At 45.0% G+C, this 71,888-nt stretch overlaps 1 protein-coding gene and 1 long non-coding RNA gene across 2 annotated transcripts; one reads left to right on the top strand and one right to left on the bottom strand.

Annotated features, from left to right (window-relative positions):
* Window positions 1-1,622: 1,622 nt before the first annotated feature.
* On the bottom strand, window positions 1,623-9,218 carry LOC309622064. The gene is made up of 2 exons (XR_014240460.1): window positions 9,090-9,218; window positions 1,623-3,299 (listed from the first exon to the last, which is right to left on the bottom strand). It is a non-coding gene; the product is annotated as an uncharacterized lncRNA (long non-coding RNA).
* Window positions 9,219-13,381: 4,163 nt separating this feature from the next.
* Window positions 13,382-67,664, top strand: LOC309622063 (uncharacterized protein; the record flags this gene model as incomplete). Its single annotated transcript, XM_082409251.1, is given in 11 exon segments — window positions 13,382-13,996; window positions 14,002-14,053; window positions 31,348-31,955; window positions 31,961-32,126; window positions 32,184-32,330; window positions 49,060-49,667; window positions 49,673-49,879; window positions 49,883-49,901; window positions 50,043-50,273; window positions 67,000-67,607; window positions 67,613-67,664. Coding segments are annotated over 11 exon segments (3,313 nt in total), but the record flags the coding sequence as incomplete, so codon positions are not given.
* Window positions 67,665-71,888: the final 4,224 nt, after the last annotated feature.

Genomic DNA, 71,888 nt, shown 5'->3' with positions numbered 1-71,888 from the left:
CTTCCCTGGTGGTCTAGGGGGTAAGACTCCGGGCTCCCAATGCAGGGGCCCCGGGATCGATCCCTGGTCAGGGAACTAGGTCCTGCAACTAAGGAGTCCGCATGCCGCAACGAAGATCCTGAGTGGTGCAACTAAGACCCGGCGCAGCCAAAATAAATAAATAAAATAAATAAATATTTAAGAAACTAAAATAAAACACTTGCCTGTAAGTGTTTTTTGACAAACACCTCACACATAGACACAGAGGCTCATACGCACTGGATAGCTCTGGGTAAGGTCAAATAAAGATAAGCCTTTTGAGTGGAGTCTTCCAGAGAGCCATCAGACAGATCAAATACTGACAATTCTTTGGGAATGAAATTGTGAAAGAGGTCCAGCTCTGTTCTGCTCCCTCCAGTCCTGGGAATGCAGGCTGATATTTTTCAAGGTTATCACTGAGCTGAGTGTGGCAATGAGAATAGGGCAAGGTAAAATGCCACAAGCTTACTATTCTTATCAAGGTTCAGCCATTTTTCTTGAATAAATGCTTACTACAAAAGCTACAAGCCTTTGGTTAATTTCGAGTTTTGGAAAAGTTTTCCATAAAGTTTTGCCAAAATTCTGTTGCTTTTATCACAGGGCAAAATGTTGGAGGTCTTTACTCCACCATTTTTTTCTGCTATTAACTCCTCACTTTGTTTTAAAAATCCCAACCAGTTCTCTCCCCATGGCTTTTTGCTCCTATTGACAGTACTAGTACACAAAATATTTAAATGTCTTTAAATGAATATAAAAATAACATCTATATTATATATTGGTATGAGGTATAAAATGGCTTACAAAAAAAAAGACATAGTACCTATCTTCACAGAACTTACTGTCAGATATAAATGAAATCCTGTTACTACTTCAGAGTGTTACTTGACCTAATGAGTAAATCTCTAACATCTATCTCTTTCTTTGCGAGGTTACCTTTGCCTTGTTTTTTTGTTTTTGTTTTGTTTTTAATTTATTTATTTTTATTTTTGCCTGTGTAGGGTCTTCGGTGCTGTGCACGGGCTTCCTCTAGTTGCGGCGAGCGGGGGCTACATTTCGTTGCAGTGCGCGGGCTTCTCATTGCAGTGGCTTCTCTTGTTGTGGAGCACGGGCTCTAGGCATGCGGGCTTCAGTAGTCGTGGCTCGCAGGCTCTAAAGCGCAGGCTCAGTAGTTGTGGCGCACAGGCTTAGTTGCTCTGTGGCATGTGGGATCTTCCCGGACCAGGGCTGGAACCCGTGTCCTCTGTATTGGCAGGCGGATTCTTAACCACTGCGCCACCAGGGAAGTCCCTTTGTTTTTGTCTCTAAAAGAATTTTATGAGTTCAATTGTTTACTCATTCTCAACTGAGGAGAAATTATTTGGTCCAAATATCTGCAATGGTTTATGACTTGCCCTTGGCCCCAAACTCTAGTTGGATCTTTCTAGTATCTATAGAATCACAACATACTAATAGACACTATCTATCAGAACAATTCCTAGGCTTTCATCTAGATCAGCTCTACTGGTCTAAGAAACTATTATTTTCTACTGTCAACTCCCTCACTCTCAGAATAGATGCAGAACATGATAAATGACAACCTCAAGTATATATAGCCAACAGATCTCTTCTTGTCTAACTGATGCATTCAGTACTTTATTTATACGGACAGTATTTCTCAGGATACAGTGTACCATCCCTGAGTCATTTCCTCTTCCCACTACTGTCCAATTTTTCTCAAAGTTAATGTCTCCAAAGGGAAGAGTTAGGATGTAAATGAATAGAAGTACACAGGAGGCCTCAAAAAATACTGGAACACCTGATTAGACTTCTATTGGTACATTCTGTCTTCTGAACTAGGGGGCTGAAAGTGAGACTGAGATAAAAGATTTTCCTACCTACAATCAATTAAGTAAGCTTGTTTTATGTCTCGTAGCCACTAAGTGAGTTTTTAAAATCATAGCCATGCAGGTAGTGAAAATTTCTTCCAGTTCCTGGTTATAGGCTTCATAATCAATCCTAACATATGAGCATTTTGTGGTTCTTTTTTTCAGTGGCATCACAGTGGGAAATCAGGAGCAATTATATCGGGGCTTTAACTCAGTTACCATTAGATACTAGTTGGGTCCTCTTAAAATTAACAGAAAATCTGCGTAAGACCAGGGACAACTACTTTCTTTTTAATTTCTACACCTATAAAGATGTCTATTGACAAATCATGAACAATTTATATCTAAACTGAACCAAGTCAACTCCTGTGGACCAATCAATATGTTATCCCAACAATCAAAACCCCGCACCATACCAACTCTGTATCCTTATAATTTTCCACAGAAAATATTTATTCAGTTCCTCCACAGGATGCTATTCATTTTCTAAATCTGCAGTTCTATTGTGGTGATCTCACAGGGATGTTGTGGGATATTTTAAAATTCTAGAGAAAGAGTGATATGTAATATCTGGTGTACAGGACAAAAACTAATCGCTAAAGATAGTTTAAAGTTTCAACATTAGATACTGCTACATTCCTTTCAATGCTGCTGTCTGTATCTCTGCAGAGTTGGATTTTTGACGGTTTCTGTAACAAAAGCAATAAATGAGGGTGGTTGTGTCCAATCTCATCTCAAGGTTTGAGAAACTGTGCCCTAATAGCCACACATATCTCGTTAGCAAGTAATTATGCATATTTCTGAACAAAGTAAAATGTTTTCTTTCAAACACAAAACGAAAAATATTTTTGCTTATTAAGCTGTAAGATCAAAACGCTAAGTATTTTTATACCCTAATAACATAATAGCTTAGTGTCTGAAAAAATACTTCATGTATTTATATGCTGCTGATGATTTATATCCCCACGATGATGAGAAAAGAAATCACCCAAACACTAAGGTGACTGTGAACAGAGAAAACTTGGAAACCTTTGTCCTAGATGGAGTCCACTAACCCAAACAAGTAACTGTTCATACAATTTTCTTCAAATATTTATCAAATGTTTGAGTGTACACAATACATCTGACCAAATAACTCACCTATCTGAACCAGAGCCTGTGTCATGAAAATCTCCATGTTTCACTTAAAGATTAAAGAGCACTGAGCTTTCATATGTCATCCAGAATTAAACAGCCAATCCACAAATAAAATTTCAAAAAATAAAATTTTGAATAATTTCTGCATAATACCTGAGTGTGAGCTCTCAATGGTGGTGTCTGACTTGGAATCCAGAGATGAAGGAATTTGTCTTAATTGGGGAACATAGTACATCTTTGTACTACCAGAAGGCTTATATGGCAACAGTAAAGGCTGGCCTAAGGACATAAAGATCAGAATAATTAATAAGAAAACATTTATTAATTAACTGAACAAATATTAAGCACCTTTAATGTGCCAAGCAGTGGTCAAGATTCTTGGAATGTATCAGTAAACTAGCATTCTAGAAGAGGGAGATAGACAGTAAACAATTAGCATACTAAATAAGTAAATCATCTAGTATTTTTATAAATTATTAGTGACATAAAAAATTAGAAAATACTGGGACTTCCCTGGTGGTGCAGTGGGTTAAGAATCTGCCTGCCAATGCAGGGGACAGGGGTTCGATACCTGGTCTGGGAAGATCTCACATGCTGTGGAGCAACTAAGCCTGTGCACCACAACTACTGAGCCTGCGTGCCACAACTACCAAAGCCCGCCCGCCCTAGAGCCCGAGCGCCACAACTACTGAGCCCATGTGCCGCAACTACTGAAGCCCACGTGCTCTAGGGCCCTTGTGCTGCGAGTACTGAGCCCTCGTGCTGCAACTACTGAAGCCTGTGCGCCTAGAGCCCACGCTCTGCAACAGGAGAAGCCACCACAATAAGAAACCCATGCACCACAACGAAGAGTAGCCCCTACTCACCACAGCTAGGGAAAGCCCGTGTGCAGCAACAAAGACCCAAAACAGCCACTCCCCCCCCAAAAATTAGAAAATGCTGAGGAAGATTAGAAGTATTTGGGAAATTGCAGCAGGATGCAGTTTAAATAGAGTGGTAAGGGTAGGATTCATTGAGAAGACGACTTCCTAGCAATCTATTCCATATTTAGATGGCTCTAACTAAGAAACACTTTATCTTATATTGAACCCAAACCTGGTCGTTGTTAACCCCTACTACTGATCTTTGAAGGTTCTCCCTCCAGAGTCATAGAAAGTAAATCTAATTCTCTTCTATGTGGCAGATTTTCAAAATAAGTTTCCCATTAAAAAAGTATAACTTCTCAATATTAAAAAAATACACAGAAATAAAAAAGACAAAGTCTTACCACTCAAAGATAACTATTATTAATATTTTAATGTATTTCTACAGGTCTTTCCTCTGTATTTCTTATTTGTTTACATAGTTGTGTATAGTATGTATAATGTGGAATTCAGTTTTTCTACTTTACATTGATAATAAAATATTCATTTTATTTCCTATCGTCACATTTTTTATCATTCTACTACACATTAAGTGTATTTAACCCTTCTCATAATGTTAAAAATTTAGGCTGGATTAAATTTTCAATAATAAAGAATTCTGTAATAAAGACTTCCTGTTTATAGCATACCCATTCTCCCCTGCTGCCCCATTTCACATAAGTTTTCTGATTTCAGAGTGAAAAATTATGTCATTTATAAAGTTTCTTTTTTTTAAATACTAACTGCTAAAATTCTTTCTAAAATGTCTGTGACATGGTAGTAATTTGATTATTATAGAAGATGAAATCTTTTTCTTCTTCTTCTTATTTTTTTGCTTCATTGGGTCTTCATTGCTGCACGCGGGCTTTCTCTAGTTGCGGTGTGGGGGGGCTACTGTTCGTTGTGGTGCGCGAGCTTCTCACTCTTCTCACTGCAGTGGCTTCTCTTGTTGTGGAGCACAGGCTCTAGGCACGCAGGCTTCAGTAGTTGTGGAGCATGGGCTCAGTAGTTGTGGCTCGCAGGCTCTAGAGCACAGGCTCAGTAGTTGTGGCACACGGGCTTAGTTGCTCTGCGGCATGTGGGATCTTCCCGGACCAGGGCTCGAACCCGTGTCCCCTGCACTGGCAGGTGGATTCTTAACCACTGCGCCACCAGGGAAGTCCCTGAAATCTTTTTCTATACACTTGTTTTTCTTTCATGATGTGGTAGAAACTCTCTCTCTCTCTGTAACAGCATTTTGATATTTAGCTGGGTACATACTGCTCATCTGTACACTGTATTTCCCAATCTCCCTTGCAGACATGTATGGACATATGACTAAGTCTGGGCCCATAGGTCAAGGGTGAGAATAATGTCTGCAACTTCCAGGCATCCCATTAAAACACTCCACCGGCTGCTGCTAAAATTTATCCTCCCCATTACTCTTCTTTTCCAGTATTTTCTTTATTAGTCTTCCGGAAAAAACTTAAGATCAATTAAACAAGTTCAAAAGAACAATTCCATTAGAATTTTGAGTAGAATTACATTAGAGTTTAAATTCATTTGGGAATAAATGACATCTTTAAATATTCAATTTTCCCATTCAGAAATATCCCATCCCTCCTTTTAGTCTACTCTCCTTTTCTATGCCTACACAAAGGATTAGTATTGCCATCACATGAGTCCTATAAAATTCTTGTTTAGGTTACTCCTCAGTATTCATGGGGTTGTACTGCTCATTCAAATAGAATTTTGTAGATAGCTACCACTTCTCCTGATTAAACACAACAGCTTCTTCAGTTTATCCTTATGGACCATGGTCTTCTCTTGCATCCTGTAATCACCTCTAGATGGACTCCTAGTTGCCCATGTCTAGTTTATAAAAATCAAAATACTCTAGACAGAGTCTGATAGTCCCAGAGTAGAATGAGATCTCCTTCATTCTGGACGCAATAACAACTTTTATATTACTTAGAATTGTGTTACCATCCTTGACCACTCCATCATTCTGATGATTTGACATGGAATCCATATTACTAGTACCCTGCTTCCAACCAAGGAACTGACTTCATAGTGAAGGAAATGAGACAACAGGCTGATGCCTAAAGGGAGTCACTGTTCTCCTCACAAGCCTGATCACCCACAGCTATGGTAAACTCAAAAACAAAAAAGCGAGTGAACAATTTACTGATAACTGTCATGGCACAAGCTGGGAGGCATCACTTTCTGAGGCTGGAATGCTAGCTTGCCAAATACGGCATGTGCTCAGAACCACATATGGCACTTGCCTATCCTACAGACAGAATGCATATATTTAGGAACAAAGGCAGAAGCCTTTAAAATCTTTTGCTTTCTATCTCTGTGACTCTGCTTTGTTTGATGGAAGATCTTAGAAATAAGGGAGGGGCACTTCTACCGGGAGACAGGAGCCATCTAGTCATTTTACATTCTTTATGTCACTGAAACAATACAGGGAATAGGATGCCATAGTGTTGACTAAAACTACAATTGACCTTAACTATCAGGGAGAAATAAGGTTACCTTAAAAGAAGAAAGTCAGTAGGAGTATGGCTTACACCTAGGGGACCACTTTACCAAGCCTGGTCATAGAAATTAACAAAAAATGACCTTAAACCTATGCAGGGCTAGCAAAGCCTTAGACTACTTAGGAATACTTGTACCAACCTATCAGGCAAAGCCCCAGCCAATGAGAACCTGGCTGAATTCAAGGAGAATGAAGAAATGTATAGAGGCTGGAAGAATTTAAATAACAGGAAAAATAGGCTGTAGCCTCTACTTCTCTTTGGACGTTGCTGTAGTCATTATTGTTAGAATATTGACTTAGTAGTTTTCTTCCTCCACCAGTGTATATAAAGCTTGGTGGTGATGGTTAAATTTACCATTTAGTTCAAAGTTTGCAGAAAATGGACAACAACAATTGGGCAGAATTACAATGGACCCAGGGCAAGAATGGCTACCATGTGGAGATGGAGAATTCAGAGGCAAGATAAGTGGCTTTTTGAAATTCTCAACAACTTTCTGTTTGGATGCAGAAGTCTTAAAGTTACTTTGGACTGCCTATCTCTGGGGGAAGAAGCGACTATTCAGCAAATAATGGTTGTTCCTGGGAGAGAAAGAAAGGACTGCAGAAGGGTAAAGAAGAAAGTCCAACCATAAACTTTATTCCTTCAAAAAACTTGCAAATGGAACTAAATATAAACATATAGCATATTACTCTTAATTTGTTAATTCAGAGCAGTGGACACATAGTCATAAATTCAACATGCTATTCTGTATACTTTTAAAATATTTTTAAAATTTTACTTCTGAATCCACAGAGTTAAAAATCTTTTATTATTAAACCAAATAATATTTCTCTTTTAAAGGAGTCTTTTCTACCAAGTACCTGTATGTAAAGGTAAGACCGTGAACTGTGGGCTCTATGTAGACCGATCCATTTGATGTCAGAAGAGGTATAAAATACACTTTCACAGTTGGATTTCCTCTCCTGTGCTCTGCCACCAACATGAAAACAGCATACCCAGAGTAGCCTGGGTTTCAGTACAAGGCATGTGGAACAGACCCAAACCGTTTTTGCATCCTGATGCCAAACTCCAACTGACTCATAAGCCCATGAGTGAGGAAAGCAAATGTCTGTTGTTATAAAGCACTGAGATTTTCGAGGTTCTTATACAGTATCACGGTGGCAATAGGTAACTGACACATTAAAGGTGTTCTGTGTGATATTGATTAGACTATACATTTGGGGGGCATAATTTTATATCACAATAAAAATGTATAAGAAATATAACCATCTCGGGTTTCCCTGATAGCGCAGTGGTTAAGGATCCGCCTGCCAATGCAGGGGACACGGGTGCCAGCCCTGGTCCGGGAAGATCCCCCATGCCGCGGAGCAACTAAGCCCATGTGCCACAACTACTGAGCCTGCGCTCTAGAGCCCGCGAGCCACAACTACTGAGCCCATGCACCGAAGCCCACGCGCCTAGAGCCCGTGCTCCACCACAAGAGAAGCCACCGCAATGAGAAGCCCGTGCACCGCAACGAAGAGTAGCCCCCGCTCGCCGCAACTAGAGAAAGGCTGCACGCAGCGATGAAGACCCAACACAGCCAAAAATAAAATAAATAAAAGTAAAAAAAAAAAAAAAGAAAAGAAATATAACCATTTCAACATATAAATGTATTTATTCAAATTAAATTCAGTGCAATTTACATGTGGAACTAAGCAATTTTCTTTATACATTTAGGCATATTCCATTTATACCTACAGACAGGTAAACTTTTTGCACAAGTAGGAAAACTTAAAATATATTTTGAATAGATTTGTACAAACTGTTGAATACTTTAAAATTAGTAATTGAAAGTTCCCACCCTCATTTGGAGGTAGAATGGGAACTTAACTTTCCAGTTACTGGTCTGAAAAAGAAAATAACTTGCTATAATTTTGAATGTTATATAGTATAAGCACTATAAAAATATCACTGTCATGATAGCATAGGAACACTCTAAATGTAGACCTTATGGTAGAAATTGCTAGCTGTTCACCAAAACTCATTTCTTCTTCATCCTGGAAAGCACAGCTAAACTATTCCTAGTCAGTGGAAAGTGATGTGGGCCACACCTAGGCCTAGCCCATAAAAGCCTCCCAACATGTGCTCCTCCATGCTTTTCGTCCCTTCCAGTTGACTATGATGATGAATCCAAGGTTCCATGTTTTAAAGAAAGCAGAGTCACAGTCAACCTGGGTCCCTGCTCAACGTTTCTTGAGCAAGAAATAGACTGGTATTGTGTTTGCTATCTGTTCACTGTATCATGCAAAACAATAGTAAAAGAAACAATGCCAAATAGTTATCTACCTCCCTAAAATTGAACCTCTATAGTTTTTATGTTTTCATGAACTACTTGCATTCTTATGACAAGTATTATGAGTTGAAAATACGTCAGCCACAAGTAGCATGAGTTTCACATAGGTTGTTAACTTCACTAGAAATTGAAGTAAAAACATAATAAATTATATTCTCTTCATAGCTATGTAAATAAAAGATGTTTTAATCATGTACAACCTAATGCTTAAAATTAAAATTAGGTTTTCTAACTAGAAAGACCCAATCAAGAAATTTCTTAGTTAATGACACACAAAAGTTGGTAATGTGACCTAAAATTCTCTTACCATCTGTGCCATGAAGAACAGTAATCTGTTGGACTGAAGATGATGAAGCAAACTTGACAGGAACTTTGCCCAACTTCTGTGTACTGAGGTCTGGAATATCATGTCCACGATCTTCAGCATTAACAAAAATCTCAGATGAAAACATGGTTTTTCCTGGACTCTCTGTTGTTATCTGAGTGACTGCATCAGATGATAATTTTCCAGAGAAGGGAGAAAACGGGGTCTTAATCTCCTTTGGTGATCTGAACAAAAAAGAGAAAGCACACAGCAGGTCATATCCTTGGCTTATCAAATACTGTAATTTCTTTCCAAATGTGGCTTCAATATTTTTTGGAGACACATCCAACTCAAATGGTTAAGTTATTTCTGCAGTACCCTGTGCTTTTTTACATACTTATTACAGGGTGATCATGCATGAGTTTACTTTTACTTATTTTAAAATCTACTTTTATTTTGGATTTAGAATGCTATTATATAAGGAAAGGGTACTTTTCAGTTGAAGTGGAAAGATATCCATTAAAAAATAATTACTGGAAGTCCACTATAAATTAGGGGACTATGCTAAACGCATAGAGTGTACAAAAATAAAAAAGAAACAGAGCCTTTCCTCAAAAAGTTTATATGTCAGTGGGGGAACCAGAGGTTTTTAAGGTTGTAATTATGTATATAGATTATAAAGAATCCATATTAAAACATAATGGAGTAAATAAATGAGTGTATAAATAAATAAATAATAGGAGGGAGGGAGAAGACAAATCTTGCCAACAGAAGAATTCCATATGTAGGTAACCTCCCCCCCGCCCCCCCCCGGCATCCATCTCCTCCCCAAGGAGGTGGAGGTGAAGCTTAATCTTCCCCTTAAGTCCAGTCCTGGGCTGGCCTTAATGATTGAATTCCAGAGACAGTATAAAATGGGAGAAAAAGTAACTTTACAGTGGAGAAACCAAGCAAACACCATGTTATGCAAGTGATGATGTTTCACATCACCAGTGATGTCACGGAGACACTACATACTCTCTGTTATGATGTGATGAGACGGTTACTTCGCTTCTGCGGTATTCTTTGTCAAAACCTATAACTCCAGTCGAATCATGAGAAAAACATCAGCCAAACCCAGACTGAGAACAATTCTACAAAATATCAGACAAATATTCCTCAAGACTGTCAAAATCATGAAAAACAAGGAAGGAATGAGGAACTGTCATAGACCAGAGAAGACTAAGGAGACATGACAACTAACTAAGTGGAATGTGATATACTGGATTGGGTCCTAGAACAGAAAAAGGTCATTAACAGGAAAACTGGTGAAATCCAAAAAAAGTCTTAAGTTTAGTTAATAGTAATGTATAAATGTTGGCTTTTTAATTTTGAAAAATATACTATGGTAGTATAAGATGTTAGCAATAGGAAAAACTGGGAGAGAGGTAAAGGGAACTCTGTTTGTATCTTTTCTGCAGATTTGAAATTATTTGAAAATGAAAAAGGTCATTTTTAAAAAATGGAGTAATACTGTATTGTATTATATCACAGAAGAAGAAGACCTTTTAAAAGGTCTTTTAAATCTCTACCCTCTATATACTATTCACTAATTAAAAGGACAATTATGAGAAAAGAAAATAGGCCCATCTCCCTTATGTATACAGAAGCAAAAATCATACACAAAATGTTAGACAATCAAATGTAGAGTGTGTGAGTGAGTGAATGTGTGTGTGTGTGTGTGTGTGTGTGTGTGTGTGTGTGTGTGAATTCCTACCAAGTTGTTTTACTCCAGAAATGCAAGGTGAGTTAACATTCAAATATCAATAAATGTCATGCACCACATCCATAAAATAAAGGAGAAAATGTATATGATCATATCAGTATAGTCAGATAAAGCATTTGATAAAATTCAATAATTATGTATGATTAAAAACTCATAGCAAAGGGAAACTACAAAAAACTTTAGAGCCACCATCCTATTTATAGTGAAATGTGGAGAACGTCCACTGTAAGATTAGGAACAAAATAAGAATGCCAACTCTTACCTTTTCTATTCAACCTATTAGTAAAAGTATTAAATGGCATTAGCAGTAAGGCAGGAAAAAGAAATCAGAAATATAAGGCTAAGAAAGGAAGAAATCATACTGTCACTTTCCATAGTTGATATAATTAAGGATACAGAAAATCCAAAACCATCTACAGATAACTTATTAGAATATCAGTTAGTTTTTAGAAGAGTTGCCAGATAAGAGACCAAACATTAAAAAATTCCACTAACATTTTTCTGTGTCTGAAAAGTTATAAAATTAAAAACTAAAAAATATGCCATCTACATTATCATCAAAACATCATATACCTAATAATAAGTGTAATAAAAAATGTAAGAACCCTATTAGAATAGAAAACTATTGATATATCATAGAGAGAAATTAAAGGTGATCTAAATAGGATTTCTGCTTTGAGGCAGGATGTATAGGCATACCTCACTTTATTGCACTTCACTTTATTGTACCTTGCAGATAATGCTTTTTTTTTTTTTTTTTTTTTTTTTTTTTTTTACAAATTGAAGGTTTGTGGCAACCCTGTGTCAAGCAGCTCTACTGGTGGTGCCATTTTTCCAACAGCATTTGCTCACTTCGTGTCTCTATGTCATGTTTTGGTAAGTCTCACAATATTTCAAACTTTTTCACTATTATACTTGTTACATGATCTGTGATCAGTGATCTTTGATGTTACTATTGCAAAAAGATTACAGCTTGCTGAAGGCTCAGATGATGGGTAGCATTCTTAAAGTCTACTTTCAAATTAAGATATGTACTTTTTTTAGACATAATGCTATTGCACACTTAATAGACTACAGTATAGCATAAACATAACTTTTACATGCACTGGGAAACCAAACAACTCGTGTGACTTGCTTTCTTATGATATTCTCCTTATTGTGGTGTCTGGGACCAAAGCCATATCTCCATAATAATATGCCTGCACTAGGTAGGCACAGGCCATCACTCCTGCTGCAACGAGCAAACAAACTTGAATAAAAGATCATCGAGCTAAGGAAGCAATCAAGAAACAATATCAACTAATATGCTAGAGAGGGACATTTAGAGATTTGGAGCAGGGGTTTGGTGTAGGGAGACATACTCCACTGGAAAAGAGAAATCACCATATCTTTTGATGAACTCATTTGCTGGCATGATGGAGTGAAATCTAGCAGAATGTCAAGCCGATTTCCCCCACAGGACATTTCCTTAGTGTCAGGGTGGTATAGGATGATGGGGGACTGAGCCAAGAAAGCAGAGTGAAATTTCCTGCACAGTCATGGCACTAACAAACCAAATCCCGCTAGATAAAGGGGCCTGTGACAATCATTAGGTCTCCTCTTCAAGACATTTGCCAGTTTTTGAACCTATATAAAGCAGGAAGCTAAATACCTAATGCCTGAGGGAGAGAACTTTCCAAAGTGAGGAATTAGAGACCTACCAGACTCACAGTAAAAACCCAGAAGTGCCATCCCCAAGAAGGGGGCTGAGTCAGAAAAAGTGAAGTCATCTGCAATGTTTCAGTGTTTATGAGACAAATTTTCACTGAGAAAGTGTAACGGCAACAAATACATAGCTGGTCTCTCCTTACATTTGCCATACTCTGAAGCTGTGAGAACTGAGAGCCTAAAGAGCTGAATTCAAACATCTGAAAGACTGAAGTCAATAACTGACTGTATTTATTGAAGAATCAAAGACCTGTCAGGCTCACAGCAAAAATCCAGGGAGGCCACAAATTAGGAAAAATCATAGGTAGGATGAGACAACTAAAGCTCCAACCCAGTTCTGACCTAGTAAAATTCCTGAAATGACTGAAATGATCAGCCACTCTGATTAACAGAGAAAAGGGTAAATCTTCTCTGGTGCAAAGTAATAGCATCTTCAGTCTCTATGAATTTTTTATTCACCACGTCCAGCACACAATCAAAAATTATGAAATTCCTGAAGCAGGAAAAAGTGACTAAAACTTAAGACAAAAAAAAAAAAAAAAAAAAAAAACCAAGAAAAATTGATTTAGAGGGAATTCAGATTCTGGAGTTAGCACAGAACTTTAAAATGACTATATTGAGAGTAAAAGATGGGGATTAATAGATTAAAATATGGAGAATCTCAACAGAAAATTGGAATCAATTTTAAAAAATCAAATACAGATAAATGAAAAATAAGAAAACTGATCCCCAGCAGACCTTAGGGAATACTAGAAGAAATTTTTTTGGGCTGAAGTAAAATGGCCCAACATAGAACAGAGCTGGGCTCTCGGTCCCATATTGAACTCGACTTGGAAGAGGCGAGTCCGGTCTCAAAACGGAGGTAAAACCGCCGCCCGGTCGCCCCCAGCCCGACTCCGGCCGCCGCCGCCGCCGGGGGGAGGAGGGCCATGATCCAAAGGAACCAGAACAGTTGAGAAAACTGTTTATTGGTGGTCTGAGCTTTGAAACTACAGACGATAGCTTAAGAGAACATTTTGAGAAATGGGGCACACTTACAGATTGTGTGGTGATGAGAGACCCCCAGACAAACCGTTCCAGGGGCTTTGGTTTTGTGACTTACTCTTGGGTTGAAGAGGTGGATGCAGCAATGTGTGCTCGACCACACAAGGTTGATGGGCGTGTAGTGGAACCAAAGAGAGCTGTTTCTAGAGAGGATTCTGTAAAGCCTGGTGCCCGTCTAACAGTGAAGAAAATTTTTGTTGGTGGTATTAAAGAAGATACAGAAGAATGTAATTCGAGAGACTACTTTGAAAAGTATGGCAAGATTGAAACCATAGGAGTTATGGAAGACAGGCAGAGTGGAAAAAAGAGAGGATTTGCTTTTGTAACTTTTGATGATCATGATACAGTTGATAAAATTGTTGTTCAGAAATACCACACTATTAATGGGCATAATTGTAAGTGAAAAAGGCCCTTTCTAAACAAGAAATGCAATCTGCTGGATCACAGAGAGGTCGTGGAGGTGGATCTGGCAACTTTATGGGTCGTGGAGGAAACTTTGGAGGTGGTGGAGGTAACTTTGGCCGTGGTGGAAACTTTGGTGGAAGAGGAGGCTATGGTGGTGGAGGTGGTGGCAGCAGAGGTAGTTATGGAGGAGGTGATGGTGGATAAAACGGATTTGGAGGCGACGGTGGTAACGATGGTGGTGGTCCTGGTTACAGTAGTAGAGGAGGCTATGGTGGTGGTGGACCAGGATATGGAAACCAAGATGGTGGATATGGTGGCGGTGGTGGAGGATATGATGCTTACAATGAAGGAGGAAATTTTGGAGGTAACTATGGTGGTGGTGGTGGGAGCTATAATGATTTTGGAAATTATAGTGGACAACAGCAATCAAATTATGGACCCATGAAGGGGGGCAGTTTTGGTGGAAGAAGCTCGGGAAGTCCCTATGGTGGTGGTTATGGATCTGGTGGTGGAAGTGGTGGATATGGTAGCAGAAGGTTCTCAAAACTCAGAAGAAAAGGGCTACAGTTCTTAGCAGGAGAGAGAGCGAGGAGTTGTCAGGAAAGCTGCAGGTTACTTTGAGACAGTCGTCCCAAATGCATTAGAGGAACTGTAAAAACCTGCCGCAGAAGGAACGATGATCCATAGTCAGAAAAGTTACTGCAGCTTAAACAGGAAACCCTTCTTGTTCAGGACTGTCCTAGCCACAGTTTGCAAAAAGTGCAGCTATTGATTCATGCAACGGAGGGTCAATTAGATGTACATTCCTGAGGTCTTTTATCTGTTGTAGCTTTGTCTTTTTCTTTTCATTACATCAGGTATATTGCCCTGTAAATTGTGGTAGTGGTACCAGGAATAAAAAATTAAGGAATTTTAAACTTTTCAATATTTGTGTAGTTCAGTTTTTCTACATTTTAGTACAGAAACTTTAACAAAATGCAGTTTTGAAGGTGTTTCCTTGTGAGTTAACAAGTAAAGAAGATCATTGTTCATTAATATTTTGTATGAATTTTGCTAAAGTTAACTGTAAAGAAACACCTGCTGACTTGCAGTTTAAGGGGATCTATTCTCCCCATTTCCAAACCATGAAATGAATGGGCTCTGACATGTGGAGAGAATAGATATTTGTATGTTTGCAATGTGTGTTTTAGATAATAGAATTGGGTATTTAAATTAGCATATTTGTGAATTTAATAGCTTTAAGATTTACTTCAAATGAAAAATCTCAGAATTCAAAAAAAAAAAAACAAAAGAACAGAGCTGGGAGCGCGATTGGCGCTGCCTGCGGGGGAGGAGCGCCGCCGCCGCCGCGAGCTGGGAGCTCGATTGGCGCTCCCTGCGGGGGAGGAGCGCCGCCGCCGCCGCCGCCGCCGCGAGCTGGGAGCTCGACTGGCGCTCCCTGCGGGGGAGGAGCGCCGCCGTCGCCGCCGCGAGCCGGGAGCTCGATTGTCGCTGCCTGCGGGGGAGGAGCGCCGCCGCCGCGAGCTGGGAGCTCGCTTGGCACTGCCTGCGGGGGAGGAGCGCCGCCGCCGCCGCCGCCGCCGCGAGCTGGATTGGCGCTGCCTGCGGGGGAGGAGCGCCGCCGCGGCCGCCGCCGCGAGCTGGGAGCTCGTTTGGCGCTGCCTGCGGGGGAGGAGCGCCGCCGCCGCCGCCGCCGCGAGCTGGGAGCTCCATTGGCGCTGCCTGCGGGGGAGGAGCGCCGCCGCCGCCGCCGCCGCCGCCGCCGCCGCCGCCGCCGCCGCCGCCGCGAGCTGGGAGCTCGACTGGCGCTCCCTGCGGGGGAGGAGCGCCGCCGCCGCCGCCGCCGCGAGCTGGGAGCTCGATTGGCGCTGCCTGTGGGGGAGGAGCGCCGCCGCCGTCGCCGCCGCGAGCTGGGAGCTCGCTTGGCGCTGCCTGCGGGGGAGGAGCGCCGCCGCCGCGAGCTGGGAGCTCGCTTGGCACTGCCTGCGGGGGAGGAGCGCCGCCGCCGCCGCCGCCGCCGCCGCGAGCTGGATTGGCGCTGCCTGCGGGGGAGGAGCGCCGCCGCCGCCGCCGCCGCGAGCTGGGAGCTCGTTTGGCGCTGCCTGCGGGGGAGGAGCGCCGCCGCCGCCGCCGCGAACTGGGAGCTCGATTGGCGCTGCCCTGCGGGGGAGGAGCGCCGCCGCCGCCGCCGCCGCCGCCGCCGCCGCCGCCGCCACGAGCTGGGAGCTCGATTGGCGCTGCCTGCGGGGGAGGAGCGCCGCCGCCGCGAGCTGGGAGCTCGATTGGCGCTGCCTGCGTGGGAGGAGCGCCGCCGCCGTCGCCGCCGCGAGCTGGGAGCTCGGTTGGCGCTGCCTGCGGGGGAGGAGCGCCGCCGCCGCCGCCGCGAGCTGGGAGCTCGACTGGCGCTCCCTGCGGGGGAGGAGCGCCGCCGTCGCCGCCGCGAGCCGGGAGCTCGATTGTCGCTGCCTGCGGGGGAGGAGCGCCGCCGCCGCGAGCTGGGAGCTCGCTTGGCACTGCCTGCGGGGGAGGAGCGCCGCCGCCGCCGCCGCCGCCGCGAGCTGGATTGGCGCTGCTTGCGGGGGAGGAGCGCCGCCGCCGCCGCCGCCGCGAGCTGGGAGCTCGATTGGCGCTGCCTGCGGGGGAGGAGCGCCGCCGCCGTCGCCGCCGCGAGCTGGGAGCTCGATTGGCGCTGCCTGCGTGGGAGGAGCGCCGCCGCCGTCGCCGCCGCGAGCTGGGAGCTCGATTGGCGCTGCCTGCGTGGGAGGAGCGCCGCCGCCGTCGCCGCCGCGAGCTGGGAGCTCGATTGGCGCTGCCTGCGTGGGAGGAGCGCCGCCGCCGCCGCCGCCCCCGCCGTCGCAGTCGTCGTGAGTGAAGAAGCGCCTCGGTGACGCCTGGTGAGGGCCCTCGCCGACGCCTGGGCTTACCTGCCGCCCGGCCAGCTCCGCTCGTTTCCCGTCCCCCGCGGCCCGGCGCGGGGCAGGCCTGCCAGGGCCATGGAGGACGAGGTGGTCCGCATTGCCAAGAAGATGGACAAGATGGTGCAGAAGAAAAACGCGGTGAGCGCGGCGGGCGGCGCGGGCCGGAGGGAGGCCGGGCGGCGGGCGGGGGCCAGTCGGCCTGAGGGGGCTCCCGGCCCGCGGTGAGCGCGGCGGGTGCTGCGAGACGGCGGCGAGGCCCGCGCTCTGGGGAGGGGTTCCTGGGGAGGGGGGAGCTTCGTGTCCCGCGGCCGCGTCCCGGGCAGGGGTTCTGGGGGGCGTCCTGTCCCGCAGCTGCGTCCCGGGCAGGGGTCTGGGGGGCGTCCTGTCCCGCAGCTGCGTCCCGGGCAGGGGTTCTGGGGGGCGTCCTGTCCCGCGGCCGCGTCCCGGGGAGGGGGTCCTGGGGGGGTCCCGGGGAGGGCGTCCGGTCCCGCGGCCACCGGCGCTGGGATCCGCCCTGGGCGCCCGAGGCCCCTCGTGATTAGCGCAGCCCGGTAAACTCTATGGAGGCATCCTCCTCATTATTTTAAACGTGACGGTGGTAAAGCCTCGCTGGTTTAGCTGAAGAGTGCAGAGAGCCCTCCCTGTTTGAAAGAATTGGTTCTCTTTCCCGGGCTCATTGGCCAGCAGCGAGAAAACAACATCAAACAGAGGTTTGTGATCAGTTTTAGACATGAAACTGTTCAAGCAAAACGTGAATTTCCTGGATCTTATTTTTGAGGAAGGCTGAACATTCCCTTGATTGTCTCAACTCCCCTGCATGTTTGCTTAGCAATTAAAAAAGGTGAACTACGCCAGTGTACTTGGCAAGTTGCTAAACTTTTTGGAAAAAGTGGATCTTGTTAGGCCGCGGAGTGCGGGGAGCTGTGTTTAAGGCATTGCCGCCGACGAGGCTGTGCTGCCGGCTGGATTTGGACACATGTCGTTGCTGGTCCTCTCAGTGGTTTACAGTTGCTACCGGTGGCGTTTTCTGTCACTGATAACGTGTGCACGTGAACGTGGTCTCTTGCGGTTTGTATGAGGTGCTCCAGTTTCTGCATTTCTTTCCACCTGTGTGGGCCACTCTCAGTCCCTTGCTTCCGAGTCGTCTGTATTTTCAGCTAAACTTCTGAAATTCTAAGTCCAACGAATGTGAAGGAGAGAAGGGCTGCTCTGATTTGCACAGCACTTTGGAGTTACAAAGCGTTTGTGCAGAATTCTTTGGGGACTCACGACAGCTGTGTTGCATTCATTTTACAGAATAAGAAACTGAGTCAGACCAAGCAGTTCACCTCCTTAAATGAAGTGTGCGTTGTGGATTAAGCCAGGACCCGAGTTTTCTGCTGGGCAGCATGCAGAAGTAGTGTTAAACACCGAATTCTTAAGACTTCAGACTTGGTGTGCGCCTCTTTTCCTTTAACAGGTGCATTGCCCGGCGTGTAATTTCATACCCTGTTCATCTGTCTTTGCAATTTTGGCTTTTTAAAGGATTTCCTGTTTGTTTTCTGTTGCAGACGTTGCCGGTGCCATTTATTGTTTCTGTTGATACAGGCCTTTCATTCCTCACTGCAAGTGATGAGTTCTGTATATTTGATTGGCTGAACGTTTCTGTTATTCTGTTTAAACTGGCAAGTTTTTTTTCTTTGCCTAGAGAACCCTAGACTCCCCTAGTAGAAGCTGGCTCCTAGGGAAAAAGGCCGTTTCTTGGGTAATTTTTTTCTCGAACTCAGGCTATAAAATGTGTACCTTTTAATCATCTAGTGCACTAGGTGTTTTTGTTTGTTTCCTTTCCTTGAAATAGACGTTTCCTAGAAATGAGGAATTCCTTAGTGAGCAAGTATGGAGAAGACCAGTTTGTATTTATCTGCAGTTCTCAAATTATAAACATATAATGCGTCAGCAGGAGAATGAGGATAAGCTCCACAGATGATCCTCAAGTCTCACTTTTCTTTTCAAATCTTATATTTCTAGTAGTACAGAACTTTACCAATATAAAAACTTGCCCCCCCCGCCCCCCAAAAAAAAGAACACAACTGCAGGAAAGAACAAAGAGCACTTAAAGTGTGTGTGTGTCTAATATATACATGTACATATACCCAGGTACATACACCTTTATATTTATATGTTATTTTGTAAATAAGTGACAATAATAATGTCTTGTGGAGATGTAGAACAGAAGTATACAACGAAAGCACAAACAGCAGGAGGGGCAAATGGAGTTAAACTGTTCAACCTCCATGGGATGGTTCCATGGAGGAGGCAGAGAGGGGGATGGGATCCTCGAAGAGCTGCTGAAGACCTTGCATTTTTTGCAGATCTCTTTAGAATGCTACTTGCATATTGTGCTCTCACTGAATGCACCTGGCTGAGCTATGGCACATTAGCACGGTAAACATTTGTCAGATTTGCCCTAGTCAGAAAATTTTCTATACCTGCCATCCTGCTTGGCACTTAAAAAAAAATTTTTTTTTTTTAAGCTCTCTATGATATAGGGATGATGGGTGAAGAAGGTAGGCTGCAGGGTAATATGTAGTATGTATGATCCCATTTTGATACAGTAAACAGAAAGTATTAAATGCATGCCTGTTTGTATGAGCAGTGAGTTTGCATGGTTATCTCAAGAGGGAGGGAATGGGACGGGTAGAGAAAGAGACTGACCACAGACTATTGTTTTACTTGTTACAAGAGGCATGTGTTGCCTTCATTTCTGATTAAACTTTTTGTGTCCAGATTATTGTAGGTTTACATGCAGTTGTAAGAAATAATAGTGCGATAGCTCCTGTGTGTCCTTTACCCAGTTTTCCCCAATGGTAACATCTTACAGAATCATAGTATACTGTCACAACCTGGGTATTGCCATTGACACAGTCAAGATAGAGAACATTTCCATCCCACAGGATCTCTCCTGATGCCATTTTATAGCCACTGCTGCTCCCCCACTCCCCACCAAATCATAGTGATCTGATAGTGCAGTGGATAAAGTTGCAATTAAAGTTTTTGTGCAGATGATCAAGGGAAAATACCCCCTGGGGAAGATGGCCCATCTCCCACTCCCCCGGCCCTATCTGTCCCTGGCAACCTGTCATTTCAAGAATGTTATGTGGGACTTCCCTGGTGGCGCAGCGGTTAAGAATCTGCCTGCCATTGCAGGGGACATGGGTTTGATCCCTTGTCCGGGAAGATCCCACATGCCGCGGAGCAGCTAAGCCCATGCGCCACAACGACTGAGCCTGCGCTTTAGAGCCCGGGAGCCACAACTACTGAGCCCACGTGCCACAACTACTGAAGCCCGCGTGCCTAGAGCCCGTGCTCTGCAACAAGAGAAGCCACCGCAGCGAGAAGCCCGCACACTGCAACAAAGAGTAGCCCCCGCTCGCCGCAACTAGAGAAAGCCCACACGCAGCAACGAAGACCCAACGCAGCCAAAAATAAAATAAATTAACTAATTAATTAAAAAAAAAGAATGTTATGTGAATAAAATCATATAGTGTGTAACCTTTTTTTTTTTTTAAGTAAAAAAAATTTTTTTTTGGCTGCGCTGCCGGTTGTGCGATCTTAGTTCCCCGACCAAGGATTGAACCCAGCCCAGGTAGTGAAAGTGCTGAGTGCTAAACACTGGACCGCCAGGGAATTCCCAGTATGCAACCTTTTGGATTGGCCTTTTTCAATCAGTGTAATTCCCTGGAGAGTCATCCAAATTGCATGAATCAACAGTGCTCCTCTTTTTTAAAAAAAATATTTATTTATTTATTTATTTGGCTGTGCGGGTCTTTAGTTGCAGCATGCGGGATCTAGTTCCCTGACCAGGGATGGAACCTGGGCCCCCTGCATTGAGAGTGCAGAGTCTTAACCGCTGGAACACCAGAGAGGTCCCAGTGCCGCTTTCTTTTTAATTGCTGAGTAGTATTCCATGGTTTGGCTGTACTTCAGTTTGTTTAATCACTTGCCCATTGAAGAACATCTGAGTTTTTTTCCCATTTCCTGACTATTACTGATAGAGATGCTGTGGACATTTGTGTACCTTTTTTTGTGCGAACATGCGTTCTCTGGGATAAATGCCGTAGGGTATGTGTTGCTTTTTTTGTTTTTTTTCCGGCTACGCTGTGCCACATGTGGGATCTTGGTTCCCCAATCAGGGATCGAGCCCGTGCCCCCTGCATTGGGAGCTTGGAGTCTTAACCACTGGACTGCCAGGGAAATTCCTGTATTGCTCCCCCCGCCCCACTTGATTGATTGATTGGTTGATTGGCTGTATTGGGTCTTAGTTGCGGCACGCGGGACCTTCGTTAAGGCATGTGGGATCTTTATTGTCGTTGCGGCGCACGGGCTCTTCGTTGCAGCATGAGAGCTTCTCTCTAGTTGTGGCGTGCGGGTTTTCTCTCTCTAGTTGTGGCACGTGGGCTCTGTAGTTGTGGCGTGCAGGCTCCAGAGCGCGTGGGCTCTGTAGTTTGCTGCACGTGGGCTACCTCATTGAGGTGTGCGAGCTCAGTAGTTTGGTGCGAGGGCTTAGTTGCCCCGCGGCATGTGGGATCTTAGTTCCCCGACCGGGAATCGAACCCGCGTCCCCTGCATTGCAGGACGGATTCTTTACCACTGAACCACCAGGGAAGTCCCTGTATTGCTTTTTTAAATTCAAAAAAAAAAAAAAGGAAAAGCAATTAGAGGTGAAACAACTAATTATATGATGGCCTTTCAAAGTACATATTCAAACCCTACATTCTTGGTGTACATAAGTTATTTATGTTGATTTGTGGTGTTTAGCTCTAGCAACAAGGCAATAATAATAACGCTGTAGTTTTCCTTGTTTCTTTCAACTGATGATCTGTGTATTTATTACAAATATTAATTAACACTCACAAGCTACCAGGAGGCAAGTAATGGTTAGCGCTGGTGTGGTTAACTCCTTTATAGATAGGGAGGTTGAGGCATGGGTATTGTGGAATTTGCCATGTTGAGGCATGGGTATTGTGGAATTTGCCTAAGGTTATATAGCACTGTGTTCTGACTCAGATTCATTCAGATTTATTCCTTCCCTTTCTGTCTCCTGAATTAACGCTTTGTAATTTTGACCTAGGTGTGAGGACACGAAAAGGGTTTTTTTCTGTATCTGAGGTTTAGTGCTTGTTTTATAGAAGCAATATAGTATAGTGGTTAGAGTAGGCACTTTAGCATCTGAGTTTTGTTTTTTTCTTAAGTCTTTAATGAATTTGTTACAATATTGCTTCTGTTTTATGTTTTGCACATGCCGGAAAGGTAATAGGCCTTGGCCCCTGGGCCTGGGCTTCGTCTCTTGTGCTGTCTCCTGTCCCTGTTGCCCCCGCGCGCTGGCCCGTCCGCGCTGTGCCAGGGGGTATTGGTCGTCTCGCGGCTCAGTTCACAGTAGCTGAAAGGGACTGTGTGTGATGGTCTCATTTCTGCCCATCGTTTTCAAAGGGAGGCTCTGGCCATTGCTCCTCGGGTAAAATGCAGAGGGAGTGCTTTTTAAGATGGGACTGTCAGTGTTGGGGACACTCCTTAATTACCAAAACGGAATCCCCTTCAGTTCCTCCAGCTGTGTTGTTTTGGCACAGAAGATGTGAGTAATAGGAACTGGAGCTAAGTTGGAGTGAAAAAACGCACCGGTCCCGCCGAATTTTCCATCGAAACAGTTGATTTGTGTTGTCTGTAGGAATTCTAAAGGGCGTACCGTTGCTTCCTAACCGGAGTCATTTGAGAGATCTACCTCTGTACGTTCAAATGATTAATTTTGAGACTTTGCTCATGTGTGCAGTAAACCCTTTAATTCCCTAAGACCTTCCTTTCCTCCATCTCCTACCCCATTAAGCCCGCTTCAGTTCATCTCCTGAATTTCTTTGGAATCTGTCAGCTCTCCCTCAACACCCTAATACTGAACTTGCCTGTGTGTTGCGATTAGGTCCTAACTAGTGTCCATATATCTTGTTTCCTTCCAATCCATTCTTCACACAAAAAACCTTCAAGGCAAGTTGGAACATTGCTCATAAACATCGCTCACAAACATTGTTTTGAGAATAGAAAACACAGTGTTTGTTGGCCTTTAAGACTCTGCGTGGTCTAGAATCCTCTCTGCTTCTCTAGCCCCATCTTGTGCCACTTGTGCCCTCACTTTCTATGCTTCAGATACACTGAATTAACCTTAGTTCTCACTCATCTGACAGAAGTCAGTTCAGATATTATTTTTCACTGTGATCCCTAGCATTAAGCAAGTTGATTATCACGTTTTGTATGAGGACTAAAACTAAACTGGGAAGTGGAAGAATTGAGTTTAAACTGTTTCAGTCAACACGCATGTATTAATGATACCTACATATTGAACACCGGGCTAGGTTTCATGAGGGATACAGAAGTTCTGGCCATCTCTGGTTTTGGATATCCCTTATTTGTTGAGACCTTTGCGTTGTTTGGTTGCCTTTTGTCTGTTTTCAAGATGGGAAAACAGGAACGAGGGAAGTATAGGTTATTACTAGGTGGGGTTGAACAAGTGGAGCAGCAAACTGCAAGGCAGAAAGAAGAGGGACGTACTATAGAGGGATATGATTTCCATTCTCAAGGCGCCTGCATCCTGTGCAGGGAGACAGCCTAACATAAAATGTGCCTAACAAAAAATATATTGACTTCTTACTAAAAATCTGCAGTTCATATAACCAAGGGGTTTATAACTTCTCCTTTAAAAGTGATATTCCTGGGACTTCCCTGGTGGTCCAGTGGTGAAGACTCTGCGCTTCCAATGCAGCAGGCGTGGGTTCAATTCCTGGTTGGGGAGCTAAGATCCCACATGCTGCGCAGCCAAAGAAATTTTTTTCAAAAGTTATACTCCTGTATTATTGAATTTAGTGGTTTAGATTTTGTTTTAATGTTAAGAAGATTTCAGTTTATTTACCAGGAACAAACAAAACATAATGTAAAAATAGTTTCCCAGAAACGATTTCCATCATTCTCTTCTTCCCTTTCTCCCGCAGACTGGTGTTTCATCTTTACAAGCTCTCTGTCTTTCCATAGGAAAGCTGTCTGGCTTGGAGGTTGCAATCCCAGGGAATTTTTCATCAGCGGGGAAGTCTCCATCACTACAGAGGGATCAAGGGAGAAGTCAGTCCCTGGTAAGTGAGATGCTCCCCCTAAACACCAACACAGCAGTCGTGTACCTTTTAAGGGGTTCAAGGGCAAGATGGGCAAGGCATTTCTACTAACTCTTCTTAAGGACCATGGACAGTGCCGTAAGCTACGAGGTAAGCGGTGACTGTTGTAGTTCTTACTGGTGATCCTTTCCTGTCACTGATTCTCGGCTTTCTTTGTATTTCATAGGACTGTTGTCAGTCCAATAGAAAATGAGTCTTATTTTTAAAAAACTGAAATGTTTTACAAAGCCTAGCATTCTCATATAGAGTCCTTTCAATTCTCCCCACTTTCCCAAGAGGCTATGAACGCTTCACACCATGAACTAGGAGAGGGGGTAGAGCCCTTTCTGATGAAATACATCAACAAAGACAGAGTCTTAGCCTGCTTGCTCTCTGGACAGGATCTCGGACTACAAGGTCTTCAATCCTGGTATAAATGAAGGAAGTGAGGACAGTTCAACTGGCACTCTCATAACAAGAGTTGTGAAACACCTTCCAAAGAGACTATAGCAGTAGATGAGGGAAGGGAGTGCTACAGTGTGGTAGTACAGGGGGAATGATCGGCTACAGCAGTGAAAAATGTGGTACCTATTGGTGTGCTCTCGGGGTTCTTGTACATGTAGCATAGATGACCTTTACAGTGGCCCTCTCACCTTCCCACCTGCATTAGGTGTTCTTTTTTTTTTAAATTTATGTTTATTTATTTATTTATTGTTTGAACTTATTTATTCTATGTGTTTATTTTTTTGGCTGCACTGGGTCTTCATTGCTGTGCACGGGCTTTCTCTAGTTGGCGGCTAGCGGGGGCTACTCTTGGTTGCGGTGTGCGGGCGTCTCATCGCGGTGGCGTCTATTGTTGCGGAGCATGCGCTCTAGGCGCGTGGGCTTCGGTAGTTGCGGCTCACGGGCTCTAGAATGCAGGCTCAGTAGTTGTGGCACATGGGCTTAGTTGCTCCACGGCATGTGGGATCTTCGCAGACCAGGGCTCGAACCCGTGTCCCCCGCATTGCATTGGCAGGTGGATTCTTAACCACTGCGCCACCAGGGAAGCCCTATTCTGTATACTTTTAAAATATTTTTTAAAATTTTACTTCTGAATCCACAGAGTTAAAAATCTTTTATTATTAAACCAAATAATATTTCTCTTTTAAAGGAGTCCTTTCTACCAAGTACCTGTATGTAAAGGTAAGACCGTGAACTGTGGGCTCTATGTAGACCGATCCATTTGATGTCAGAAGAGGTATAAAATACACTTTCACAGTTGGATTTCCTCTCCTGTGCTCTGCCACCAACATGAAAACAGCATACCCAGAGTAGCCTGGGTTTCAGTACAAGGCATGTGGAACAGACCCAAACCGTTTTTGCATCCTGATGCCAAACTCCAACTGACTCATAAGCCCATGAGTGAGGAAAGCAAATGTCTGTTGTTACGAAGCACTGAGATTTTCGAGGTTCTTATACAGTATCACGGTGGCAATAGGTAACTGACACATTAAAGGTGTTCTGTGTGATATTGATTAGACTATACATTTGGGGGGCATAATTTTATATCACAATAAAAATGTATAAGATATATAACCATCTCGGGTTTCCCTGATAGCGCAGTGGTTAAGAATCCGCCTGCCAATGCAGGGGACACGGGTGCCAGCCCTGGTCCGGGAAGATCCCCCATGCCGCGGAGCAACTAAGCCCATGTGCCACAACTACTGAGCCTGCGCTCTAGAGCCCGCGAGCCACAACTACTGAGCCCATGCACCGAAGCCCACGCGCCTAGAGCCCGTGCTCCACCACAAGAGAAGCCACCGCAATGAGAAGCCCGTGCACCGCAACGAAGAGTAGCCCCCGCTCGCCGCAACTAGAGAAAGGCTGCACGCAGCGATGAAGACCCAACACAGCCAAAAATAAAATAAATAAAAGTAAAAAAAAAAAAAAGAAAAGAAATATAACCATTTCAACATATAAATGTATTTATTCAAATTAAATTCAGTGCAATTTACATGTGGAACTAAGCAATTTTCTTTATACATTTAGGCATATTCCATTTATACCTACAGACAGATAAACTTTTTGCACAAGTAGGAAAACTTAAAATATATTTTGAATAGATTTGTACAAACTGTTGAATACTTTAAAATTAGTAATTGAAAGTTCCCACCCTCATTTGGAGGTAGAATGGGAACTTAACTTTCCAGTTACTGGTCTGAAAAAGAAAATAACTTGCTATAATTTTGAATGTTATATAGTATAAGCACTATAAAAATATCACTGTCATGATAGCATAGGAACACTCTAAATGTAGACCTTATGGTAGAAATTGCTAGCTGTTCACCAAAACTCATTTCTTCTTCATCCTGGAAAGCACAGCTAAACTATTCCTAGTCAGTGGAAAGTGATGTGGGCCACACCTAGGCCTAGCCCATAAAAGCCTCCCAACATGTGCTCCTCCATGCTTTTCGTCCCTTCCAGTTGACTATGATGATGAATCCAAGGTTCCATGTTTTAAAGAAAGCAGAGTCACAGTCAACCTGGGTCCCTGCTCAACGTTTCTTGAGCAAGAAATAGACTGGTATTGTGTTTGCTATCTGTTCACTGTATCATGCAAAACAATAGTAAAAGAAACAATGCCAAATAGTTATCTACCTCCCTAAAATTGAACCTCTATAGTTTTTATGTTTTCATGAACTACTTGCATTCTTATGACAAGTATTATGAGTTGAAAATACGTCAGCCACAAGTAGCATGAGTTTCACATAGGTTGTTAACTTCACTAGAAATTGAAGTAAAAACATAATAAATTATATTCTCTTCATAGCTATGTAAATAAAAGATGTTTTAATCATGTACAACCTAATGCTTAAAATTAAAATTAGGTTTTCTAACTAGAAAGACCCAATCAAGAAATTTCTTAGTTAATGACACACAAAAGTTGGTAATGTGACCTAAAATTCTCTTACCATCTGTGCCATGAAGAACAGTAATCTGTTGGACTGAAGATGATGAAGCAAACTTGACAGGAACTTTGCCCAACTTCTGTGTACTGAGGTCTGGAATATCATGTCCACGATCTTCAGCATTAACAAAAATCTCAGATGAAAACATGGTTTTTCCTGGACTCTCTGTTGTTATCTGAGTGACTGCATCAGATGATAATTTTCCAGAGAAGGGAGAAAACGGGGTCTTAATCTCCTTTGGTGATCTGAACAAAAAAGAGAAAGCACACAGCAGGTCATATCCTTGGCTTATCAAATACTGTAATTTCTTTCCAAATGTGGCTTCAATATTTTTTGGAGACACATCCAACTCAAATGGTTAAGTTATTTCTGCAGTACCCTGTGCTTTTTTACATACTTATTACAGGGTGATCATGCATGAGTTTACTTTTACTTATTTTAAAATCTACTTTTATTTTGGATTTAGAATGCTATTATATAAGGAAAGGGTACTTTTCAGTTGAAGTGGAAAGATATCCATTAAAAAATAATTACTGGAAGTCCACTATAAATTAGGGGACTATGCTAAACGCATAGAGTGTACAAAAATAAAAAAGAAACAGAGCCTTTCCTCAAAAAGTTTATATGTCAGTGGGGGAACCAGAGGTTTTTAAGGTTGTAATTATGTATATAGATTATAAAGAATCCATATTAAAACATAATGGAGTAAATAAATGAGTGTATAAATAAATAAATAATAGGAGGGAGGGAGAAGACAAATCTTGCCAACAGAAGAATTCCATATGTAGGTAACCTCCCCCCCGCCCCCCCCCGGCATCCATCTCCTCCCCAAGGAGGTGGAGGTGAAGCTTAATCTTCCCCTTAAGTCCAGTCCTGGGCTGGCCTTAATGATTGAATTCCAGAGACAGTATAAAATGGGAGAAAAAGTAACTTTACAGTGGAGAAACCAAGCAAACACCATGTTATGCAAGTGATGATGTTTCACATCACCAGTGATGTCACGGAGACACTACATACTCTCTGTTATGATGTGATGAGACGGTTACTTCGCTTCTGCGGTATTCTTTGTCAAAACCTATAACTCCAGTCGAATCATGAGAAAAACATCAGCCAAACCCAGACTGAGAACAATTCTACAAAATATCAGACAAATATTCCTCAAGACTGTCAAAATCATGAAAAACAAGGAAGGAATGAGGAACTGTCATAGACCAGAGAAGACTAAGGAGACATGACAACTAACTAAGTGGAATGTGATATACTGGATTGGGTCCTAGAACAGAAAAAGGTCATTAACAGGAAAACTGGTGAAATCCAAAAAAAGTCTTAAGTTTAGTTAATAGTAATGTATAAATGTTGGCTTTTTAATTTTGAAAAATATACTATGGTAGTATAAGATGTTAGCAATAGGAAAAACTGGGAGAGAGGTAAAGGGAACTCTGTTTGTATCTTTTCTGCAGATTTGAAATTATTTGAAAATGAAAAAGGTCATTTTTAAAAAATGGAGTAATACTGTATTGTATTATATCACAGAAGAAGAAGACCTTTTAAAAGGTCTTTTAAATCTCTACCCTCTATATACTATTCACTAATTAAAAGGACAATTATGAGAAAAGAAAATAGGCCCATCTCCCTTATGTATACAGAAGCAAAAATCATACACAAAATGTTAGACAATCAAATGTAGAGTGTGTGAGTGAGTGAATGTGTGTGTGTGTGTGTGTGTGTGTGTGTGTGTGTGTGTGAATTCCTACCAAGTTGTTTTACTCCAGAAATGCAAGGTGAGTTAACATTCAAATATCAATAAATGTCATGCACCACATCCATAAAATAAAGGAGAAAATGTATATGATCATATCAGTATAGTCAGATAAAGCATTTGATAAAATTCAATAATTATGTATGATTAAAAACTCATAGCAAAGGGAAACTACAAAAAACTTTAGAGCCACCATCCTATTTATAGTGAAATGTGGAGAACGTCCACTGTAAGATTAGGAACAAAATAAGAATGCCAACTCTTACCTTTTCTATTCAACCTATTAGTAAAAGTATTAAATGGCATTAGCAGTAAGGCAGGAAAAAGAAATCAGAAATATAAGGCTAAGAAAGGAAGAAATCATACTGTCACTTTCCATAGTTGATATAATTAAGGATACAGAAAATCCAAAACCATCTACAGATAACTTATTAGAATATCAGTTAGTTTTTAGAAGAGTTGCCAGATAAGAGACCAAACATTAAAAAATTCCACTAACATTTTTCTGTGTCTGAAAAGTTATAAAATTAAAAACTAAAAAATATGCCATCTACATTATCATCAAAACATCATATACCTAATAATAAGTGTAATAAAAAATGTAAGAACCCTATTAGAATAGAAAACTATTGATATATCATAGAGAGAAATTAAAGGTGATCTAAATAGGATTTCTGCTTTGAGGCAGGATGTATAGGCATACCTCACTTTATTGCACTTCACTTTATTGTACCTTGCAGATAATGCTTTTTTTTTTTTTTTTTTTTTTTTTTTTTTTTTTACAAATTGAAGGTTTGTGGCAACCCTGTGTCAAGCAGCTCTACTGGTGGTGCCATTTTTCCAACAGCATTTGCTCACTTCGTGTCTCTATGTCATGTTTTGGTAAGTCTCACAATATTTCAAACTTTTTCACTATTATACTTGTTACATGATCTGTGATCAGTGATCTTTGATGTTACTATTGCAAAAAGATTACAGCTTGCTGAAGGCTCAGATGATGGGTAGCATTCTTAAAGTCTACTTTCAAATTAAGATATGTACTTTTTTTAGACATAATGCTATTGCACACTTAATAGACTACAGTATAGCATAAACATAACTTGTACATGCACTGGGAAACCAAACAACTCGTGTGACTTGCTTTCTTATGATATTCTCCTTATTGTGGTGTCTGGGACCAAAGCCATATCTCCATAATAATATGCCTGCACTAGGTAGGCACAGGCCATCACTCCTGCTGCAACGAGCAAACAAACTTGAATAAAAGATCATCGAGCTAAGGAAGCAATCAAGAAACAATATCAACTAATATGCTAGAGAGGGACATTTAGAGATTTGGAGCAGGGGTTTGGTGTAGGGAGACATACTCCACTGGAAAAGAGAAATCACCATATCTTTTGATGAACTCATTTGCTGGCATGATGGAGTGAAATCTAGCAGAATGTCAAGCCGATTTCCCCCACAGGACATTTCCTTAGTGTCAGGGTGGTATAGGATGATGGGGGACTGAGCCAAGAAAGCAGAGTGAAATTTCCTGCACAGTCATGGCACTAACAAACCAAATCCCGCTAGATAAAGGGGCCTGTGACAATCATTAGGTCTCCTCTTCAAGACATTTGCCAGTTTTTGAACCTATATAAAGCAGGAAGCTAAATACCTAATGCCTGAGGGAGAGAACTTTCCAAAGTGAGGAATTAGAGACCTACCAGACTCACAGTAAAAACCCAGAAGTGCCATCCCCAAGAAGGGGGCTGAGTCAGAAAAAGTGAAGTCATCTGCAATGTTTCAGTGTTTATGAGACAAATTTTCACTGAGAAAGTGTAACGGCAACAAATACATAGCTGGTCTCTCCTTACATTTGCCATACTCTGAAGCTGTGAGAACTGAGAGCCTAAAGAGCTGAATTCAAACATCTGAAAGACTGAAGTCAATAACTGACTGTATTTATTGAAGAATCAAAGACCTGTCAGGCTCACAGCAAAAATCCAGGGAGGCCACAAATTAGGAAAAATCATAGGTAGGATGAGACAACTAAAGCTCCAACCCAGTTCTGACCTAGTAAAATTCCTGAAATGACTGAAATGATCAGCCACTCTGATTAACAGAGAAAAGGGTAAATCTTCTCTGGTGCAAAGTAATAGCATCTTCAGTCTCTATGAATTTTTTATTCACCACGTCCAGCACACAATCAAAAATTATGAAATTCCTGAAGCAGGAAAAAGTGACTAAAACTTAAGACAAAAAAAAAAAAAAAAAAAAAAAACCAAGAAAAATTGATTTAGAGGGAATTCAGATTCTGGAGTTAGCACAGAACTTTAAAATGACTATATTGAGAGTAAAAGATGGGGATTAATAGATTAAAATATGGAGAATCTCAACAGAAAATTGGAATCAATTTTAAAAAATCAAATACAGATAAATGAAAAATAAGAAAACTGATCCCCAGCAGACCTTAGGGAATACTAGAAGAAATTTTTTTGGGCTGAAGTAAAATGGCCCAACATAGAACAGAGCTGGGCTCTCGGTCCCATATTGAACTCGAGTTGGAAGAGGCGAGTCCGGTCTCAAAACGGAGGTAAAACCGCCGCCCGGTCGCCCCCAGCCCGACTCCGGCCGCCGCCGCCGCCGGGGGGAGGAGGGCCATGATCCAAAGGAACCAGAACAGTTGAGAAAACTGTTTATTGGTGGTCTGAGCTTTGAAACTACAGACGATAGCTTAAGAGAACATTTTGAGAAATGGGGCACACTTACAGATTGTGTGGTGATGAGAGACCCCCAGACAAACCGTTCCAGGGGCTTTGGTTTTGTGACTTACTCTTGGGTTGAAGAGGTGGATGCAGCAATGTGTGCTCGACCACACAAGGTTGATGGGCGTGTAGTGGAACCAAAGAGAGCTGTTTCTAGAGAGGATTCTGTAAAGCCTGGTGCCCGTCTAACAGTGAAGAAAATTTTTGTTGGTGGTATTAAAGAAGATACAGAAGAATGTAATTCGAGAGACTACTTTGAAAAGTATGGCAAGATTGAAACCATAGGAGTTATGGAAGACAGGCAGAGTGGAAAAAAGAGAGGATTTGCTTTTGTAACTTTTGATGATCATGATACAGTTGATAAAATTGTTGTTCAGAAATACCACACTATTAATGGGCATAATTGTAAGTGAAAAAGGCCCTTTCTAAACAAGAAATGCAATCTGCTGGATCACAGAGAGGTCGTGGAGGTGGATCTGGCAACTTTATGGGTCGTGGAGGAAACTTTGGAGGTGGTGGAGGTAACTTTGGCCGTGGTGGAAACTTTGGTGGAAGAGGAGGCTATGGTGGTGGAGGTGGTGGCAGCAGAGGTAGTTATGGAGGAGGTGATGGTGGATAAAACGGATTTGGAGGCGACGGTGGTAACGATGGTGGTGGTCCTGGTTACAGTAGTAGAGGAGGCTATGGTGGTGGTGGACCAGGATATGGAAACCAAGATGGTGGATATGGTGGCGGTGGTGGAGGATATGATGCTTACAATGAAGGAGGAAATTTTGGAGGTAACTATGGTGGTGGTGGTGGGAGCTATAATGATTTTGGAAATTATAGTGGACAACAGCAATCAAATTATGGACCCATGAAGGGGGGCAGTTTTGGTGGAAGAAGCTCGGGAAGTCCCTATGGTGGTGGTTATGGATCTGGTGGTGGAAGTGGTGGATATGGTAGCAGAAGGTTCTCAAAACTCAGAAGAAAAGGGCTACAGTTCTTAGCAGGAGAGAGAGCGAGGAGTTGTCAGGAAAGCTGCAGGTTACTTTGAGACAGTCGTCCCAAATGCATTAGAGGAACTGTAAAAACCTGCCGCAGAAGGAACGATGATCCATAGTCAGAAAAGTTACTGCAGCTTAAACAGGAAACCCTTCTTGTTCAGGACTGTCCTAGCCACAGTTTGCAAAAAGTGCAGCTATTGATTCATGCAACGGAGGGTCAATTAGATGTACATTCCTGAGGTCTTTTATCTGTTGTAGCTTTGTCTTTTTCTTTTCATTACATCAGGTATATTGCCCTGTAAATTGTGGTAGTGGTACCAGGAATAAAAAATTAAGGAATTTTAAACTTTTCAATATTTGTGTAGTTCAGTTTTTCTACATTTTAGTACAGAAACTTTAACAAAATGCAGTTTTGAAGGTGTTTCCTTGTGAGTTAACAAGTAAAGAAGATCATTGTTCATTAATATTTTGTATGAATTTTGCTAAAGTTAACTGTAAAGAAACACCTGCTGACTTGCAGTTTAAGGGGATCTATTCTCCCCATTTCCAAACCATGAAATGAATGGGCTCTGACATGTGGAGAGAATAGATATTTGTATGTTTGCAATGTGTGTTTTAGATAATAGAATTGGGTATTTAAATTAGCATATTTGTGAATTTAATAGCTTTAAGATTTACTTCAAATGAAAAATCTCAGAATTCAAAAAAAAAAAAACAAAAGAACAGAGCTGGGAGCGCGATTGGCGCTGCCTGCGGGGGAGGAGCGCCGCCGCCGCGAGCTGGGAGCTCGCTTGGCACTGCCTGCGGGGGAGGAGCGCCGCCGCCGCCGCCGCCGCCGCGAGCTGGATTGGCGCTGCCTGCGGGGGAGGAGCGCCGCCGCGGCCGCCGCCGCGAGCTGGGAGCTCGTTTGGCGCTGCCTGCGGGGGAGGAGCGCCGCCGCCGCCGCCGCCGCGAGCTGGGAGCTCCATTGGCGCTGCCTGCGGGGGAGGAGCGCCGCCGCCGCCGCCGCCGCCGCCGCCGCCGCCGCGAGCTGGGAGCTCGACTGGCGCTCCCTGCGGGGGAGGAGCGCCGCCGCCGCCGCCGCCGCGAGCTGGGAGCTCGATTGGCGCTGCCTGTGGGGGAGGAGCGCCGCCGCCGTCGCCGCCGCGAGCTGGGAGCTCGCTTGGCGCTGCCTGCGGGGGAGGAGCGCCGCCGCCGCGAGCTGGGAGCTCGCTTGGCACTGCCTGCGGGGGAGGAGCGCCGCCGCCGCCGCCGCCGCCGCCGCCGCCGCCGCGAGCTGGATTGGCGCTGCCTGCGGGGGAGGAGCGCCGCCGCCGCCGCCGCCGCGAGCTGGGAGCTCGTTTGGCGCTGCCTGCGGGGGAGGAGCGCCGCCGCCGCCGCCGCGAACTGGGAGCTCGATTGGCGCTGCCCTGCGGGGGAGGAGCGCCGCCGCCGCCGCCGCCACCGCCGCCGCCGCCACGAGCTGGGAGCTCGATTGGCGCTGCCTGCGGGGGAGGAGCGCCGCCGCCGCGAGCTGGGAGCTCGATTGGCGCTGCCTGCGTGGGAGGAGCGCCGCCGCCGTCGCCGCCGCGAGCTGGGAGCTCGGTTGGCGCTGCCTGCGGGGGAGGAGCGCCGCCGCCGCCGCCGCGAGCTGGGAGCTCGACTGGCGCTCCCTGCGGGGGAGGAGCGCCGCCGTCGCCGCCGCGAGCCGGGAGCTCGATTGTCGCTGCCTGCGGGGGAGGAGCGCCGCCGCCGCGAGCTGGGAGCTCGCTTGGCACTGCCTGCGGGGGAGGAGCGCCGCCGCCGCCGCCGCCGCCGCGAGCTGGATTGGCGCTGCTTGCGGGGGAGGAGCGCCGCCGCCGCCGCCGCGAGCTGGGAGCTCGATTGGCGCTGCCTGCGGGGGAGGAGCGCCGCCGCCGTCGCCGCCGCGAGCTGGGAGCTCGATTGGCGCTGCCTGCGTGGGAGGAGCGCCGCCGCCGTCGCCGCCGCGAGCTGGGAGCTCGATTGGCGCTGCCTGCGTGGGAGGAGCGCCGCCGCCGCCGCCGCCCCCGCCGTCGCAGTCGTCGTGAGTGAAGAAGCGCCTCGGTGACGCCTGGTGAGGGCCCTCGCCGACGCCTGGGCTTACCTGCCGCCCGGCCAGCTCCGCTCGTTTCCCGTCCCCCGCGGCCCGGCGCGGGGCAGGCCTGCCAGGGCCATGGAGGACGAGGTGGTCCGCATTGCCAAGAAGATGGACAAGATGGTGCAGAAGAAAAACGCGGTGAGCGCGGCGGGCGGCGCGGGCCGGAGGGAGGCCGGGCGGCGGGCGGGGGCCAGTCGGCCTGAGGGGGCTCCCGGCCCGCGGTGAGCGCGGCGGGTGCTGCGAGACGGCGGCGAGGCCCGCGCTCTGGGGAGGGGTTCCTGGGGAGGGGGGAGCTTCGTGTCCCGCGGCCGCGTCCCGGGCAGGGGTTCTGGGGGGCGTCCTGTCCCGCAGCTGCGTCCCGGGCAGGGGTCTGGGGGGCGTCCTGTCCCGCAGCTGCGTCCCGGGCAGGGGTTCTGGGGGGCGTCCTGTCCCGCGGCCGCGTCCCGGGGAGGGGGTCCTGGGGGGGTCCCGGGGAGGGCGTCCGGTCCCGCGGCCACCGGCGCTGGGATCCGCCCTGGGCGCCCGAGGCCCCTCGTGATTAGCGCAGCCCGGTAAACTCTATGGAGGCATCCTCCTCATTATTTTAAACGTGACGGTGGTAAAGCCTCGCTGGTTTAGCTGAAGAGTGCAGAGAGCCCTCCCTGTTTGAAAGAATTGGTTCTCTTTCCCGGGCTCATTGGCCAGCAGCGAGAAAACAACATCAAACAGAGGTTTGTGATCAGTTTTAGACATGAAACTGTTCAAGCAAAACGTGAATTTCCTGGATCTTATTTTTGAGGAAGGCTGAACATTCCCTTGATTGTCTCAACTCCCCTGCATGTTTGCTTAGCAATTAAAAAAGGTGAACTACGCCAGTGTACTTGGCAAGTTGCTAAACTTTTTGGAAAAAGTGGATCTTGTTAGGCCGCGGAGTGCGGGGAGCTGTGTTTAAGGCATTGCCGCCGACGAGGCTGTGCTGCCGGCTGGATTTGGACACATGTCGTTGCTGGTCCTCTCAGTGGTTTACAGTTGCTACCGGTGGCGTTTTCTGTCACTGATAACGTGTGCACGTGAACGTGGTCTCTTGCGGTTTGTATGAGGTGCTCCAGTTTCTGCATTTCTTTCCACCTGTGTGGGCCACTCTCAGTCCCTTGCTTCCGAGTCGTCTGTATTTTCAGCTAAACTTCTGAAATTCTAAGTCCAACGAATGTGAAGGAGAGAAGGGCTGCTCTGATTTGCACAGCACTTTGGAGTTACAAAGCGTTTGTGCAGAATTCTTTGGGGACTCACGACAGCTGTGTTGCATTCATTTTACAGAATAAGAAACTGAGTCAGACCAAGCAGTTCACCTCCTTAAATGAAGTGTGCGTTGTGGATTAAGCCAGGACCCGAGTTTTCTGCTGGGCAGCATGCAGAAGTAGTGTTAAACACCGAATTCTTAAGACTTCAGACTTGGTGTGCGCCTCTTTTCCTTTAACAGGTGCATTGCCCGGCGTGTAATTTCATACCCTGTTCATCTGTCTTTGCAATTTTGGCTTTTTAAAGGATTTCCTGTTTGTTTTCTGTTGCAGACGTTGCCGGTGCCATTTATTGTTTCTGTTGATACAGGCCTTTCATTCCTCACTGCAAGTGATGAGTTCTGTATATTTGATTGGCTGAACGTTTCTGTTATTCTGTTTAAACTGGCAAGTTTTTTTTCTTTGCCTAGAGAACCCTAGACTCCCCTAGTAGAAGCTGGCTCCTAGGGAAAAAGGCCGTTTCTTGGGTAATTTTTTTCTCGAACTCAGGCTATAAAATGTGTACCTTTTAATCATCTAGTGCACTAGGTGTTTTTGTTTGTTTCCTTTCCTTGAAATAGACGTTTCCTAGAAATGAGGAATTCCTTAGTGAGCAAGTATGGAGAAGACCAGTTTGTATTTATCTGCAGTTCTCAAATTATAAACATATAATGCGTCAGCAGGAGAATGAGGATAAGCTCCACAGATGATCCTCAAGTCTCACTTTTCTTTTCAAATCTTATATTTCTAGTAGTACAGAACTTTACCAATATAAAAACTTGCCCCCCCCGCCCCCCAAAAAAAAGAACACAACTGCAGGAAAGAACAAAGAGCACTTAAAGTGTGTGTGTGTCTAATATATACATGTACATATACCCAGGTACATACACCTTTATATTTATATGTTATTTTGTAAATAAGTGACAATAATAATGTCTTGTGGAGATGTAGAACAGAAGTATACAACGAAAGCACAAACAGCAGGAGGGGCAAATGGAGTTAAACTGTTCAACCTCCATGGGATGGTTCCATGGAGGAGGCAGAGAGGGGGATGGGATCCTCGAAGAGCTGCTGAAGACCTTGCATTTTTTGCAGATCTCTTTAGAATGCTACTTGCATATTGTGCTCTCACTGAATGCACCTGGCTGAGCTATGGCACATTAGCACGGTAAACATTTGTCAGATTTGCCCTAGTCAGAAAATTTTCTATACCTGCCATCCTGCTTGGCACTTAAAAAAAAATTTTTTTTTTTTAAGCTCTCTATGATATAGGGATGATGGGTGAAGAAGGTAGGCTGCAGGGTAATATGTAGTATGTATGATCCCATTTTGATACAGTAAACAGAAAGTATTAAATGCATGCCTGTTTGTATGAGCAGTGAGTTTGCATGGTTATCTCAAGAGGGAGGGAATGGGACGGGTAGAGAAAGAGACTGACCACAGACTATTGTTTTACTTGTTACAAGAGGCATGTGTTGCCTTCATTTCTGATTAAACTTTTTGTGTCCAGATTATTGTAGGTTTACATGCAGTTGTAAGAAATAATAGTGCGATAGCTCCTGTGTGTCCTTTACCCAGTTTTCCCCAATGGTAACATCTTACAGAATCATAGTATACTGTCACAACCTGGGTATTGCCATTGACACAGTCAAGATAGAGAACATTTCCATCCCACAGGATCTCTCCTGATGCCATTTTATAGCCACTGCTGCTCCCCCACTCCCCACCAAATCATAGTGATCTGATAGTGCAGTGGATAAAGTTGCAATTAAAGTTTTTGTGCAGATGATCAAGGGAAAATACCCCCTGGGGAAGATGGCCCATCTCCCACTCCCCCGGCCCTATCTGTCCCTGGCAACCTGTCATTTCAAGAATGTTATGTGGGACTTCCCTGGTGGCGCAGCGGTTAAGAATCTGCCTGCCATTGCAGGGGACATGGGTTTGATCCCTTGTCCGGGAAGATCCCACATGCCGCGGAGCAGCTAAGCCCATGCGCCACAACGACTGAGCCTGCGCTTTAGAGCCCGGGAGCCACAACTACTGAGCCCACGTGCCACAACTACTGAAGCCCGCGTGCCTAGAGCCCGTGCTCTGCAACAAGAGAAGCCACCGCAGCGAGAAGCCCGCACACTGCAACAAAGAGTAGCCCCCGCTCGCCGCAACTAGAGAAAGCCCACACGCAGCAACGAAGACCCAACGCAGCCAAAAATAAAATAAATTAACTAATTAATTAAAAAAAAAGAATGTTATGTGAATAAAATCATATAGTGTGTAACCTTTTTTTTTTTTTAAGTAAAAAAAATTTTTTTTTGGCTGCGCTGCCGGTTGTGCGATCTTAGTTCCCCGACCAAGGATTGAACCCAGCCCAGGTAGTGAAAGTGCTGAGTGCTAAACACTGGACCGCCAGGGAATTCCCAGTATGCAACCTTTTGGATTGGCCTTTTTCAATCAGTGTAATTCCCTGGAGAGTCATCCAAATTGCATGAATCAACAGTGCTCCTCTTTTTTAAAAAAAATATTTATTTATTTATTTATTTGGCTGTGCGGGTCTTTAGTTGCAGCATGCGGGATCTAGTTCCCTGACCAGGGATGGAACCTGGGCCCCCTGCATTGAGAGTGCAGAGTCTTAACCGCTGGAACACCAGAGAGGTCCCAGTGCCGCTTTCTTTTTAATTGCTGAGTAGTATTCCATGGTTTGGCTGTACTTCAGTTTGTTTAATCACTTGCCCATTGAAGAACATCTGAGTTTTTTTCCCATTTCCTGACTATTACTGATAGAGATGCTGTGGACATTTGTGTACCTTTTTTTGTGCGAACATGCGTTCTCTGGGATAAATGCCGTAGGGTATGTGTTGCTTTTTTTGTTTTTTTTCCGGCTACGCTGTGCCACATGTGGGATCTTGGTTCCCCAATCAGGGATCGAGCCCGTGCCCCCTGCATTGGGAGCTTGGAGTCTTAACCACTGGACTGCCAGGGAAATTCCTGTATTGCTCCCCCCGCCCCACTTGATTGATTGATTGGTTGATTGGCTGTATTGGGTCTTAGTTGCGGCACGCGGGACCTTCGTTAAGGCATGTGGGATCTTTATTGTCGTTGCGGCGCACGGGCTCTTCGTTGCAGCATGAGAGCTTCTCTCTAGTTGTGGCGTGCGGGTTTTCTCTCTCTAGTTGTGGCACGTGGGCTCTGTAGTTGTGGCGTGCAGGCTCCAGAGCGCGTGGGCTCTGTAGTTTGCTGCACGTGGGCTACCTCATTGAGGTGTGCGAGCTCAGTAGTTTGGTGCGAGGGCTTAGTTGCCCCGCGGCATGTGGGATCTTAGTTCCCCGACCGGGAATCGAACCCGCGTCCCCTGCATTGCAGGACGGATTCTTTACCACTGAACCACCAGGGAAGTCCCTGTATTGCTTTTTTAAATTCAAAAAAAAAAAAAAGGAAAAGCAATTAGAGGTGAAACAACTAATTATATGATGGCCTTTCAAAGTACATATTCAAACCCTACATTCTTGGTGTACATAAGTTATTTATGTTGATTTGTGGTGTTTAGCTCTAGCAACAAGGCAATAATAATAACGCTGTAGTTTTCCTTGTTTCTTTCAACTGATGATCTGTGTATTTATTACAAATATTAATTAACACTCACAAGCTACCAGGAGGCAAGTAATGGTTAGCGCTGGTGTGGTTAACTCCTTTATAGATAGGGAGGTTGAGGCATGGGTATTGTGGAATTTGCCATGTTGAGGCATGGGTATTGTGGAATTTGCCTAAGGTTATATAGCACTGTGTTCTGACTCAGATTCATTCAGATTTATTCCTTCCCTTTCTGTCTCCTGAATTAACGCTTTGTAATTTTGACCTAGGTGTGAGGACACGAAAAGGGTTTTTTTCTGTATCTGAGGTTTAGTGCTTGTTTTATAGAAGCAATATAGTATAGTGGTTAGAGTAGGCACTTTAGCATCTGAGTTTTGTTTTTTTCTTAAGTCTTTAATGAATTTGTTACAATATTGCTTCTGTTTTATGTTTTGCACATGCCGGAAAGGTAATAGGCCTTGGCCCCTGGGCCTGGGCTTCGTCTCTTGTGCTGTCTCCTGTCCCTGTTGCCCCCGCGCGCTGGCCCGTCCGCGCTGTGCCAGGGGGTATTGGTCGTCTCGCGGCTCAGTTCACAGTAGCTGAAAGGGACTGTGTGTGATGGTCTCATTTCTGCCCATCGTTTTCAAAGGGAGGCTCTGGCCATTGCTCCTCGGGTAAAATGCAGAGGGAGTGCTTTTTAAGATGGGACTGTCAGTGTTGGGGACACTCCTTAATTACCAAAACGGAATCCCCTTCAGTTCCTCCAGCTGTGTTGTTTTGGCACAGAAGATGTGAGTAATAGGAACTGGAGCTAAGTTGGAGTGAAAAAACGCACCGGTCCCGCCGAATTTTCCATCGAAACAGTTGATTTGTGTTGTCTGTAGGAATTCTAAAGGGCGTACCGTTGCTTCCTAACCGGAGTCATTTGAGAGATCTACCTCTGTACGTTCAAATGATTAATTTTGAGACTTTGCTCATGTGTGCAGTAAACCCTTTAATTCCCTAAGACCTTCCTTTCCTCCATCTCCTACCCCATTAAGCCCGCTTCAGTTCATCTCCTGAATTTCTTTGGAATCTGTCAGCTCTCCCTCAACACCCTAATACTGAACTTGCCTGTGTGTTGCGATTAGGTCCTAACTAGTGTCCATATATCTTGTTTCCTTCCAATCCATTCTTCACACAAAAAACCTTCAAGGCAAGTTGGAACATTGCTCATAAACATCGCTCACAAACATTGTTTTGAGAATAGAAAACACAGTGTTTGTTGGCCTTTAAGACTCTGCGTGGTCTAGAATCCTCTCTGCTTCTCTAGCCCCATCTTGTGCCACTTGTGCCCTCACTTTCTATGCTTCAGATACACTGAATTAACCTTAGTTCTCACTCATCTGACAGAAGTCAGTTCAGATATTATTTTTCACTGTGATCCCTAGCATTAAGCAAGTTGATTATCACGTTTTGTATGAGGACTAAAACTAAACTGGGAAGTGGAAGAATTGAGTTTAAACTGTTTCAGTCAACACGCATGTATTAATGATACCTACATATTGAACACCGGGCTAGGTTTCATGAGGGATACAGAAGTTCTGGCCATCTCTGGTTTTGGATATCCCTTATTTGTTGAGACCTTTGCGTTGTTTGGTTGCCTTTTGTCTGTTTTCAAGATGGGAAAACAGGAACGAGGGAAGTATAGGTTATTACTAGGTGGGGTTGAACAAGTGGAGCAGCAAACTGCAAGGCAGAAAGAAGAGGGACGTACTATAGAGGGATATGATTTCCATTCTCAAGGCGCCTGCATCCTGTGCAGGGAGACAGCCTAACATAAAATGTGCCTAACAAAAAATATATTGACTTCTTACTAAAAATCTGCAGTTCATATAACCAAGGGGTTTATAACTTCTCCTTTAAAAGTGATATTCCTGGGACTTCCCTGGTGGTCCAGTGGTGAAGACTCTGCGCTTCCAATGCAGCAGGCGTGGGTTCAATTCCTGGTTGGGGAGCTAAGATCCCACATGCTGCGCAGCCAAAGAAATTTTTTTCAAAAGTTATACTCCTGTATTATTGAATTTAGTGGTTTAGATTTTGTTTTAATGTTAAGAAGATTTCAGTTTATTTACCAGGAACAAACAAAACATAATGTAAAAATAGTTTCCCAGAAACGATTTCCATCATTCTCTTCTTCCCTTTCTCCCGCAGACTGGTGTTTCATCTTTACAAGCTCTCTGTCTTTCCATAGGAAAGCTGTCTGGCTTGGAGGTTGCAATCCCAGGGAATTTTTCATCAGCGGGGAAGTCTCCATCACTACAGAGGGATCAAGGGAGAAGTCAGTCCCTGGTAAGTGAGATGCTCCCCCTAAACACCAACACAGCAGTCGTGTACCTTTTAAGGGGTTCAAGGGCAAGATGGGCAAGGCATTTCTACTAACTCTTCTTAAGGACCATGGACAGTGCCGTAAGCTACGAGGTAAGCGGTGACTGTTGTAGTTCTTACTGGTGATCCTTTCCTGTCACTGATTCTCGGCTTTCTTTGTATTTCATAGGACTGTTGTCAGTCCAATAGAAAATGAGTCTTATTTTTAAAAAACTGAAATGTTTTACAAAGCCTAGCATTCTCATATAGAGTCCTTTCAATTCTCCCCACTTTCCCAAGAGGCTATGAACGCTTCACACCATGAACTAGGAGAGGGGGTAGAGCCCTTTCTGATGAAATACATCAACAAAGACAGAGTCTTAGCCTGCTTGCTCTCTGGACAGGATCTCGGACTACAAGGTCTTCAATCCTGGTATAAATGAAGGAAGTGAGGACAGTTCAACTGGCACTCTCATAACAAGAGTTGTGAAACACCTTCCAAAGAGACTATAGCAGTAGATGAGGGAAGGGAGTGCTACAGTGTGGTAGTACAGGGGGAATGATCGGCTACAGCAGTGAAAAATGTGGTACCTATTGGTGTGCTCTCGGGGTTCTTGTACATGTAGCATAGATGACCTTTACAGTGGCCCTCTCACCTTCCCACCTGCATTAGGTGTTCTTTTTTTTTTAAATTTATGTTTATTTATTTATTTATTGTTTGAACTTATTTATTCTATGTGTTTATTTTTTTGGCTGCACTGGGTCTTCATTGCTGTGCACGGGCTTTCTCTAGTTGGCGGCTAGCGGGGGCTACTCTTGGTTGCGGTGTGCGGGCGTCTCATCGCGGTGGCGTCTATTGTTGCGGAGCATGCGCTCTAGGCGCGTGGGCTTCGGTAGTTGCGGCTCACGGGCTCTAGAATGCAGGCTCAGTAGTTGTGGCACATGGGCTTAGTTGCTCCACGGCATGTGGGATCTTCGCAGACCAGGGCTCGAACCCGTGTCCCCCGCATTGCATTGGCAGGTGGATTCTTAACCACTGCGCCACCAGGGAAGCCCTATTCTGTATACTTTTAAAATATTTTTTAAAATTTTACTTCTGAATCCACAGAGTTAAAAATCTTTTATTATTAAACCAAATAATATTTCTCTTTTAAAGGAGTCCTTTCTACCAAGTACCTGTATGTAAAGGTAAGACCGTGAACTGTGGGCTCTATGTAGACCGATCCATTTGATGTCAGAAGAGGTATAAAATACACTTTCACAGTTGGATTTCCTCTCCTGTGCTCTGCCACCAACATGAAAACAGCATACCCAGAGTAGCCTGGGTTTCAGTACAAGGCATGTGGAACAGACCCAAACCGTTTTTGCATCCTGATGCCAAACTCCAACTGACTCATAAGCCCATGAGTGAGGAAAGCAAATGTCTGTTGTTACGAAGCACTGAGATTTTCGAGGTTCTTATACAGTATCACGGTGGCAATAGGTAACTGACACATTAAAGGTGTTCTGTGTGATATTGATTAGACTATACATTTGGGGGGCATAATTTTATATCACAATAAAAATGTATAAGATATATAACCATCTCGGGTTTCCCTGATAGCGCAGTGGTTAAGAATCCGCCTGCCAATGCAGGGGACACGGGTGCCAGCCCTGGTCCGGGAAGATCCCCCATGCCGCGGAGCAACTAAGCCCATGTGCCACAACTACTGAGCCTGCGCTCTAGAGCCCGCGAGCCACAACTACTGAGCCCATGCACCGAAGCCCACGCGCCTAGAGCCCGTGCTCCACCACAAGAGAAGCCACCGCAATGAGAAGCCCGTGCACCGCAACGAAGAGTAGCCCCCGCTCGCCGCAACTAGAGAAAGGCTGCACGCAGCGATGAAGACCCAACACAGCCAAAAATAAAATAAATAAAAGTAAAAAAAAAAAAAAGAAAAGAAATATAACCATTTCAACATATAAATGTATTTATTCAAATTAAATTCAGTGCAATTTACATGTGGAACTAAGCAATTTTCTTTATACATTTAGGCATATTCCATTTATACCTACAGACAGATAAACTTTTTGCACAAGTAGGAAAACTTAAAATATATTTTGAATAGATTTGTACAAACTGTTGAATACTTTAAAATTAGTAATTGAAAGTTCCCACCCTCATTTGGAGGTAGAATGGGAACTTAACTTTCCAGTTACTGGTCTGAAAAAGAAAATAACTTGCTATAATTTTGAATGTTATATAGTATAAGCACTATAAAAATATCACTGTCATGATAGCATAGGAACACTCTAAATGTAGACCTTATGGTAGAAATTGCTAGCTGTTCACCAAAACTCATTTCTTCTTCATCCTGGAAAGCACAGCTAAACTATTCCTAGTCAGTGGAAAGTGATGTGGGCCACACCTAGGCCTAGCCCATAAAAGCCTCCCAACATGTGCTCCTCCATGCTTTTCGTCCCTTCCAGTTGACTATGATGATGAATCCAAGGTTCCATGTTTTAAAGAAAGCAGAGTCACAGTCAACCTGGGTCCCTGCTCAACGTTTCTTGAGCAAGAAATAGACTGGTATTGTGTTTGCTATCTGTTCACTGTATCATGCAAAACAATAGTAAAAGAAACAATGCCAAATAGTTATCTACCTCCCTAAAATTGAACCTCTATAGTTTTTATGTTTTCATGAACTACTTGCATTCTTATGACAAGTATTATGAGTTGAAAATACGTCAGCCACAAGTAGCATGAGTTTCACATAGGTTGTTAACTTCACTAGAAATTGAAGTAAAAACATAATAAATTATATTCTCTTCATAGCTATGTAAATAAAAGATGTTTTAATCATGTACAACCTAATGCTTAAAATTAAAATTAGGTTTTCTAACTAGAAAGACCCAATCAAGAAATTTCTTAGTTAATGACACACAAAAGTTGGTAATGTGACCTAAAATTCTCTTACCATCTGTGCCATGAAGAACAGTAATCTGTTGGACTGAAGATGATGAAGCAAACTTGACAGGAACTTTGCCCAACTTCTGTGTACTGAGGTCTGGAATATCATGTCCACGATCTTCAGCATTAACAAAAATCTCAGATGAAAACATGGTTTTTCCTGGACTCTCTGTTGTTATCTGAGTGACTGCATCAGATGATAATTTTCCAGAGAAGGGAGAAAACGGGGTCTTAATCTCCTTTGGTGATCTGAACAAAAAAGAGAAAGCACACAGCAGGTCATATCCTTGGCTTATCAAATACTGTAATTTCTTTCCAAATGTGGCTTCAATATTTTTTGGAGACACATCCAACTCAAATGGTTAAGTTATTTCTGCAGTACCCTGTGCTTTTTTACATACTTATTACAGGGTGATCATGCATGAGTTTACTTTTACTTATTTTAAAATCTACTTTTATTTTGGATTTAGAATGCTATTATATAAGGAAAGGGTACTTTTCAGTTGAAGTGGAAAGATATCCATTAAAAAATAATTACTGGAAGTCCACTATAAATTAGGGGACTATGCTAAACGCATAGAGTGTACAAAAATAAAAAAGAAACAGAGCCTTTCCTCAAAAAGTTTATATGTCAGTGGGGGAACCAGAGGTTTTTAAGGTTGTAATTATGTATATAGATTATAAAGAATCCATATTAAAACATAATGGAGTAAATAAATGAGTGTATAAATAAATAAATAATAGGAGGGAGGGAGAAGACAAATCTTGCCAACAGAAGAATTCCATATGTAGGTAACCTCCCCCCCGCCCCCCCCCGGCATCCATCTCCTCCCCAAGGAGGTGGAGGTGAAGCTTAATCTTCCCCTTAAGTCCAGTCCTGGGCTGGCCTTAATGATTGAATTCCAGAGACAGTATAAAATGGGAGAAAAAGTAACTTTACAGTGGAGAAACCAAGCAAACACCATGTTATGCAAGTGATGATGTTTCACATCACCAGTGATGTCACGGAGACACTACATACTCTCTGTTATGATGTGATGAGACGGTTACTTCGCTTCTGCGGTATTCTTTGTCAAAACCTATAACTCCAGTCGAATCATGAGAAAAACATCAGCCAAACCCAGACTGAGAACAATTCTACAAAATATCAGACAAATATTCCTCAAGACTGTCAAAATCATGAAAAACAAGGAAGGAATGAGGAACTGTCATAGACCAGAGAAGACTAAGGAGACATGACAACTAACTAAGTGGAATGTGATATACTGGATTGGGTCCTAGAACAGAAAAAGGTCATTAACAGGAAAACTGGTGAAATCCAAAAAAAGTCTTAAGTTTAGTTAATAGTAATGTATAAATGTTGGCTTTTTAATTTTGAAAAATATACTATGGTAGTATAAGATGTTAGCAATAGGAAAAACTGGGAGAGAGGTAAAGGGAACTCTGTTTGTATCTTTTCTGCAGATTTGAAATTATTTGAAAATGAAAAAGGTCATTTTTAAAAAATGGAGTAATACTGTATTGTATTATATCACAGAAGAAGAAGACCTTTTAAAAGGTCTTTTAAATCTCTACCCTCTATATACTATTCACTAATTAAAAGGACAATTATGAGAAAAGAAAATAGGCCCATCTCCCTTATGTATACAGAAGCAAAAATCATACACAAAATGTTAGACAATCAAATGTAGAGTGTGTGAGTGAGTGAATGTGTGTGTGTGTGTGTGTGTGTGTGTGTGTGTGTGTGTGTGAATTCCTACCAAGTTGTTTTACTCCAGAAATGCAAGGTGAGTTAACATTCAAATATCAATAAATGTCATGCACCACATCCATAAAATAAAGGAGAAAATGTATATGATCATATCAGTATAGTCAGATAAAGCATTTGATAAAATTCAATAATTATGTATGATTAAAAACTCATAGCAAAGGGAAACTACAAAAAACTTTAGAGCCACCATCCTATTTATAGTGAAATGTGGAGAACGTCCACTGTAAGATTAGGAACAAAATAAGAATGCCAACTCTTACCTTTTCTATTCAACCTATTAGTAAAAGTATTAAATGGCATTAGCAGTAAGGCAGGAAAAAGAAATCAGAAATATAAGGCTAAGAAAGGAAGAAATCATACTGTCACTTTCCATAGTTGATATAATTAAGGATACAGAAAATCCAAAACCATCTACAGATAACTTATTAGAATATCAGTTAGTTTTTAGAAGAGTTGCCAGATAAGAGACCAAACATTAAAAAATTCCACTAACATTTTTCTGTGTCTGAAAAGTTATAAAATTAAAAACTAAAAAATATGCCATCTACATTATCATCAAAACATCATATACCTAATAATAAGTGTAATAAAAAATGTAAGAACCCTATTAGAATAGAAAACTATTGATATATCATAGAGAGAAATTAAAGGTGATCTAAATAGGATTTCTGCTTTGAGGCAGGATGTATAGGCATACCTCACTTTATTGCACTTCACTTTATTGTACCTTGCAGATAATGCTTTTTTTTTTTTTTTTTTTTTTTTTTTTTTTTTTACAAATTGAAGGTTTGTGGCAACCCTGTGTCAAGCAGCTCTACTGGTGGTGCCATTTTTCCAACAGCATTTGCTCACTTCGTGTCTCTATGTCATGTTTTGGTAAGTCTCACAATATTTCAAACTTTTTCACTATTATACTTGTTACATGATCTGTGATCAGTGATCTTTGATGTTACTATTGCAAAAAGATTACAGCTTGCTGAAGGCTCAGATGATGGGTAGCATTCTTAAAGTCTACTTTCAAATTAAGATATGTACTTTTTTTAGACATAATGCTATTGCACACTTAATAGACTACAGTATAGCATAAACATAACTTGTACATGCACTGGGAAACCAAACAACTCGTGTGACTTGCTTTCTTATGATATTCTCCTTATTGTGGTGTCTGGGACCAAAGCCATATCTCCATAATAATATGCCTGCACTAGGTAGGCACAGGCCATCACTCCTGCTGCAACGAGCAAACAAACTTGAATAAAAGATCATCGAGCTAAGGAAGCAATCAAGAAACAATATCAACTAATATGCTAGAGAGGGACATTTAGAGATTTGGAGCAGGGGTTTGGTGTAGGGAGACATACTCCACTGGAAAAGAGAAATCACCATATCTTTTGATGAACTCATTTGCTGGCATGATGGAGTGAAATCTAGCAGAATGTCAAGCCGATTTCCCCCACAGGACATTTCCTTAGTGTCAGGGTGGTATAGGATGATGGGGGACTGAGCCAAGAAAGCAGAGTGAAATTTCCTGCACAGTCATGGCACTAACAAACCAAATCCCGCTAGATAAAGGGGCCTGTGACAATCATTAGGTCTCCTCTTCAAGACATTTGCCAGTTTTTGAACCTATATAAAGCAGGAAGCTAAATACCTAATGCCTGAGGGAGAGAACTTTCCAAAGTGAGGAATTAGAGACCTACCAGACTCACAGTAAAAACCCAGAAGTGCCATCCCCAAGAAGGGGGCTGAGTCAGAAAAAGTGAAGTCATCTGCAATGTTTCAGTGTTTATGAGACAAATTTTCACTGAGAAAGTGTAACGGCAACAAATACATAGCTGGTCTCTCCTTACATTTGCCATACTCTGAAGCTGTGAGAACTGAGAGCCTAAAGAGCTGAATTCAAACATCTGAAAGACTGAAGTCAATAACTGACTGTATTTATTGAAGAATCAAAGACCTGTCAGGCTCACAGCAAAAATCCAGGGAGGCCACAAATTAGGAAAAATCATAGGTAGGATGAGACAACTAAAGCTCCAACCCAGTTCTGACCTAGTAAAATTCCTGAAATGACTGAAATGATCAGCCACTCTGATTAACAGAGAAAAGGGTAAATCTTCTCTGGTGCAAAGTAATAGCATCTTCAGTCTCTATGAATTTTTTATTCACCACGTCCAGCACACAATCAAAAATTATGAAATTCCTGAAGCAGGAAAAAGTGACTAAAACTTAAGACAAAAAAAAAAACAAAAAAAAAAAACCAAGAAAAATTGATTTAGAGGGAATTCAGATTCTGGAGTTAGCACAGAACTTTAAAATGACTATATTGAGAGTAAAAGATGGGGATTAATAGATTAAAATATGGAGAATCTCAACAGAAAATTGGAATCAATTTTAAAAAATCAAATACAGATAAATGAAAAATAAGAAAACTGATCCCCAGCAGACCTTAGGGAATACTAGAAGAAATTTTTTTGGGCTGAAGTAAAATGGCCCAACATAGAACAGAGCTGGGCTCTCGGTCCCATATTGAACTCGAGTTGGAAGAGGCGAGTCCGGTCTCAAAACGGAGGTAAAACCGCCGCCCGGTCGCCCCCAGCCCGACTCCGGCCGCCGCCGCCGCCGGGGGGAGGAGGGCCATGATCCAAAGGAACCAGAACAGTTGAGAAAACTGTTTATTGGTGGTCTGAGCTTTGAAACTACAGACGATAGCTTAAGAGAACATTTTGAGAAATGGGGCACACTTACAGATTGTGTGGTGATGAGAGACCCCCAGACAAACCGTTCCAGGGGCTTTGGTTTTGTGACTTACTCTTGGGTTGAAGAGGTGGATGCAGCAATGTGTGCTCGACCACACAAGGTTGATGGGCGTGTAGTGGAACCAAAGAGAGCTGTTTCTAGAGAGGATTCTGTAAAGCCTGGTGCCCGTCTAACAGTGAAGAAAATTTTTGTTGGTGGTATTAAAGAAGATACAGAAGAATGTAATTCGAGAGACTACTTTGAAAAGTATGGCAAGATTGAAACCATAGGAGTTATGGAAGACAGGCAGAGTGGAAAAAAGAGAGGATTTGCTTTTGTAACTTTTGATGATCATGATACAGTTGATAAAATTGTTGTTCAGAAATACCACACTATTAATGGGCATAATTGTAAGTGAAAAAGGCCCTTTCTAAACAAGAAATGCAATCTGCTGGATCACAGAGAGGTCGTGGAGGTGGATCTGGCAACTTTATGGGTCGTGGAGGAAACTTTGGAGGTGGTGGAGGTAACTTTGGCCGTGGTGGAAACTTTGGTGGAAGAGGAGGCTATGGTGGTGGAGGTGGTGGCAGCAGAGGTAGTTATGGAGGAGGTGATGGTGGATAAAACGGATTTGGAGGCGACGGTGGTAACGATGGTGGTGGTCCTGGTTACAGTAGTAGAGGAGGCTATGGTGGTGGTGGACCAGGATATGGAAACCAAGATGGTGGATATGGTGGCGGTGGTGGAGGATATGATGCTTACAATGAAGGAGGAAATTTTGGAGGTAACTATGGTGGTGGTGGTGGGAGCTATAATGATTTTGGAAATTATAGTGGACAACAGCAATCAAATTATGGACCCATGAAGGGGGGCAGTTTTGGTGGAAGAAGCTCGGGAAGTCCCTATGGTGGTGGTTATGGATCTGGTGGTGGAAGTGGTGGATATGGTAGCAGAAGGTTCTCAAAACTCAGAAGAAAAGGGCTACAGTTCTTAGCAGGAGAGAGAGCGAGGAGTTGTCAGGAAAGCTGCAGGTTACTTTGAGACAGTCGTCCCAAATGCATTAGAGGAACTGTAAAAACCTGCCGCAGAAGGAACGATGATCCATAGTCAGAAAAGTTACTGCAGCTTAAACAGGAAACCCTTCTTGTTCAGGACTGTCCTAGCCACAGTTTGCAAAAAGTGCAGCTATTGATTCATGCAACGGAGGGTCAATTAGATGTACATTCCTGAGGTCTTTTATCTGTTGTAGCTTTGTCTTTTTCTTTTCATTACATCAGGTATATTGCCCTGTAAATTGTGGTAGTGGTACCAGGAATAAAAAATTAAGGAATTTTAAACTTTTCAATATTTGTGTAGTTCAGTTTTTCTACATTTTAGTACAGAAACTTTAACAAAATGCAGTTTTGAAGGTGTTTCCTTGTGAGTTAACAAGTAAAGAAGATCATTGTTCATTAATATTTTGTATGAATTTTGCTAAAGTTAACTGTAAAGAAACACCTGCTGACTTGCAGTTTAAGGGGATCTATTCTCCCCATTTCCAAACCATGAAATGAATGGGCTCTGACATGTGGAGAGAATAGATATTTGTATGTTTGCAATGTGTGTTTTAGATAATAGAATTGGGTATTTAAATTAGCATATTTGTGAATTTAATAGCTTTAAGATTTACTTCAAATGAAAAATCTCAGAATTCAAAAAAAAAAAAACAAAAGAACAGAGCTGGGAGCGCGATTGGCGCTGCCTGCGGGGGAGGAGCGCCGCCGCCGCCGCGAGCTGGGAGCTCGATTGGCGCTCCCTGCGGGGGAGGAGCGCCGCCGCCGCCGCCGCCGCGAGCTGGGAGCTCGACTGGCGCTCCCTGCGGGGGAGGAGCGCCGCCGTCGCCGCCGCGAGCCGGGAGCTCGATTGTCGCTGCCTGCGGGGGAGGAGCGCCGCCGCCGCGAGCTGGGAGCTCGCTTGGCACTGCCTGCGGGGGAGGAGCGCCGCCGCCGCCGCCGCCGCCGCGAGCTGGATTGGCGCTGCCTGCGGGGGAGGAGCGCCGCCGCGGCCGCCGCCGCGAGCTGGGAGCTCGTTTGGCGCTGCCTGCGGGGGAGGAGCGCCGCCGCCGCCGCCGCCGCGAGCTGGGAGCTCCATTGGCGCTGCCTGCGGGGGAGGAGCGCCGCCGCCGCCGCCGCCGCCGCCGCCGCCGCCGCCGCCGCGAGCTGGGAGCTCGACTGGCGCTCCCTGCGGGGGAGGAGCGCCGCCGCCGCCGCCGCCGCGAGCTGGGAGCTCGATTGGCGCTGCCTGTGGGGGAGGAGCGCCGCCGCCGTCGCCGCCGCGAGCTGGGAGCTCGCTTGGCGCTGCCTGCGGGGGAGGAGCGCCGCCGCCGCGAGCTGGGAGCTCGCTTGGCACTGCCTGCGGGGGAGGAGCGCCGCCGCCGCCGCCGCCGCCGCCGCGAGCTGGATTGGCGCTGCCTGCGGGGGAGGAGCGCCGCCGCCGCCGCCGCCGCGAGCTGGGAGCTCGTTTGGCGCTGCCTGCGGGGGAGGAGCGCCGCCGCCGCCGCCGCGAACTGGGAGCTCGATTGGCGCTGCCCTGCGGGGGAGGAGCGCCGCCGCCGCCGCCGCCGCCGCCGCCGCCACGAGCTGGGAGCTCGATTGGCGCTGCCTGCGGGGGAGGAGCGCCGCCGCCGCGAGCTGGGAGCTCGATTGGCGCTGCCTGCGTGGGAGGAGCGCCGCCGCCGTCGCCGCCGCGAGCTGGGAGCTCGGTTGGCGCTGCCTGCGGGGGAGGAGCGCCGCCGCCGCCGCCGCGAGCTGGGAGCTCGACTGGCGCTCCCTGCGGGGGAGGAGCGCCGCCGTCGCCGCCGCGAGCCGGGAGCTCGATTGTCGCTGCCTGCGGGGGAGGAGCGCCGCCGCCGCGAGCTGGGAGCTCGCTTGGCACTGCCTGCGGGGGAGGAGCGCCGCCGCCGCCGCCGCCGCCGCGAGCTGGATTGGCGCTGCTTGCGGGGGAGGAGCGCCGCCGCCGCCGCGGCCGCGAGCTGGGAGCTCGATTGGCGCTGCCTGCGGGGGAGGAGCGCCGCCGCCGTCGCCGCCGCGAGCTGGGAGCTCGATTGGCGCTGCCTGCGTGGGAGGAGCGCCGCCGCCGTCGCCGCCGCGAGCTGGGAGCTCGATTGGCGCTGCCTGCGTGGGAGGAGCGCCGCCGCCGTCGCCGCCGCGAGCTGGGAGCTCGATTGGCGCTGCCTGCGTGGGAGGAGCGCCGCCGCCGCCGCCGCCCCCGCCGTCGCAGTCGTCGTGAGTGAAGAAGCGCCTCGGTGACGCCTGGTGAGGGCCCTCGCCGACGCCTGGGCTTACCTGCCGCCCGGCCAGCTCCGCTCGTTTCCCGTCCCCCGCGGCCCGGCGCGGGGCAGGCCTGCCAGGGCCATGGAGGACGAGGTGGTCCGCATTGCCAAGAAGATGGACAAGATGGTGCAGAAGAAAAACGCGGTGAGCGCGGCGGGCGGCGCGGGCCGGAGGGAGGCCGGGCGGCGGGCGGGGGCCAGTCGGCCTGAGGGGGCTCCCGGCCCGCGGTGAGCGCGGCGGGTGCTGCGAGACGGCGGCGAGGCCCGCGCTCTGGGGAGGGGTTCCTGGGGAGGGGGGAGCTTCGTGTCCCGCGGCCGCGTCCCGGGCAGGGGTTCTGGGGGGCGTCCTGTCCCGCAGCTGCGTCCCGGGCAGGGGTCTGGGGGGCGTCCTGTCCCGCAGCTGCGTCCCGGGCAGGGGTTCTGGGGGGCGTCCTGTCCCGCGGCCGCGTCCCGGGGAGGGGGTCCTGGGGGGGTCCCGGGGAGGGCGTCCGGTCCCGCGGCCACCGGCGCTGGGATCCGCCCTGGGCGCCCGAGGCCCCTCGTGATTAGCGCAGCCCGGTAAACTCTATGGAGGCATCCTCCTCATTATTTTAAACGTGACGGTGGTAAAGCCTCGCTGGTTTAGCTGAAGAGTGCAGAGAGCCCTCCCTGTTTGAAAGAATTGGTTCTCTTTCCCGGGCTCATTGGCCAGCAGCGAGAAAACAACATCAAACAGAGGTTTGTGATCAGTTTTAGACATGAAACTGTTCAAGCAAAACGTGAATTTCCTGGATCTTATTTTTGAGGAAGGCTGAACATTCCCTTGATTGTCTCAACTCCCCTGCATGTTTGCTTAGCAATTAAAAAAGGTGAACTACGCCAGTGTACTTGGCAAGTTGCTAAACTTTTTGGAAAAAGTGGATCTTGTTAGGCCGCGGAGTGCGGGGAGCTGTGTTTAAGGCATTGCCGCCGACGAGGCTGTGCTGCCGGCTGGATTTGGACACATGTCGTTGCTGGTCCTCTCAGTGGTTTACAGTTGCTACCGGTGGCGTTTTCTGTCACTGATAACGTGTGCACGTGAACGTGGTCTCTTGCGGTTTGTATGAGGTGCTCCAGTTTCTGCATTTCTTTCCACCTGTGTGGGCCACTCTCAGTCCCTTGCTTCCGAGTCGTCTGTATTTTCAGCTAAACTTCTGAAATTCTAAGTCCAACGAATGTGAAGGAGAGAAGGGCTGCTCTGATTTGCACAGCACTTTGGAGTTACAAAGCGTTTGTGCAGAATTCTTTGGGGACTCACGACAGCTGTGTTGCATTCATTTTACAGAATAAGAAACTGAGTCAGACCAAGCAGTTCACCTCCTTAAATGAAGTGTGCGTTGTGGATTAAGCCAGGACCCGAGTTTTCTGCTGGGCAGCATGCAGAAGTAGTGTTAAACACCGAATTCTTAAGACTTCAGACTTGGTGTGCGCCTCTTTTCCTTTAACAGGTGCATTGCCCGGCGTGTAATTTCATACCCTGTTCATCTGTCTTTGCAATTTTGGCTTTTTAAAGGATTTCCTGTTTGTTTTCTGTTGCAGACGTTGCCGGTGCCATTTATTGTTTCTGTTGATACAGGCCTTTCATTCCTCACTGCAAGTGATGAGTTCTGTATATTTGATTGGCTGAACGTTTCTGTTATTCTGTTTAAACTGGCAAGTTTTTTTTCTTTGCCTAGAGAACCCTAGACTCCCCTAGTAGAAGCTGGCTCCTAGGGAAAAAGGCCGTTTCTTGGGTAATTTTTTTCTCGAACTCAGGCTATAAAATGTGTACCTTTTAATCATCTAGTGCACTAGGTGTTTTTGTTTGTTTCCTTTCCTTGAAATAGACGTTTCCTAGAAATGAGGAATTCCTTAGTGAGCAAGTATGGAGAAGACCAGTTTGTATTTATCTGCAGTTCTCAAATTATAAACACATAATGCGTCAGCAGGAGAATGAGGATAAGCTCCACAGATGATCCTCAAGTCTCACTTTTCTTTTCAAATCTTATATTTCTAGTAGTACAGAACTTTACCAATATAAAAACTTGCCCCCCCCGCCCCCCAAAAAAAAGAACACAACTGCAGGAAAGAACAAAGAGCACTTAAAGTGTGTGTGTGTCTAATATATACATGTACATATACCCAGGTACATACACCTTTATATTTATATGTTATTTTGTAAATAAGTGACAATAATAATGTCTTGTGGAGATGTAGAACAGAAGTATACAACGAAAGCACAAACAGCAGGAGGGGCAAATGGAGTTAAACTGTTCAACCTCCATGGGATGGTTCCATGGAGGAGGCAGAGAGGGGGATGGGATCCTCGAAGAGCTGCTGAAGACCTTGCATTTTTTGCAGATCTCTTTAGAATGCTACTTGCATATTGTGCTCTCACTGAATGCACCTGGCTGAGCTATGGCACATTAGCACGGTAAACATTTGTCAGATTTGCCCTAGTCAGAAAATTTTCTATACCTGCCATCCTGCTTGGCACTTAAAAAAAAATTTTTTTTTTTTAAGCTCTCTATGATATAGGGATGATGGGTGAAGAAGGTAGGCTGCAGGGTAATATGTAGTATGTATGATCCCATTTTGATACAGTAAACAGAAAGTATTAAATGCATGCCTGTTTGTATGAGCAGTGAGTTTGCATGGTTATCTCAAGAGGGAGGGAATGGGACGGGTAGAGAAAGAGACTGACCACAGACTATTGTTTTACTTGTTACAAGAGGCATGTGTTGCCTTCATTTCTGATTAAACTTTTTGTGTCCAGATTATTGTAGGTTTACATGCAGTTGTAAGAAATAATAGTGCGATAGCTCCTGTGTGTCCTTTACCCAGTTTTCCCCAATGGTAACATCTTACAGAATCATAGTATACTGTCACAACCTGGGTATTGCCATTGACACAGTCAAGATAGAGAACATTTCCATCCCACAGGATCTCTCCTGATGCCATTTTATAGCCACTGCTGCTCCCCCACTCCCCACCAAATCATAGTGATCTGATAGTGCAGTGGATAAAGTTGCAATTAAAGTTTTTGTGCAGATGATCAAGGGAAAATACCCCCTGGGGAAGATGGCCCGTCTCCCACTCCCCCGGCCCTATCTGTCCCTGGCAACCTGTCATTTCAAGAATGTTATGTGGGACTTCCCTGGTGGCGCAGCGGTTAAGAATCTGCCTGCCATTGCAGGGGACATGGGTTTGATCCCTTGTCCGGGAAGATCCCACATGCCGCGGAGCAGCTAAGCCCATGCGCCACAACGACTGAGCCTGCGCTTTAGAGCCCGGGAGCCACAACTACTGAGCCCACGTGCCACAACTACTGAAGCCCGCGTGCCTAGAGCCCGTGCTCTGCAACAAGAGAAGCCACCGCAGCGAGAAGCCCGCACACTGCAACAAAGAGTAGCCCCCGCTCGCCGCAACTAGAGAAAGCCCACACGCAGCAACGAAGACCCAACGCAGCCAAAAATAAAATAAATTAACTAATTAATTAAAAAAAAAGAATGTTATGTGAATAAAATCATATAGTGTGTAACCTTTTTTTTTTTTTAAGTAAAAAAAATTTTTTTTTGGCTGCGCTGCCGGTTGTGCGATCTTAGTTCCCCGACCAAGGATTGAACCCAGCCCAGGTAGTGAAAGTGCTGAGTGCTAAACACTGGACCGCCAGGGAATTCCCAGTATGCAACCTTTTGGATTGGCCTTTTTCAATCAGTGTAATTCCCTGGAGAGTCATCCAAATTGCATGAATCAACAGTGCTCCTCTTTTTTAAAAAAAATATTTATTTATTTATTTATTTGGCTGTGCGGGTCTTTAGTTGCAGCATGCGGGATCTAGTTCCCTGACCAGGGATGGAACCTGGGCCCCCTGCATTGAGAGTGCAGAGTCTTAACCGCTGGAACACCAGAGAGGTCCCAGTGCCGCTTTCTTTTTAATTGCTGAGTAGTATTCCATGGTTTGGCTGTACTTCAGTTTGTTTAATCACTTGCCCATTGAAGAACATCTGAGTTTTTTTCCCATTTCCTGACTATTACTGATAGAGATGCTGTGGACATTTGTGTACCTTTTTTTGTGCGAACATGCGTTCTCTGGGATAAATGCCGTAGGGTATGTGTTGCTTTTTTTGTTTTTTTTCCGGCTACGCTGTGCCACATGTGGGATCTTGGTTCCCCAATCAGGGATCGAGCCCGTGCCCCCTGCATTGGGAGCTTGGAGTCTTAACCACTGGACTGCCAGGGAAATTCCTGTATTGCTCCCCCCGCCCCACTTGATTGATTGATTGGTTGATTGGCTGTATTGGGTCTTAGTTGCGGCACGCGGGACCTTCGTTAAGGCATGTGGGATCTTTATTGTCGTTGCGGCGCACGGGCTCTTCGTTGCAGCATGAGAGCTTCTCTCTAGTTGTGGCGTGCGGGTTTTCTCTCTCTAGTTGTGGCACGTGGGCTCTGTAGTTGTGGCGTGCAGGCTCCAGAGCGCGTGGGCTCTGTAGTTTGCTGCACGTGGGCTACCTCATTGAGGTGTGCGAGCTCAGTAGTTTGGTGCGAGGGCTTAGTTGCCCCGCGGCATGTGGGATCTTAGTTCCCCGACCGGGAATCGAACCCGCGTCCCCTGCATTGCAGGACGGATTCTTTACCACTGAACCACCAGGGAAGTCCCTGTATTGCTTTTTTAAATTCAAAAAAAAAAAAAAGGAAAAGCAATTAGAGGTGAAACAACTAATTATATGATGGCCTTTCAAAGTACATATTCAAACCCTACATTCTTGGTGTACATAAGTTATTTATGTTGATTTGTGGTGTTTAGCTCTAGCAACAAGGCAATAATAATAACGCTGTAGTTTTCCTTGTTTCTTTCAACTGATGATCTGTGTATTTATTACAAATATTAATTAACACTCACAAGCTACCAGGAGGCAAGTAATGGTTAGCGCTGGTGTGGTTAACTCCTTTATAGATAGGGAGGTTGAGGCATGGGTATTGTGGAATTTGCCATGTTGAGGCATGGGTATTGTGGAATTTGCCTAAGGTTATATAGCACTGTGTTCTGACTCAGATTCATTCAGATTTATTCCTTCCCTTTCTGTCTCCTGAATTAACGCTTTGTAATTTTGACCTAGGTGTGAGGACACGAAAAGGGTTTTTTTCTGTATCTGAGGTTTAGTGCTTGTTTTATAGAAGCAATATAGTATAGTGGTTAGAGTAGGCACTTTAGCATCTGAGTTTTGTTTTTTTCTTAAGTCTTTAATGAATTTGTTACAATATTGCTTCTGTTTTATGTTTTGCACATGCCGGAAAGGTAATAGGCCTTGGCCCCTGGGCCTGGGCTTCGTCTCTTGTGCTGTCTCCTGTCCCTGTTGCCCCCGCGCGCTGGCCCGTCCGCGCTGTGCCAGGGGGTATTGGTCGTCTCGCGGCTCAGTTCACAGTAGCTGAAAGGGACTGTGTGTGATGGTCTCATTTCTGCCCATCGTTTTCAAAGGGAGGCTCTGGCCATTGCTCCTCGGGTAAAATGCAGAGGGAGTGCTTTTTAAGATGGGACTGTCAGTGTTGGGGACACTCCTTAATTACCAAAACGGAATCCCCTTCAGTTCCTCCAGCTGTGTTGTTTTGGCACAGAAGATGTGAGTAATAGGAACTGGAGCTAAGTTGGAGTGAAAAAACGCACCGGTCCCGCCGAATTTTCCATCGAAACAGTTGATTTGTGTTGTCTGTAGGAATTCTAAAGGGCGTACCGTTGCTTCCTAACCGGAGTCATTTGAGAGATCTACCTCTGTACGTTCAAATGATTAATTTTGAGACTTTGCTCATGTGTGCAGTAAACCCTTTAATTCCCTAAGACCTTCCTTTCCTCCATCTCCTACCCCATTAAGCCCGCTTCAGTTCATCTCCTGAATTTCTTTGGAATCTGTCAGCTCTCCCTCAACACCCTAATACTGAACTTGCCTGTGTGTTGCGATTAGGTCCTAACTAGTGTCCATATATCTTGTTTCCTTCCAATCCATTCTTCACACAAAAAACCTTCAAGGCAAGTTGGAACATTGCTCATAAACATCGCTCACAAACATTGTTTTGAGAATAGAAAACACAGTGTTTGTTGGCCTTTAAGACTCTGCGTGGTCTAGAATCCTCTCTGCTTCTCTAGCCCCATCTTGTGCCACTTGTGCCCTCACTTTCTATGCTTCAGATACACTGAATTAACCTTAGTTCTCACTCATCTGACAGAAGTCAGTTCAGATATTATTTTTCACTGTGATCCCTAGCATTAAGCAAGTTGATTATCACGTTTTGTATGAGGACTAAAACTAAACTGGGAAGTGGAAGAATTGAGTTTAAACTGTTTCAGTCAACACGCATGTATTAATGATACCTACATATTGAACACCGGGCTAGGTTTCATGAGGGATACAGAAGTTCTGGCCATCTCTGGTTTTGGATATCCCTTATTTGTTGAGACCTTTGCGTTGTTTGGTTGCCTTTTGTCTGTTTTCAAGATGGGAAAACAGGAACGAGGGAAGTATAGGTTATTACTAGGTGGGGTTGAACAAGTGGAGCAGCAAACTGCAAGGCAGAAAGAAGAGGGACGTACTATAGAGGGATATGATTTCCATTCTCAAGGCGCCTGCATCCTGTGCAGGGAGACAGCCTAACATAAAATGTGCCTAACAACAAATATATTGACTTCTTACTAAAAATCTGCAGTTCATATAACCAAGGGGTTTATAACTTCTCCTTTAAAAGTGATATTCCTGGGACTTCCCTGGTGGTCCAGTGGTGAAGACTCTGCGCTTCCAATGCAGCAGGCGTGGGTTCAATTCCTGGTTGGGGAGCTAAGATCCCACATGCTGCGCAGCCAAAGAAATTTTTTTCAAAAGTTATACTCCTGTATTATTGAATTTAGTGGTTTAGATTTTGTTTTAATGTTAAGAAGATTTCAGTTTATTTACCAGGAACAAACAAAACATAATGTAAAAATAGTTTCCCAGAAACGATTTCCATCATTCTCTTCTTCCCTTTCTCCCGCAGACTGGTGTTTCATCTTTACAAGCTCTCTGTCTTTCCATAGGAAAGCTGTCTGGCTTGGAGGTTGCAATCCCAGGGAATTTTTCATCAGCGGGGAAGTCTCCATCACTACAGAGGGATCAAGGGAGAAGTCAGTCCCTGGTAAGTGAGATGCTCCCCCTAAACACCAACACAGCAGTCGTGTACCTTTTAAGGGGTTCAAGGGCAAGATGGGCTAGGCATTTCTACTAACTCTTCTTAAGGACCATGGACAGTGCCGTAAGCTACGAGGTAAGCGGTGACTGTTGTAATTCTTACTGGTGATCATTTCCTGTCACTGATTCTCGGCTTTCTTTGTATTTCATAGGACTGTTGTCAGTCCAATAGAAAATGAGTCTTATTTTTAAAAAACTGAAATGTTTTACAAAGCCTAGCATTCTCATATAGAGTCCTTTCAATTCTCCCCACTTTCCCAAGAGGCTATGAACGCTTCACACCATGAACTAGGAGAGGGGGTAGAGCCCTTTCTGATGAAATACATCAACAAAGACAGAGTCTTAGCCTGCTTGCTCTCTGGACAGGATCTCGGACTACAAGGTCTTCAATCCTGGTATAAATGAAGGAAGTGAGGACAGTTCAACTGGCACTCTCATAACAAGAGTTGTGAAACACCTTCCAAAGAGACTATAGCAGTAGATGAGGGAAGGGAGTGCTACAGTGTGGTAGTACAGGGGGAATGATCGGCTACAGCAGTGAAAAATGTGGTACCTATTGGTGTGCTCTCGGGGTTCTTGTACATGTAGCATAGATGACCTTTACAGTGGCCCTCTCACCTTCCCACCTGCATTAGGTGTTCTTTTTTTTTTAAATTTATGTTTATTTATTTATTTATTGTTTGAACTTATTTATTCTATGTGTTTATTTTTTTGGCTGCACTGGGTCTTCATTGCTGTGCACGGGCTTTCTCTAGTTGGCGGCTAGCGGGGGCTACTCTTGGTTGCGGTGTGCGGGCGTCTCATCGCGGTGGCGTCTATTGTTGCGGAGCATGCGCTCTAGGCGCGTGGGCTTCGGTAGTTGCGGCTCACGGGCTCTAGAATGCAGGCTCAGTAGTTGTGGCACATGGGCTTAGTTGCTCCACGGCATGTGGGATCTTCGCAGACCAGGGCTCGAACCCGTGTCCCCCGCATTGCATTGGCAGGTGGATTCTTAACCACTGCGCCACCAGGGAAGCCCTATTCTGTATACTTTTAAAATATTTTTTAAAATTTTACTTCTGAATCCACAGAGTTAAAAATCTTTTATTATTAAACCAAATAATATTTCTCTTTTAAAGGAGTCCTTTCTACCAAGTACCTGTATGTAAAGGTAAGACCGTGAACTGTGGGCTCTATGTAGACCGATCCATTTGATGTCAGAAGAGGTATAAAATACACTTTCACAGTTGGATTTCCTCTCCTGTGCTCTGCCACCAACATGAAAACAGCATACCCAGAGTAGCCTGGGTTTCAGTACAAGGCATGTGGAACAGACCCAAACCGTTTTTGCATCCTGATGCCAAACTCCAACTGACTCATAAGCCCATGAGTGAGGAAAGCAAATGTCTGTTGTTACGAAGCACTGAGATTTTCGAGGTTCTTATACAGTATCACGGTGGCAATAGGTAACTGACACATTAAAGGTGTTCTGTGTGATATTGATTAGACTATACATTTGGGGGGCATAATTTTATATCACAATAAAAATGTATAAGATATATAACCATCTCGGGTTTCCCTGATAGCGCAGTGGTTAAGAATCCGCCTGCCAATGCAGGGGACACGGGTGCCAGCCCTGGTCCGGGAAGATCCCCCATGCCGCGGAGCAACTAAGCCCATGTGCCACAACTACTGAGCCTGCGCTCTAGAGCCCGCGAGCCACAACTACTGAGCCCATGCACCGAAGCCCACGCGCCTAGAGCCCGTGCTCCACCACAAGAGAAGCCACCGCAATGAGAAGCCCGTGCACCGCAACGAAGAGTAGCCCCCGCTCGCCGCAACTAGAGAAAGGCTGCACGCAGCGATGAAGACCCAACACAGCCAAAAATAAAATAAATAAAAGTAAAAAAAAAAAAAAGAAAAGAAATATAACCATTTCAACATATAAATGTATTTATTCAAATTAAATTCAGTGCAATTTACATGTGGAACTAAGCAATTTTCTTTATACATTTAGGCATATTCCATTTATACCTACAGACAGGTAAACTTTTTGCACAAGTAGGAAAACTTAAAATATATTTTGAATAGATTTGTACAAACTGTTGAATACTTTAAAATTAGTAATTGAAAGTTCCCACCCTCATTTGGAGGTAGAATGGGAACTTAACTTTCCAGTTACTGGTCTGAAAAAGAAAATAACTTGCTATAATTTTGAATGTTATATAGTATAAGCACTATAAAAATATCACTGTCATGATAGCATAGGAACACTCTAAATGTAGACCTTATGGTAGAAATTGCTAGCTGTTCACCAAAACTCATTTCTTCTTCATCCTGGAAAGCACAGCTAAACTATTCCTAGTCAGTGGAAAGTGATGTGGGCCACACCTAGGCCTAGCCCATAAAAGCCTCCCAACATGTGCTCCTCCATGCTTTTCGTCCCTTCCAGTTGACTATGATGATGAATCCAAGGTTCCATGTTTTAAAGAAAGCAGAGTCACAGTCAACCTGGGTCCCTGCTCAACGTTTCTTGAGCAAGAAATAGACTGGTATTGTGTTTGCTATCTGTTCACTGTATCATGCAAAACAATAGTAAAAGAAACAATGCCAAATAGTTATCTACCTCCCTAAAATTGAACCTCTATAGTTTTTATGTTTTCATGAACTACTTGCATTCTTATGACAAGTATTATGAGTTGAAAATACGTCAGCCACAAGTAGCATGAGTTTCACATAGGTTGTTAACTTCACTAGAAATTGAAGTAAAAACATAATAAATTATATTCTCTTCATAGCTATGTAAATAAAAGATGTTTTAATCATGTACAACCTAATGCTTAAAATTAAAATTAGGTTTTCTAACTAGAAAGACCCAATCAAGAAATTTCTTAGTTAATGACACACAAAAGTTGGTAATGTGACCTAAAATTCTCTTACCATCTGTGCCATGAAGAACAGTAATCTGTTGGACTGAAGATGATGAAGCAAACTTGACAGGAACTTTGCCCAACTTCTGTGTACTGAGGTCTGGAATATCATGTCCACGATCTTCAGCATTAACAAAAATCTCAGATGAAAACATGGTTTTTCCTGGACTCTCTGTTGTTATCTGAGTGACTGCATCAGATGATAATTTTCCAGAGAAGGGAGAAAACGGGGTCTTAATCTCCTTTGGTGATCTGAACAAAAAAGAGAAAGCACACAGCAGGTCATATCCTTGGCTTATCAAATACTGTAATTTCTTTCCAAATGTGGCTTCAATATTTTTTGGAGACACATCCAACTCAAATGGTTAAGTTATTTCTGCAGTACCCTGTGCTTTTTTACATACTTATTACAGGGTGATCATGCATGAGTTTACTTTTACTTATTTTAAAATCTACTTTTATTTTGGATTTAGAATGCTATTATATAAGGAAAGGGTACTTTTCAGTTGAAGTGGAAAGATATCCATTAAAAAATAATTACTGGAAGTCCACTATAAATTAGGGGACTATGCTAAACGCATAGAGTGTACAAAAATAAAAAAGAAACAGAGCCTTTCCTCAAAAAGTTTATATGTCAGTGGGGGAACCAGAGGTTTTTAAGGTTGTAATTATGTATATAGATTATAAAGAATCCATATTAAAACATAATGGAGTAAATAAATGAGTGTATAAATAAATAAATAATAGGAGGGAGGGAGAAGACAAATCTTGCCAACAGAAGAATTCCATATGTAGGTAACCTCCCCCCCGCCCCCCCCCGGCATCCATCTCCTCCCCAAGGAGGTGGAGGTGAAGCTTAATCTTCCCCTTAAGTCCAGTCCTGGGCTGGCCTTAATGATTGAATTCCAGAGACAGTATAAAATGGGAGAAAAAGTAACTTTACAGTGGAGAAACCAAGCAAACACCATGTTATGCAAGTGATGATGTTTCACATCACCAGTGATGTCACGGAGACACTACATACTCTCTGTTATGATGTGATGAGACGGTTACTTCGCTTCTGCGGTATTCTTTGTCAAAACCTATAACTCCAGTCGAATCATGAGAAAAACATCAGCCAAACCCAGACTGAGAACAATTCTACAAAATATCAGACAAATATTCCTCAAGACTGTCAAAATCATGAAAAACAAGGAAGGAATGAGGAACTGTCATAGACCAGAGAAGACTAAGGAGACATGACAACTAACTAAGTGGAATGTGATATACTGGATTGGGTCCTAGAACAGAAAAAGGTCATTAACAGGAAAACTGGTGAAATCCAAAAAAAGTCTTAAGTTTAGTTAATAGTAATGTATAAATGTTGGCTTTTTAATTTTGAAAAATATACTATGGTAGTATAAGATGTTAGCAATAGGAAAAACTGGGAGAGAGGTAAAGGGAACTCTGTTTGTATCTTTTCTGCAGATTTGAAATTATTTGAAAATGAAAAAGGTCATTTTTAAAAAATGGAGTAATACTGTATTGTATTATATCACAGAAGAAGAAGACCTTTTAAAAGGTCTTTTAAATCTCTACCCTCTATATACTATTCACTAATTAAAAGGACAATTATGAGAAAAGAAAATAGGCCCATCTCCCTTATGTATACAGAAGCAAAAATCATACACAAAATGTTAGACAATCAAATGTAGAGTGTGTGAGTGAGTGAATGTGTGTGTGTGTGTGTGTGTGTGTGTGTGTGTGTGTGTGTGAATTCCTACCAAGTTGTTTTACTCCAGAAATGCAAGGTGAGTTAACATTCAAATATCAATAAATGTCATGCACCACATCCATAAAATAAAGGAGAAAATGTATATGATCATATCAGTATAGTCAGATAAAGCATTTGATAAAATTCAATAATTATGTATGATTAAAAACTCATAGCAAAGGGAAACTACAAAAAACTTTAGAGCCACCATCCTATTTATAGTGAAATGTGGAGAACGTCCACTGTAAGATTAGGAACAAAATAAGAATGCCAACTCTTACCTTTTCTATTCAACCTATTAGTAAAAGTATTAAATGGCATTAGCAGTAAGGCAGGAAAAAGAAATCAGAAATATAAGGCTAAGAAAGGAAGAAATCATACTGTCACTTTCCATAGTTGATATAATTAAGGATACAGAAAATCCAAAACCATCTACAGATAACTTATTAGAATATCAGTTAGTTTTTAGAAGAGTTGCCAGATAAGAGACCAAACATTAAAAAATTCCACTAACATTTTTCTGTGTCTGAAAAGTTATAAAATTAAAAACTAAAAAATATGCCATCTACATTATCATCAAAACATCATATACCTAATAATAAGTGTAATAAAAAATGTAAGAACCCTATTAGAATAGAAAACTATTGATATATCATAGAGAGAAATTAAAGGTGATCTAAATAGGATTTCTGCTTTGAGGCAGGATGTATAGGCATACCTCACTTTATTGCACTTCACTTTATTGTACCTTGCAGATAATGCTTTTTTTTTTTTTTTTTTTTTTTTTTTTTTTTTTACAAATTGAAGGTTTGTGGCAACCCTGTGTCAAGCAGCTCTACTGGTGGTGCCATTTTTCCAACAGCATTTGCTCACTTCGTGTCTCTATGTCATGTTTTGGTAAGTCTCACAATATTTCAAACTTTTTCACTATTATACTTGTTACATGATCTGTGATCAGTGATCTTTGATGTTACTATTGCAAAAAGATTACAGCTTGCTGAAGGCTCAGATGATGGGTAGCATTCTTAAAGTCTACTTTCAAATTAAGATATGTACTTTTTTTAGACATAATGCTATTGCACACTTAATAGACTACAGTATAGCATAAACATAACTTGTACATGCACTGGGAAACCAAACAACTCGTGTGACTTGCTTTCTTATGATATTCTCCTTATTGTGGTGTCTGGGACCAAAGCCATATCTCCATAATAATATGCCTGCACTAGGTAGGCACAGGCCATCACTCCTGCTGCAACGAGCAAACAAACTTGAATAAAAGATCATCGAGCTAAGGAAGCAATCAAGAAACAATATCAACTAATATGCTAGAGAGGGACATTTAGAGATTTGGAGCAGGGGTTTGGTGTAGGGAGACATACTCCACTGGAAAAGAGAAATCACCATATCTTTTGATGAACTCATTTGCTGGCATGATGGAGTGAAATCTAGCAGAATGTCAAGCCGATTTCCCCCACAGGACATTTCCTTAGTGTCAGGGTGGTATAGGATGATGGGGGACTGAGCCAAGAAAGCAGAGTGAAATTTCCTGCACAGTCATGGCACTAACAAACCAAATCCCGCTAGATAAAGGGGCCTGTGACAATCATTAGGTCTCCTCTTCAAGACATTTGCCAGTTTTTGAACCTATATAAAGCAGGAAGCTAAATACCTAATGCCTGAGGGAGAGAACTTTCCAAAGTGAGGAATTAGAGACCTACCAGACTCACAGTAAAAACCCAGAAGTGCCATCCCCAAGAAGGGGGCTGAGTCAGAAAAAGTGAAGTCATCTGCAATGTTTCAGTGTTTATGAGACAAATTTTCACTGAGAAAGTGTAACGGCAACAAATACATAGCTGGTCTCTCCTTACATTTGCCATACTCTGAAGCTGTGAGAACTGAGAGCCTAAAGAGCTGAATTCAAACATCTGAAAGACTGAAGTCAATAACTGACTGTATTTATTGAAGAATCAAAGACCTGTCAGGCTCACAGCAAAAATCCAGGGAGGCCACAAATTAGGAAAAATCATAGGTAGGATGAGACAACTAAAGCTCCAACCCAGTTCTGACCTAGTAAAATTCCTGAAATGACTGAAATGATCAGCCACTCTGATTAACAGAGAAAAGGGTAAATCTTCTCTGGTGCAAAGTAATAGCATCTTCAGTCTCTATGAATTTTTTATTCACCACGTCCAGCACACAATCAAAAATTATGAAATTCCTGAAGCAGGAAAAAGTGACTAAAACTTAAGACAAAAAAAAAAACAAAAAAAAAAAACCAAGAAAAATTGATTTAGAGGGAATTCAGATTCTGGAGTTAGCACAGAACTTTAAAATGACTATATTGAGAGTAAAAGATGGGGATTAATAGATTAAAATATGGAGAATCTCAACAGAAAATTGGAATCAATTTTAAAAAATCAAATACAGATAAATGAAAAATAAGAAAACTGATCCCCAGCAGACCTTAGGGAATACTAGAAGAAATTTTTTTGGGCTGAAGTAAAATGGCCCAACATAGAACAGAGCTGGGCTCTCGGTCCCATATTGAACTCGAGTTGGAAGAGGCGAGTCCGGTCTCAAAACGGAGGTAAAACCGCCGCCCGGTCGCCCCCAGCCCGACTCCGGCCGCCGCCGCCGCCGGGGGGAGGAGGGCCATGATCCAAAGGAACCAGAACAGTTGAGAAAACTGTTTATTGGTGGTCTGAGCTTTGAAACTACAGACGATAGCTTAAGAGAACATTTTGAGAAATGGGGCACACTTACAGATTGTGTGGTGATGAGAGACCCCCAGACAAACCGTTCCAGGGGCTTTGGTTTTGTGACTTACTCTTGGGTTGAAGAGGTGGATGCAGCAATGTGTGCTCGACCACACAAGGTTGATGGGCGTGTAGTGGAACCAAAGAGAGCTGTTTCTAGAGAGGATTCTGTAAAGCCTGGTGCCCGTCTAACAGTGAAGAAAATTTTTGTTGGTGGTATTAAAGAAGATACAGAAGAATGTAATTCGAGAGACTACTTTGAAAAGTATGGCAAGATTGAAACCATAGGAGTTATGGAAGACAGGCAGAGTGGAAAAAAGAGAGGATTTGCTTTTGTAACTTTTGATGATCATGATACAGTTGATAAAATTGTTGTTCAGAAATACCACACTATTAATGGGCATAATTGTAAGTGAAAAAGGCCCTTTCTAAACAAGAAATGCAATCTGCTGGATCACAGAGAGGTCGTGGAGGTGGATCTGGCAACTTTATGGGTCGTGGAGGAAACTTTGGAGGTGGTGGAGGTAACTTTGGCCGTGGTGGAAACTTTGGTGGAAGAGGAGGCTATGGTGGTGGAGGTGGTGGCAGCAGAGGTAGTTATGGAGGAGGTGATGGTGGATAAAACGGATTTGGAGGCGACGGTGGTAACGATGGTGGTGGTCCTGGTTACAGTAGTAGAGGAGGCTATGGTGGTGGTGGACCAGGATATGGAAACCAAGATGGTGGATATGGTGGCGGTGGTGGAGGATATGATGCTTACAATGAAGGAGGAAATTTTGGAGGTAACTATGGTGGTGGTGGTGGGAGCTATAATGATTTTGGAAATTATAGTGGACAACAGCAATCAAATTATGGACCCATGAAGGGGGGCAGTTTTGGTGGAAGAAGCTCGGGAAGTCCCTATGGTGGTGGTTATGGATCTGGTGGTGGAAGTGGTGGATATGGTAGCAGAAGGTTCTCAAAACTCAGAAGAAAAGGGCTACAGTTCTTAGCAGGAGAGAGAGCGAGGAGTTGTCAGGAAAGCTGCAGGTTACTTTGAGACAGTCGTCCCAAATGCATTAGAGGAACTGTAAAAACCTGCCGCAGAAGGAACGATGATCCATAGTCAGAAAAGTTACTGCAGCTTAAACAGGAAACCCTTCTTGTTCAGGACTGTCCTAGCCACAGTTTGCAAAAAGTGCAGCTATTGATTCATGCAACGGAGGGTCAATTAGATGTACATTCCTGAGGTCTTTTATCTGTTGTAGCTTTGTCTTTTTCTTTTCATTACATCAGGTATATTGCCCTGTAAATTGTGGTAGTGGTACCAGGAATAAAAAATTAAGGAATTTTAAACTTTTCAATATTTGTGTAGTTCAGTTTTTCTACATTTTAGTACAGAAACTTTAACAAAATGCAGTTTTGAAGGTGTTTCCTTGTGAGTTAACAAGTAAAGAAGATCATTGTTCATTAATATTTTGTATGAATTTTGCTAAAGTTAACTGTAAAGAAACACCTGCTGACTTGCAGTTTAAGGGGATCTATTCTCCCCATTTCCAAACCATGAAATGAATGGGCTCTGACATGTGGAGAGAATAGATATTTGTATGTTTGCAATGTGTGTTTTAGATAATAGAATTGGGTATTTAAATTAGCATATTTGTGAATTTAATAGCTTTAAGATTTACTTCAAATGAAAAATCTCAGAATTCAAAAAAAAAAAAACAAAAGAACAGAGCTGGGAGCGCGATTGGCGCTGCCTGCGGGGGAGGAGCGCCGCCGCCGCCGCGAGCTGGGAGCTCGATTGGCGCTCCCTGCGGGGGAGGAGCGCCGCCGCCGCCGCCGCCGCGAGCTGGGAGCTCGACTGGCGCTCCCTGCGGGGGGGAGCGCCGCCGTCGCCGCCGCGAGCCGGGAGCTCGATTGTCGCTGCCTGCGGGGGAGGAGCGCCGCCGCCGCGAGCTGGGAGCTCGCTTGGCACTGCCTGCGGGGGAGGAGCGCCGCCGCCGCCGCCGCCGCCGCGAGCTGGATTGGCGCTGCCTGCGGGGGAGGAGCGCCGCCGCGGCCGCCGCCGCGAGCTGGGAGCTCGTTTGGCGCTGCCTGCGGGGGAGGAGCGCCGCCGCCGCCGCCGCCGCGAGCTGGGAGCTCCATTGGCGCTGCCTGCGGGGGAGGAGCGCCGCCGCCGCCGCCGCCGCCGCCGCCGCCGCCGCCGCCGCCGCGAGCTGGGAGCTCGACTGGCGCTCCCTGCGGGGGAGGAGCGCCGCCGCCGCCGCCGCCGCGAGCTGGGAGCTCGATTGGCGCTGCCTGTGGGGGAGGAGCGCCGCCGCCGTCGCCGCCGCGAGCTGGGAGCTCGCTTGGCGCTGCCTGCGGGGGAGGAGCGCCGCCGCCGCGAGCTGGGAGCTCGCTTGGCACTGCCTGCGGGGGAGGAGCGCCGCCGCCGCCGCCGCCGCCGCCGCGAGCTGGATTGGCGCTGCCTGCGGGGGAGGAGCGCCGCCGCCGCCGCCGCCGCGAGCTGGGAGCTCGTTTGGCGCTGCCTGCGGGGGAGGAGCGCCGCCGCCGCCGCCGCGAACTGGGAGCTCGATTGGCGCTGCCCTGCGGGGGAGGAGCGCCGCCGCCGCCGCCGCGAGCTGGGAGCTCGATTGGCGCTGCCTGCGTGGGAGGAGCGCCGCCGCCGTCGCCGCCGCGAGCTGGGAGCTCGGTTGGCGCTGCCTGCGGGGGAGGAGCGCCGCCGCCGCCGCCGCGAGCTGGGAGCTCGACTGGCGCTCCCTGCGGGGGAGGAGCGCCGCCGTCGCCGCCGCGAGCCGGGAGCTCGATTGTCGCTGCCTGCGGGGGAGGAGCGCCGCCGCCGCGAGCTGGGAGCTCGCTTGGCACTGCCTGCGGGGGAGGAGCGCCGCCGCCGCCGCCGCCGCCGCGAGCTGGATTGGCGCTGCTTGCGGGGGAGGAGCGCCGCCGCCGCCGCGGCCGCGAGCTGGGAGCTCGATTGGCGCTGCCTGCGGGGGAGGAGCGCCGCCGCCGTCGCCGCCGCGAGCTGGGAGCTCGATTGGCGCTGCCTGCGTGGGAGGAGCGCCGCCGCCGTCGCCGCCGCGAGCTGGGAGCTCGATTGGCGCTGCCTGCGTGGGAGGAGCGCCGCCGCCGTCGCCGCCGCGAGCTGGGAGCTCGATTGGCGCTGCCTGCGTGGGAGGAGCGCCGCCGCCGCCGCCGCCCCCGCCGTCGCAGTCGTCGTGAGTGAAGAAGCGCCTCGGTGACGCCTGGTGAGGGCCCTCGCCGACGCCTGGGCTTACCTGCCGCCCGGCCAGCTCCGCTCGTTTCCCGTCCCCCGCGGCCCGGCGCGGGGCAGGCCTGCCAGGGCCATGGAGGACGAGGTGGTCCGCATTGCCAAGAAGATGGACAAGATGGTGCAGAAGAAAAACGCGGTGAGCGCGGCGGGCGGCGCGGGCCGGAGGGAGGCCGGGCGGCGGGCGGGGGCCAGTCGGCCTGAGGGGGCTCCCGGCCCGCGGTGAGCGCGGCGGGTGCTGCGAGACGGCGGCGAGGCCCGCGCTCTGGGGAGGGGTTCCTGGGGAGGGGGGAGCTTCGTGTCCCGCGGCCGCGTCCCGGGCAGGGGTTCTGGGGGGCGTCCTGTCCCGCAGCTGCGTCCCGGGCAGGGGTCTGGGGGGCGTCCTGTCCCGCAGCTGCGTCCCGGGCAGGGGTTCTGGGGGGCGTCCTGTCCCGCGGCCGCGTCCCGGGGAGGGGGTCCTGGGGGGGTCCCGGGGAGGGCGTCCGGTCCCGCGGCCACCGGCGCTGGGATCCGCCCTGGGCGCCCGAGGCCCCTCGTGATTAGCGCAGCCCGGTAAACTCTATGGAGGCATCCTCCTCATTATTTTAAACGTGACGGTGGTAAAGCCTCGCTGGTTTAGCTGAAGAGTGCAGAGAGCCCTCCCTGTTTGAAAGAATTGGTTCTCTTTCCCGGGCTCATTGGCCAGCAGCGAGAAAACAACATCAAACAGAGGTTTGTGATCAGTTTTAGACATGAAACTGTTCAAGCAAAACGTGAATTTCCTGGATCTTATTTTTGAGGAAGGCTGAACATTCCCTTGATTGTCTCAACTCCCCTGCATGTTTGCTTAGCAATTAAAAAAGGTGAACTACGCCAGTGTACTTGGCAAGTTGCTAAACTTTTTGGAAAAAGTGGATCTTGTTAGGCCGCGGAGTGCGGGGAGCTGTGTTTAAGGCATTGCCGCCGACGAGGCTGTGCTGCCGGCTGGATTTGGACACATGTCGTTGCTGGTCCTCTCAGTGGTTTACAGTTGCTACCGGTGGCGTTTTCTGTCACTGATAACGTGTGCACGTGAACGTGGTCTCTTGCGGTTTGTATGAGGTGCTCCAGTTTCTGCATTTCTTTCCACCTGTGTGGGCCACTCTCAGTCCCTTGCTTCCGAGTCGTCTGTATTTTCAGCTAAACTTCTGAAATTCTAAGTCCAACGAATGTGAAGGAGAGAAGGGCTGCTCTGATTTGCACAGCACTTTGGAGTTACAAAGCGTTTGTGCAGAATTCTTTGGGGACTCACGACAGCTGTGTTGCATTCATTTTACAGAATAAGAAACTGAGTCAGACCAAGCAGTTCACCTCCTTAAATGAAGTGTGCGTTGTGGATTAAGCCAGGACCCGAGTTTTCTGCTGGGCAGCATGCAGAAGTAGTGTTAAACACCGAATTCTTAAGACTTCAGACTTGGTG

The sequence above is a fragment of the Balaenoptera borealis genome, assembly GCF_965194805.1.
Source record: "Balaenoptera borealis genome assembly, contig: HAP1_SCAFFOLD_1444, whole genome shotgun sequence".
Taxonomy (NCBI): Eukaryota; Metazoa; Chordata; class Mammalia; order Artiodactyla; family Balaenopteridae; genus Balaenoptera; species Balaenoptera borealis.
This window is presented reverse-complemented; position numbering and strand designations above follow the sequence as displayed.